This window comes from Gracilinanus agilis, chromosome 1, assembly GCF_016433145.1.
Source record: "Gracilinanus agilis isolate LMUSP501 chromosome 1, AgileGrace, whole genome shotgun sequence".
NCBI lineage: Eukaryota > Metazoa > Chordata > Mammalia > Didelphimorphia > Didelphidae > Gracilinanus > Gracilinanus agilis.
In genome coordinates, this window is record NC_058130.1 from 710336016 (window position 1) to 710406468 (window position 70453).

Genomic DNA, 70453 nt, shown 5'->3' on the forward strand with positions numbered 1-70453 from the left:
CTGTGGGTGTACCATATGACTTATGTCCTGTGCTCGCCTCTCTATATTTGGTGACCCATGAGTTCAATGACTCTCTTTATGCAGTTGACTTCCTAAGCTCCATATTCAGCCCTTATCTTTCTTCCTTACATCTCGGTCCCATGTTGCCACCTGCCTGCTGGAATTTCCCTCTGGGTTGCCCAATCAATACAAACAAAAGGGAAATTCTTACCTTACCCTCAAAATCCAGCCGCCATGTCTGAAATGCTCTCCTAATTCACCTGCCTCTTGGAAATCCTGGCTGTCTTCAAGCCCGAGCTCAGGTATCAATTCTTACATAAGGCCTTTCCTGATTCTGCCACACGTGCCCCCACCCAGTGGTTAGTGCTTTCCCCTGTGTCCCCTTTGTATTTACTTCATATATACTATATAAATACATACATATATATATCACATATTTACATATATTAATTTACTTTTCTATGTACATATTTCCCTGTAAACTCCCCCCAGGATGGAAGCTCCTTGAGGGCAAGGATTGTTTGTTTTTGTGTGTGTATCCCCAGTATCTAGCCCAGTGCTCTACACATAATAAATGCTTAATAAATGTTTGTGGAATTTAATGGAATCAAACATCCCCGGTTCCTTCCTCTGGTTCTAGCGTGGCATGGTGTCCAGTCCTCCCTATCTTGGTTCATCCCTCTCTGAATGAAGGCATCTTGAATCTAGAGCAGTCTCCAAGCAGCTTTCTATACTGAGTTTTTGAATGCATCTATCACGTCCCCTGTCCAAGACCTTTCTGGGCTAAGTATCCCCAGTTTACTCAATTGACAACTGACTCATAAATGGTTTCAAGGCATTTAACCATTTTGGTTACCCTTTCCTAGATACTCTCCTTATCATTGTTCTTCCTGATGTAACCCCATGGCCCTGATCGTCTCTCTACACCAACAACCAGAATGGGAAGCAATGTTTCAAATATGAAGTGTTATTCAGGTCTGTCCCAGGCAAAATACAGTAGGACTATTGCCTTCCTAACCATGGACTCTATTTCTCAGCCACATGTGACTGTGAGCAAGTCATTTGGGCCTAAATTTCCTCAAGTATAAAATGAGGGGGATAGAGTTTCATTTTCTTCCAAATTCTTTCTTCTAAATTCATGATTTTTTTTCCTTTTTATTAAATGTTTCATTGAAAACAGCATCGAATATTACTATAACCAAACTTGCAGAGAAATGACTTTTAAATTTCATTTCATTTCGATATATGGCACCTTTTTCCTGACAGTTTTTCTACCAGACCACTGTCTGGGAAGGCAAGTCTATTAGGCACCTCAATCCCCTTCTGCCAGTTTTTTGGTTAGGGCAAATTCCCAGGAACTGAGTAGGGACTGGGGATGTCTGCCTACCAGGGGCGTGTTATCATCAGCATCCCGTTCCATTCAGGTCATTCTCATAAAGATTGTATAGTGATGAGAGATAACAGATCAGTCATTGCTGCTGTCCTCCCAATCACCACTCTAAGAAAAATAGTCTTAGGGCTAAATGGCTCAGTGGACTGAGAGCCAGGCCCACAGGTGGGAGGTCCTGGATTCAAATCTGGCCTCAGACACGTCCTGGCTGTGTGACCCTGGGCAAGTCACTTAACCCCCATTGCCTAGCCCTTACCACTCTTCTGCCTTAAAACCAACATACTTTATGCACAGAAGACAGCAAGAGCACCAGTTTGGCTGGAAAGTATGGTGAGGGAGAATACTGTGAAGGCAGTCTTAAAAGGTCTACTTGAGCCAGATTCAGAAGGGCTTAGAAGACTTAGACTGCCAATCAGAGACTTCCACTCCAGCTGGCCACCAGAACTTCTTGAGTTGGGGAGGGACCTGATCAGGTTTAAGTCTCAGTCTCCTAATCTCCACAAGTCCTTTGGGTCAGGTCCCTGACATATCTCTCCTCAGGGTTCTAGGAGTAACTCCGGAGAGCTGAGGCGGGAGAAGAGGGTTCTCATACTATTTATTGTTCACGAGCCCCCATCCAGTCTGTTCTCCTCAATAACAATCACCTATTAATATCTCTTCCAACATAAATTGACCAGTTCATATCAATTCACAAAGGGATTTTTCCTGAGAAGATACAACAACAATAGCAACAGTAGATAGTGCCTACCTCGTGCCTAGTATTATGCTAAACACAACACAAATATTCTCATTTGATCCTCACAACAAGCTTGGGAACTATTATTATCCCCATTTTAGAGATGAGAAAACTGAGGCAAACAGGAAGAATTGAAATACAAAAACTTCCCAAACTGAAAGCACACTTTCCCCTTACCCCTTCAGTCCTTGAGAGAGGACTCAGTCTTGAGGTGATGTGACATAATTGGTGGATAAGGTGCTCCATGGCTTGCAGGCACCATGTGCCCCCACTTCACTGCTGGCCTGAGCCAAGTATATTATTCTTTAAGGTTAATTCCTCACCTTGCTCAGCTGCTGTGGCCATCAAAAGATTCTGCTTTAGCCTTCGAATGCTCTCACAACCCTGAAGAGCTCACAGGCGCCGGTCTGTTGTCTCCATTAATCCTACAGCTAGAGCCAAGAAAGAATACACACAACAGAGACAGAAGAGAAGCGGCACCCAGCGCTCATAGCCACGCGGCGGCTGGGTGGAAATAGCAAGATGGGCTGCTACAGTCACTGCTGCTTCATCACCCCCTTGTCTACAAGCACATTAGGAGACAAAGTATTTTTCCTTACCTTCTCATTAGAAAAACATCAGGAAAAAAAAAAAGAAAGAAAGAAAACCATGAGGAGAAGGAGAATTCTTTTGGTCATTTGTATGCACACTGGAGTCTGGCTTAGCAGCCAGTTAGCTGGTTTTCCACTCCTCGGGAAAGTCCAAGAAATTGTCATGGAGTGCTTGTGTATCCTCTAAAATAGGGAGGGAGAGGACCCCTCCACCACACCCTCGTAGAAGCAGATTTCACTGGCCAGTCCCCACCTTACACATCCCATTGTTAAGTAAACTCTTTTGTTAAAGATTATATTTTCCAAGCATCTTTTGTTAAGTGTTTTGTTTACACGTCTCATTTGGGCTTTTGTGTCTCACTTTATTTAAATATATTATTTTGTTCCATCTCCAAACCTCAGACCTGAGTCAAGGCTAGCCCAGAAAACAAGTCCTCAGAAAGCAGAGTTGTCTAACCCTGGGACCCTTACTCAGTCGGTAAGTCAACAAGCATTTCTTTTTCTTTTCTATAATCCTTACCTTCTTAGATTCTATACCAAGTATTCATTCCAAGGCAGAAGGGTGTAAGGGCTGGGCCCATGATGGCAAACATATGGCACAGGTGCCAAAGAGGGCACGCAGAGCAGTCTCTGTGGGCACTCAGCCACCCTCCCTAACCACCCCCACCCAAAGTTCCTTACTAGAAAGGCAGAGGGCCTTGGGTGGAGCTGATTCTTTCCCCTTCTCCATCACAACTGATGACATTTTCACATCCCTGCTCCTCTGACCAGCAGCCAATAGGAATGCACAGGGGATAAGATGGGTAGCTCACAGGTGGCAGAATTGGAGAAGAGCAGAATTCTCAGGCCACTCCCCCCCCTCTACATTCGATGAGGACATTCCTTGCCTCACCAACCTCTCTGCCCAGCAGCCCAAAGGGAGAGCTCCCTCCCTCCCCTGTGTGGATTAAGAGGGGGGTGGGACATACCCAGAGGCCAGGCATTCGGTTTCTAAAAGGTTCACCATCACTGGGCTAAGCAATTGAGGTTAGGTGACTTGCCCAGAGTTACATAGCTAGGAAGTGTCTGGGGCCAGATTTCTATCCATGGAGCCATCTAGCTGATCCTCTACAAACATTTATTAAGTATCTATTATATCCCAGCAGCTGTGCTAAGTACTGGGTATATTAGATGAGGGCTGTCCCCTCTTTCGCCCAAAAAACAGTGCCTGCTCTGAAGAGCAAAAGCAATCTAATGGGAGAGACAAATAAATAACTATGTTCAAACAAACTATATATAAGACAAATTTTGATCAATCAATAGAGGGAAGGCACTAGAATTAAGGGGGATAGGGAGAGGCTTCCTGTAGAAGGTAGAATTTTAACTGGCACTTTAAAGAAGCCAGGGAAGCCTGGAGGCAGAGAAGAGGATGCTGAGAATTCTAGTCTTGGGTGACAGCCAGTGAGGTTACATTTGGAGTCAGTCCTGAAGATAGGAGAAAGGAGGTCCTGGGTTCTAAGAAAGAAGATAATGGGCAATTATTTTGAGAGAGAGAGAGAGAGACAGACAGACAGTTGGAGACAGAGGGGTGTTTATTGACTTGGATGGTCTTGTTGAAAGAATAGGAAAAAGGTAAGTGTTCCTGGATATCAAGGTACACAGAGGTGAGAGAAGCCTGGAAAGGTTAGAGAGGTCCAAGTTTTGAAGGGCTTAACAGAGGAGTTTATATTTGATACTAGAGGTGATAGGGAGCCATGGGAGTTTACCAAAGGGGGATGTCACGATAGGTCCTTCCAGCTCAGCAGAATCCACTCAGGCTTGAGCAATTCTGCTTACCTTCTAAGAATCTAGTCATCTCCAAGTCCTGACCAACCACTATAATACCTTAGAGAGGTGAAAATAATGGTGGGATCAAAGCAGGAAGGCCTTTTTTAAGGGAAGGGAAGCAATCAAAGAAAACTTCCTAAAGGAAGTGGCATTTGAGGGTTGTTTTTTTAAATCCCTGTTTTCTGTCTTAGAATAGATACTAAGTGCCCAAGTATTTTAAAGTAAAAGAAAGACAAGGGTTAGGCAAATTGGGTTGTGATTTGTCTAGGGTCACATAACTAGGAAGTGTCTGAGGTCACATTTGAACCCAGGACCTCCTGACTCCAGGCCTGGCTATTTATCCACTGAACCACCTAGTTGCCACTTGAGTTGGAGTTTAAAGAAAGTTTTAAGCAAAGAGATGAACAGGCAAAGGAAAAATGGGGTAGAAACTGAAGAGCAGGAGTCAGGCTTTGTTGGAGCAAAAGACAGACCATGTCGATTCCCAATGACTTTATTCTCTCCTGTGAGTTTTCTGTGAGGAATTGGGCCAGCATTCTCTCTCCCCTCCGTGACCCTTGATCTCAGGCCTTGGTGGGTGGGCAAGGCCCATATTCCTTCACCAGGGGCCGGAAGGCTTTCCACAGAGTAGGCATTTGGGAGCAGAGAGTGCCTCCACCACGTTTCTCCTCTGCCTGGTTGCGGTTCAGGTCCCCTATGCAGGTCCAGCTGCTGTTGAGTGCTACACACCACTTGGCATGGTCATGGGTGGCACTGAAGGCAGGTACAGTTGAGTCAGGGAAGGCTGTCTCTAGTATATTCAGCACATGGAAAGGGCCGGAACAGTTAGAAGGCAGTACTGAAGGTGTTTTCGGCCAGAACTGGACAAAGAGGTCACTGTCCAGGGCTGTGGTCAGCCAGCCTGAGTAAAGGTCTATGGGAGACAGCATCTAGTCAAGACCTAAGAGGTTTGGGGTCCTAGTCCTGGCTCTACCCCCAAACTGGCCCAAATAGCTAAAAATCTCTCCAAACCTTCCCTTTCTGCATTTTTCAAAGGTCTGTGGCCTCACTCTCTGGACCCACTAGATTACCTTCCCTGTCCCACCTGGGCCTCACCATCATGGAAGTAGTCAAACTTGGCAAAGCTTTGGAAGATAGCCCCGGCTCTCGAGGTGAGGGTTACACTTCGATTCCAGGGACCTGGGTTCACATGGTGGCCTTGGGCAGCATCTTTCAGCTCTGGCAGGTCCTGGGCAAAGGTTCCTTCTAGACTGTAGTCATATACTCTGGGGTAGGTATAGGTCAGCTGTTTGCCTGAAGGAAGACACCCAGATGTAGAAAATAGAAAAACAGGTCAAGTAATCCACAGGAACATTCTCCCCCTGAGATCCTCCCTGAGGCTGCCCTCAGTAGACTCACCAATCTCCTGGAACTGGTTATAGCTAAAGGTGACGCAGAGTAGGGTCTGTCCATAGGTCTGGGCATTAGGGGGCCAGCTATAGGATGATTTAGCAGGTGGTGGGAATCGAGGGACACTGTGGACCAACCAGATGCCGCCATCTTTGTTAAGAAGAAGCACACCTAGAAGGAGAGGGGGAAGCTCAGACAAAGGGACTAGAAGATAAAGAAATCAAAACTATCAATAAGGGGGCAGCTGGGTAGCTCAGTGGAGTGAGAGTCAGGCCTAGAGACAGGAGGTCCTAGGTTCAAACCCGGCCTCAGCCACTTCCCAGCTGTGTGACCCTGGGCAAGTCACTTGACCCCCATTGCCCACCCTTACCAATCTTCCACCTATGAGACAATACACCGAAGTACAAGGGTTTAAAAAAAAAACTATCAATAAGCTCATGAGAAAGTGTTCTAAATCTCTAATAATTAGAGAAATGCAAATCAAAACAACTCTGAGGTATCACCTCACACCTAGCAGATTGGCTAAAATGAAAGAAGGGGAGAATAATGAATGTTGGAGGGGATGTGGCAAAATTGGGACATTAATGCATTGCTGATGGAGTTGTGAATTGATCCAACCATTCTGGAGGGCAATTTAGAACTATGCCCAAAGAGTCCTAAAAGAATGCCTGCCCTTTGATCCAGCCATACCATTGCTGGGTTTGTACCCCAAAGAGATAATAAGGAAAAATATTTGTACAAAAATATTTATAGCTGCGCTCTTTGTGGTGGCAAAAAATTGGAAAATGAGGGGATACCCTTCAATTGGGGAATGGCTGAACAAATTGTGGTACCTGTTGGTGATGGAATACTATTGTGCTCAAAGGAATAATGAACTGGGGGAATTCCATGTGAACTGGAATGACCTTCAGGAATTGACGCAGAGTGAAAGGAGCAGAACCAGGATAACATTGTATACAGAGACTGATAAACTGTGGTAAAATCAAATGTAATGGACTTCTGTACTAGCAGCAATGCAGTGACCCTTCTGAGGGACAATTCTGAGGGATTTATGGAAAAGAACACTACCCACATTCAGAGGAAGAACTACGGGAGTGGAAAAACAGAAGAAAAACAACTGCTTGAACATATGGGTTGATGCAGATTTAATTAGGATGCAGACTCTTAATGACCACCCTAGTACAATTATCAATAATATGGAAATAGGTCTTGATGATGATACAGGAAGAAACCAGTGGAAATGTGCATCAGCTGCTAGGGGGCATGGGGGTGGGAGGAGAGAGAGCAAGAACATGAATCATGGAACCATGGAAAATTTTTTTCTAAAAAATACAAAAATAATTAAAAACAAAAAAAAAAAAAAAAGGGGTTAGAAGACATGGAGAGGCCAGAGTACTGGAGGTCCCAGAAGCTGATGGGAGAAATGAGCAAAACTCCAGAATTGAAATTTCTTGATCAGTCCAGCCTAGCCCCAACACTTGGAGGAAGGTGAGCCTGGCTTGAATACAGCTGGGAAAATATGGATCACCCTCAGATACAAGGAGAGTGGGAAGGCCCAGGAATAGAGAGAGAAGAATGGGCTGCTTAAGGACAGGAAATAGAGGAATAATATATCAATCTCAGACATGAACACAGGAGGCTGAGTCTCACCCTTGGTGTGTCCTCGGTAGTCAGTGTCAGGGCTGCCATTACCTGAGGGTGGCTGGTCATTGTACAGTACATATGCCAACTAAAGGGAAGTGTAAGGTGAAACATGAACAAGGTACCATGCTAGTCCCCCATCCTGCCCCCTGTGTTCCTAGGCTCACCTCCCTGAAGCACCTGGCCCAGGCCCTCACCTCACTCAAGTTTCCTTTGTAGAGTTGATTCAAGGTCTTCCCCACAGATCGTTGGGTGCTGTTGATCAATGTGGCACCCTTTTGCCAGCCGCCACTGTTCCCATCTAGGTACATGTAGCTGAGTCCTTTCAAGGAATTGGTCAGGGCAGGTAGTTTGTAGGTCACGAACCTGGGGAAGAAAGAAGGAGCAAGGTAACTAGGGAAGAAGCAGTGGACTGTTGTAGAATTTAAATCAAAAATGAACTTTAGAGGTCATCTTCCAGTCTCAGCCTCTTAGTTTACATATAGGGAAACATGAGGGGAAAGGACTCGTTCAGGGCCATAGAAACAGGATTTAAACCCAGGTCCCCTGACTCTCAAGCCAGGACTCATTCCAGGATCTATATCTATAGATAAGACTGGGTACCTTAAGAGAGAGGCCCCACAAGTACCCCGACCTTAGCCTTTTACCCACTATCTCACACTGAGCAATTAGCCTTAACAGATCATTTTCTAAAGCAGACCATATCAGCACCTGCCTAGCTAAGAAATAAAGACAATGAAAGATGCTACTTGGTATTTACAGTTTCATAGCAAAAACGAAAAAGGCAGAATGAATCAGGGTGGAAAGAAGGCGGAGTCAGGGATGCCGCTGGAATCCTGGGGAAGCAGAGCTGCCTTGTAGGGTCTTCGATTTCAAGCCTAAAAGGCCCTTCGTGGACCTTCATTTATTCAATCCCCTCATTTTACATTTGGGGAAATCGAGTCCCGCAGCCCAGAAGGGTCTTGCCCAACAACATAACCACAGTAATAAGTGGAGAGTGGGAATCTCATCACCTCCTGCTCTGCTGAGTCTAGCTCGGCGGGCTGCTCTCTCCAGGGGGGAACGAGGGAAGGAAAGTTTGGAGGAATCTATCACTCACCAGTCCACCGGCTGTCCAGCGTCTCCATAACAGGAGATGGCGGCGGCGGCGGCGGCGGTAGCTGGCAGGAATCCTGCCAGGAGCAGGAGGGCAGTCATGGGGCGAGGAGGAGGAAGAGAAGGAGGTCTGAAAGAAGAAGGCAAGAGCGTGGGTGCTGGAGGTGAGGTCCCCTCTGTGGAACAGCGCTGGCCGAGCTGAGCGCCAACCGTGGAGAGGGAAATCTGGGGGCCAGGCCCGAGAGGCTCTGCAGTGTTCAGCTGGGGGCCGGGGAGGGGCCCCCGGCTGAGCACAAGACTCAGACCCCGAGATTTCCCCCCGCAAACTCTCACTTCCCTAAATCATGCCGGTAGCTCGCAGGCTCTAGAGTTAAAGGTCGCGGCCCGGGAAGGGAAAGGGAAAGCCCCACAGCCCGGGGCAGGCCCCAGTACCCCCTTTTCCTCTGCCCTCGGGCTTTAAACCCACTGAGTAAGTTTCACCCTTCCGAGGCCAGAGAAGGCCCCCATTACCGCCCCCACGGAACTGATCCCGCTCTTGACTCCGCCCCTTCATCCTGGCCCGCCCATGATCCGCCCTCCGCACTTCCAGCCAGACTCCTCCTCCTAACTCTCGAGCGAGTGGAAGACTACCAGTTTAGCTCTTCTCTTTGGGCTTCGGTTTCTCAGTCTGTAAAATGGGATTACCACTCCTTTCTTGATCACCTGCAGGACCTGAGACAAAGATTCACGTAGAGGACGTTTCTTCGGGCCCAGGATTGAGATTCTAGGACCTGCGATTGCCTCCTGAAGGCTCCTAGGACTGGGATGGAGGGTTGGCATTTATCTCCCTTCCAGGCACCAAGATGGGCAAGAGAAGTTTGAGGTGGGAACCTTTCTCAACCGGCCAGAGAAGATCATTGGGATTTTGTGAAGGGATTTTAATGACCCCTACCCCATCACTCTCCTCAGGGGGCCCCTAGTTGGGGTCCCCACCCTTTGCAGAGGTTCCTTATTGCCTACCTAGAAAAGTTACATCTCCCTGCTCAGTATTTTAGACCTTCCACCATCTGATTCCCACCCCTGCCTTTCCTGCTTTTTCTCAGCTCATTCTCCAGGATAAGGTAACAGAGATCTCTTGGATGTGGAGCCAAATGCTGGCGAATGAAGTTGTGTCACTAGCTGTGTGATTTGGGGCAAGTGATTTTAGCCTCAGAGAGTCATAGATTTTAGAACTAGAAGGAGCCTTTTGAGGTCATTTTATTTCATTTTATAGATGAGGAGACATGCTTAGAGAAGAAACAGGACTTGCCCAGAATTACAGGTGGCCAAGTTTTAGATCTGGATATTTAGATATTAGATATTTTGGATCTAAGAATCTAGAACCTAGATTCTTGGACTCCCTCAAATACAATGCTGTTACTCCTATACATAACATGCTTCCTCTGCTGAAGATATTTTTAAGGAAGAAGAAAAACTACTAAACACAAAACTATCACCAAGTCTGAAAGCCAGCTCTTGATAATTTATGCTGCCAACACCATGAAGAAAATGAAAAAGCAAGTGGCCCATTGACACTTGGCTAGGCTCTTTTTTGTTTTTAAACCCTTACCTTCTGTCTCGGAATCAATACTGTGTACTGGCTCCAAGGCAGAAAAGTGATAAGGGCTAGGCAATGGGGGTTAAGTGACTTGCCCAGGGTCACACAGATAGGAAGTGTCTGAGGTCAGATTTGAACCTAGGGCCTCCCATCTCTAGGGGTGGCTCTCGATCCACTGAGCCACCCAGCTGCCCTCTATGGTTAGGCTCTTGATCTCATCTAGTGGCCTTTTCTACTAATGAACCTAAAATGAGCAGAGGCTCTCCTGTCCTCCCACCATCTTCCTGGAATCTGTCCTTCATTTCCAGGATGGTCCACATCAACCTTAAGGACAAGTGAGTAAGGACATTGGAAATGATCATCTTCCCTGACCCCCTGTCAGTCAAAAAAACAATAAGCACTTTTTATGTGTCAGCCACTGTGCTAAGGAATATAGAAAAAAAAGGGAAAGTTCCTACCCTCAAGGAGCACACAGTCTAATGGGGGAGAAAATATGCAAATAACTATGTACGAATAAGCTCTGTCTTTCTGTCTATCTATCCACCTTCTTCTATCTGTCTATATAATCCATCTTCTATCTATCTACCTATCTATCATCTATCTATCTATCTATCTATCTATCTATCTATCTATCTATCTATCTATCTCTGTTAATCATGGGGCAATTAGATAGCACAATGGATAGAATGCCAGGCCTGGAGAACCCAGATCTCCCATCTTAGAGGATGTGGCCTCAAACACTTCCTAACCATATCATGTAACCCCGACTGCCTAGCCCCTGTTAATTTTCTGTCTTAGAAATGATACCAAGATTGGGGATGTAAATTCTAAGCGATCACCCTAGTGCAAGTATTAATAATATGGAAATAGGTCTTGATCAATGACAAATGTAAAACCCAGTGGAATTGCTCATTGGCTACAAGAGGGGCATGGGAGGAGGGGAAAGAAAGAACATGAATTGTGTAACCATGGGAAAATATTCTAAATTAATTAATTAAATAAATGAACTTAATTAAAAAAAAGAAATGCTACCAAGATAGGTAAGGGTTTTAAAAAAGTAATGTCTTTCTCTTGAGACTTAATGTAACACTTTTTGAAAATTCTGCTATTTACTCTGACTTTGGATAAGTCACCTACCTTTTCAGGGCCTCCTTAATATGGACTAGATGACCTCTAATGTCCCTTCCAATTGATTCAACAGCTGTGATGTCCCTGCATCATCTCTCCCCACTCCACTTTTATCCATCCTCTGCTCAGCTGCCAAAGTAATTTTTTCCTAAAGTAGAGATCCTTCCCATTCAATAAGCTCTAGTGGCTCCCTGTTGCTTCCAGGATCAAATATAAAGTCCTCTCCTTGGCTTTTAAAGCCTATCCCAGTCTAACCCCTTCTTACTTGACTAATCTTATACTTCACTCCCCTGGATATATGCCATGATCCAGCTACATGGGCCTCCTTGCTGTTCCATCCACAAGACATTCCACCTTTTTTGGCTACCCCCCACATCTGGCATGTTCTCCCTTATCACTCCTAACTTCCCTGGCTTTCTTCAAGGTCCAGCTCAAATCCCACTTGCTGAAAGAATCTTTCTTGGTTCCCTTCAAGGTGTTGGAGCTTTCCCACCATTCTCTTCAATTTATACTAACTATGCCACCTAAGCGTCCCTTTTTTTTTTTTTTTAAACTTCAAAGCTAGCCTTTTATTTATTCATTCATTCATTCCTTTGTTTGTTTGTTTTTAAACTTTCCCCTTCTGTCTTGGAATGGATACTAAATATTGGTTCCAAGGCAAAAGGTCTAGCCAATTGGGGTTAAGTGACTTGCTTAGGGCCACAGAGGTAAAAGTGTTGAAGGGCAGATTTGAACCCAGGACCTCTCATCTCAGGCCTGGCTCTCTATCCACTGAGAAGCCTAGTTTTTTCTACCAGCCTTTTATTCCCTCCCTTCCTTCTGGGGTCCTAGCATTTTTAGTCCCCTGTCAATGAAAGTGGCTTTAAAAAATATATACTATTTCCCTGTCTCATGTAAAAATCACTTTTAACGTTTGTTTTCTAACATTTGTGAGCTCCAAATTCTCTCCCTCCCTTGTTCCCTCGTACCTCCTGGAGACTGTAAGCAATTAGATCTAAGTTCTGCATGCATAATCATGCAAAACATGTTTCTACACTGGTCATGTTGAAGCATGTATTTCTTTTTAGCACGTATTTTTTTTTTTTTATGTCATCTCCCCCATTTGCATCCAGGCATCTTATGGGCAGAGAGACTATTTTTGTCTCTTTTTGTATTCACGGAGCACAAACTGAGGCTGGGCCATCTTAGCCCCAGGTCTGACCTGCCCTTCCTGGGAGAGTAAGGCCGATTCGAGAGCTGGGATCTCCCATGTCCACTCTGGTATTCTTCTTGTCGGGCCGGGCATGTGTGGGGTTGCTGGTGGCTGGCAGTGGGCAGTGAGGGAGGGGCAGTAACAGGAACAGGCCCTCACACTCTGCAATCTTGCATTTCTCACCAGTTAGCACCAGTTAAACATCAACTGCAAACAGCATTATTCAAGCAAGAACTGCAGAATCTGTATTACTGATCAGTTACCCATTCATTCTTTGTACAGGATCTATGATATTCTACGCTGGGCATCAGCTTTGTGCCTAATGGGTTTTTGAGTTACTCATTTTCTTTATTTTCCTGTTGGGTATAATGACTTACCTTTAGTGGTCCTCCAATGGATTGCATCCCCCTCCCACCCCCATCATTGAAGATAACATTCCAGAAGGGGCTCAAGATGAGTGGTGAATAATGGGGGGGACCTGCACACTAAGGGCTCTGGTATTAAAAGAATCCCCCAAATCTGCATGCACTCCTTATTCCTTATGAAATAAGTGTCAAACTCAGAACCACACCTCCACCTAAATTTAGCCATGCCCATTTTCCAGGGTTTTGGGGAAAGGGAAGATTTCTCTAGAAACTCCCAGACCCTCCATAAATATGTGAACCCTGATCCATAGCTGAAGCTGCTACTCCATTACCCACTTTTTTTTTTAACCTTTACTTTCCATCTTAGAATCACTATTGTGTATTGGCTCCAAGGCAGGTGAGTGGTAAGGGCTAGGCAGTGGGGGTGAAGTGACTTGCCCAGGGTCACACAGCTGGGAAGTGTCTGAGGCCAGATTTGCACCTAGGACCTTCCTCTAGGCCTGACTCAATCTACTGAGCCACCCAGCTGCCTTTTTTTATTCTACATGCCATATTATGTTTATGCTATATTATATATGCCACTCTATTACCTTTTGGGATATTCCATCAGCTACTCCATCACTGTCAGCTCCACAGATGCTCCTCCACCAGCTCAGAAGCGACTCCACACCCAGGGCTGCCACTCTGTCACCTTTGGGCTACTCTCTTAGCCCCCAGGCTATGGCTATTATAGTCCCTTAAACCTCTTCTTCAACTAAAATTCTTTTCTTCTGGATTGACTGTGGCTCGAGTCTCCCATTCTTGGGGCGAGACCCTGCCACAAACTTGGGGGTGTTTCTCCCACCACAGGGTCAGGGTCAGGGTCAGGACTCTCTTGTCCCCAGCTCTGTCTCCCCACCCTGTCCCTGACAAAGTCAAGCCAGTCAGAATCACTGAAACTTTATCCAAGAACAGCAGGGGGAAAGGCAGCTTGACAAAGCAGGCTCTGGGCAGCCCGGCCCCGGACCGTCCATACTATGGGCCTAGGCTGGAGGAGAGGGGCAGGCTGGGGCCGGAGGGAGGGTGGGGGGAGGAGCAGTAACCATTCACAGCAACGGTTTGGCGATCACCCGGGAGGGCAGCCAGAGGGAAGTGGGGAGCCTGTGCCCAGAGGAGAGCCCTTCTGCTGAGCAGCAGTAGGGTCCAGGGGGCACATGAGGGCACCCGAGGACAGGCCACACTCCCCATGGGTTCAGTGCCCAGGGCTGAGGGTGGCCGTTGGAAATGGCCAGCCATCGGGCTGGGCTCGAGGTCTCAGTCCACTGGCCATTTGGGCTTCTGTTTCTGGGCACCCCGTGACTCCCTCTGTCTCCGGCTCCTTCCATGATCCGAGTTAGGGCCTGGTCCAGAGTCTTTTACCTATGGTTTCCTCTCTGTGGCTTATCCCCGGCTTGGCCGGGGCTCCATCCCGTTCCTGGAGGCCAGGCTTAGCCTCACAGGTGGCGCTTCATATGCAAGGCGAGGTGGTCTGAACGGGAGAAGGCGCGTGAACACAGCTGGCACTGGAAGGGGCGCTGGCCGGTGTGCTTCCGGTAATGGCGGGTCAGCTCGTCAGAGCGGGCAAACTTCCAGCCGCAGTCTTCCCACGAGCAAGCATAGGGCTTCTCTCCTAGGGTGGGAGGCGGAGTTTCCCTTAGCGTGTGCGTGTGAGTGTATGTGTATGTGCGTGTGCGTGTATGTGGAACCCCCAAACCTTCCCAAACTACATCTATGTGCCACCACTGTCAGAGATAGCAGATGGGGCGGTGCCGGGGAGCTCATCCCTGCCTTCCCCCTCCCCTCTAGGGTAGCCACGAGCCTTCTGCTTGGCTTCTCGTCCACGATGCCCGCTGGACACGGAGACAACCTTCCACGACACCCCCATCTTGGCCCTTGGCCCCCACGGGGTGGGGAGCCTCAGGGAGACCCCGTAATCTCCCGTGCCCAGGGACCCGACGGGAAGAAACACGGACCCCCAGGATATGCCCCAAGATTGTTTAGGGCCCTCCTAGAGGCAGGGCCCCCCCATGGCCAAGAGAAGGTCACGAGGCTCCCCTCCTCCATCAGAGCTGCCCAAAGGATTATCCATGGCCGGTGAGGCGCCTCCCACAGCTCTGGACGAGGCTCTCACCTGTGTGGGTTCTTAGATGGGCCTTGAGGTGGGAACTCTTGGTGTACGTCTTCCCACAGCCTGGGTGTCCACACGTGTGAGCCGCCTGGCGCTTCCGGGCCCAAGGCCGGCGGCTTCGCTTGGGCCTAGCGGCCTCCTCCGCGGGCTCGGAAGCCGCCGGGGCGCCCAGGAAGGCCAAGGACCCCGAGCCCGGGCCGGAGCTCGGGGCAGACTCTCTCCGATACAGCTGGAACCGGGCTTGGTAGTGAGGGGCCGGGTAGAAGGGAGAGTATGTCCCCAGCAGCCCATAGGGAGCCATCACGGGAGTGGGGGGGCCCGCGTATCCAGGCCCGGGCTGGGGGAAGCCGCCCCCTCCATCCCTAAGACAGGAAGGCGAGAACGGGGGTAGCCCTGTCTGAGCTTTCAGGCCGGGGCTGGGACCTGGAGGCAAGGCGTTTGCCGCGTAGGGCACTGCGTCGGTGGCGAGGGGCCGAGGGGCCGCGCAGCCCCAGCTGGGTTGCTCCTTGGGATCCTGGAGCTCGGCCATAAGGCCTGGGCCCTCCGGGAACAGGCCACAAGGATGAGCTAGGCATAGCTCAGGCCCCGGCCCCGGCCCCGGCCCTGGTCCTGGCCCGGGGAAGTTGGTGAGAAGAAAATCCAGGTCCCAGCAGGGATCGTCTCCCTCTGCCCCTCTGTCCCCCTCCAGCTGCTCGGGCCAGAGTCCTGGGTCTCGATGTTCCTGCTTCACCGGGTAGGGCCAGTGAGCAGCCCCCGGGAGGTCCACATCCTGAGGCTCATCTGTTTGCCACCACTGCCAGGGAGGTAGAAGAGGAGGCCGTGTGAGACCCCTCCGAAGAGAGGCCCCGGAGCCTCCATGCCACGTCTCTAGAAAGAGGGGTCGGGCCCAGGGGTCCCGACAGAGAGGACTTGGCCTCTTTGCCTCTCTATTCCCCAACCCCCTTGGCACCCCAACTACCGACTGGTGGAAGAAAGCATTCCTGGGCCCTGAGCCTGGAAGGAACAGATAAGACTGTTATCTAGACTCACATATTGAGATGGCAAGGGGGATGGGGGAGCTGAGGACACATGGAGCCCAGGCTGGGCAGGCGGGAAGTCCCAAGCTGTGCCTCAGTTTCCCACTTGGGGCTTTAGGGCCCTTTTCCTCCTTTTTCCTAGAAGCAGGTACAAGGAGAGGTAGAGCCTTGTAAAAGCATATTTGTCCATACATGCTGTCCCTAGGGGTCATTCAAAGACCCCATAGGCAAGGGGGGATGGGATTTTTTGGCCTCTCTGCCTCTAAATCATATCCCACTAAACTCAGAGCCTCAGTTTTCCCATGGTCCCATGCTTCCTTTCTTTTCTTTTCTTTTCTTTTTTAAACTCTTACCTTCATATCAGTTCTAAGTCAGAAGACTAGCAAGGTTCTAGGCACTTGTGGTTAAGTGACTTGCCCAGGGTCACACAACTAGGAAGTATCTGAGGCTAGATTTGAACCCAGGACCTCCTGACTCCAGGCTGGCACTCTATCCACTCTGCCTCCTAGCTGCCCTTCCAGACATTCTTTATCAGGCTCCCCGCCAAACTCCCAGGCCGGACCAAACCCAAAGCAAGTTCCTAAGCCCCCAGACCAGTCCTGCTTCAGACTCCATCCCCTGCTCCACTCCCATCCCCTGGTACTACCCTGCTTTCTACCTTGTGGCTCCTGGTCTGTGTGTCCTGCAGGGGCCCCAGCCCCAGGCTGGCCAGGTTGTTGATGGATGGCAAAGAAGGTTCTGCCAGGGAGGCCATGGCAGCAGCCAAGCTTCTGTGTCCCCAGGTTCAGCCTTCCTGGAGCCCTTCTCACATCCAGCTCCATCTAGATATAGCCTCTGAGGGCTTTGAGATCCCTACAGTTCAGCCTCTCTGCCTGCAGCTGATTGGCTGGGGAGAAGACTGATAAGGGGTGGGGTAGGGGAGCCCCAGGGTTACTAGTTCTTAGAGACAAACATCTGCTCTTGGGGCTCATGGATGAAACTCCTCCCCCTACCCCTCTTTGCTCTGTCTACTGCCCAGGGACCAAACCTAGACCCAGTCCAAGAATGGCCCCCACATCCGACCCTCATATCTAAACCTACTCCAAGACCTGCCCCGCTCCATGGACGGTCCCACATTCAGACCTAACACCCAGTATCTGGACCTAGGACCCCACAGCCCAGGCCAAGGCCCAGATCAAAGACCCAGGACCATGCCCTAAGCCACAGACTCCCCAGATCTCTGGACCTGGGACCCCCAAGACCCAGACTCCAACCGTCCAGCTGTGCCACATACAAGCTTTAGATCAAGACGGAGGACCCCGACAGATGCCAAATCCAGGATCCTTCCTCTCTCGTGCTTAAGACTCCTTAGATGTAGGGTCTCGCCTGATGGACCCCTCCTCTCCCTTCCAGGGCTGGAGATTAGGAGCATGCTGGGGCAAGGAGGACGTAGACGTAGGGGGCTTGGGAGAAAGCCCAAAGGAATATAATAAAAGTCTGCTCCACTTTGCTGCCATGAGGACTGGACCTGCTAACTTGGTGTGCCCCCCAGGAGTGTGAGTGGGTCAGGAAAAGGAAGTAGAAATTAGGGGAGATCAGAGGAGGGCCTTCCCTGCCTGAGCCTAGGATCTAATTAAACCTGGGGGAAAGGCCAGGGAGGGAAGGAGCTTGGAGTTCCTGGACCCCTAGGATGATTGTATTAGAGGTTTGAGGGTCTTACCCTTGCTCTTGTTGGGTTATGGGCTCCCAGAGGACAGGATTGGGCCTCCCCCTTCTCAGTGTCCTATTTCTATATAACTTACACAAAAGTGGCCAAAGAAAGCCCACCTCCTCCAAGGAGCCTGCCCAGATCAGGGAGCCTGGGTGGGTGACTCAGAGCTCCCACTCCGGCTGGCCCCTGTCTGTGACTGTACATTCATGGTGTTGGGGGGAATCTTCAGGGATGGAAGCTCTCAGCAGGTACTGCCTCCTCTGTTGTTCTAGGGAGAGAGGGGGGGAGGGCAGCACCTACCCCCTCCTAACCCTTGCTTCTTTATCTGGCCTCTCAGCTGGGCCCAACGAGCAGGACGGTTGAGTCTGGATGCCCTGCTATCAGCACGTAACCAGGCCGGTGATTCTGATTACATTGAGGGGCCACGCAGAGGGATGGGCAGGTGTGGCCAGGCTGGGGTGGGAGGGAAGGGGAGCAGAAGGGGAAGCTGACCCTTGACCCCCTGCCCTACCACCCTTCTTACCCCAGGGTGGGGTCCATCCCAGGAAGTTCCATCCCTGGGCCTGTCCTTGCAGTGACCCCTCTGACACCCCCAGCCCTGGTCCCAGCACCTCCCCTTGTGTGCATGAACCCAATGCCTAAGAACCCAGGCGAGGGCAGGAGCCTCAAGTCAAAGACCCTTCACTCCCTGCAATACCCTGTCTGTCTCTGGGCCTCAGTTTCTCCATTTATAAAATAAGGGGGTCAGATTAGAGCAGTGTTGTTAAACTCAAATAGCAAGGGGGACAACTAATCTGTAAGGACAGCATGTTGACTTAGTTTTAAAATGTAAAATTATCTACATTTTATTTTTTTTTAATTTATTTTGTTAAATATTCCTCAGTTACATTTTTAAAACTCCGTGCTTTCTATCTTAGAATTGGTCCTAAGTTCTGATTCCAACGCAGAAGAGCAGTAAGGGTCTAGGCAATGGGGGTTAAGTGACTTGCTCAGGGTCATACAGATAGAAAGTGTCTGAGGTCAGATTTGAACTCAGGACCTCCCAACTCCAGACCTGGCTCTCAAACCACCGAGCCACCTGACCACCCCCTCAATGACATGTTAAGCTGGTTGAACCAACTCTGGAATATAGGGTGAGGTGGAGAATTGGGGGGTGGTTTGACATCTCTGGATTAGCCTTGAGGTCACAGATCTTTAAGCCTTTCAGGGCTACACTTCCAAATCCCCTGGACTGGGGCCACTCGGTCCTACTGTCAGGAAGCTACTGGGGTGTAAAACAGAGACCCAGCTGGCTCATAATGATACAGCTACGTGGATACATGCAGTCACACCCAATCATACGGCGCCAAAATGAATGCCTATCAATCACATACAAGGACTATTGTATGCAGGCGTGCAAGGTCACGTCCCCAATCACAGTCACATCTATAAAAAAAGTAGTACAGAATCATACACTGCAGAGCCTTACGCCCAATCATATAGCTAATAATAACAATAAAATTGACAAGCATTTATTAAGCTTTATTTATTTATTTGTTTGTTTATTAAGTCCACTACATCTAAGGGCAGCTAGGCAGTGCTGTGATCAGAGCATAGGGCCTGGAGTCAAGAAACTGAGTCTTCCTGGGTTCAAATCTGACCTCAGATACTTTCTAGCTAAGTGACCCTGGGCAAGTCACTTAATTCTGTTTGCCTCCATTTCCTCATCTATAAAATGAGCAGGAGGGGGCAGCTGGGTGGCTCAGTGGATTGAGAGTCAGGCCTAGAGACAGGAGGTCCTGAGTTCAAATCTGGCCTCAGACACTTCCTGGCTGTGTGACCCTGGACAAGTCACTTGACCCCCATTGCCTAGCCCTTACCACTCTTCTGCCTTAGAACCAATAGACAGTATTGATTCTAAGATGGAAGGTGAGGGTTTAAAAACAATGAGCTAGAGAAGGACATGGCAAACCCCTCCAGCATCTTTGCCAAGAAAATCCCAAATGGAATCATGAAGAGTTAGACATGACTGAACAACACTATGTCTATGGCATATCTCCCTTACCTTCTCCTTATGTATTCCCCATAACTCTTTTCCCTTTCTCGCCAAACAACTTTGAATAATTATGTTCCTTCTTCATCTGATTCCTCATTACTTATTTATTTATTTCTTGCAACATGACTACTGACCCTACAGTTCAACTATTCCTTCCAAGGTTACAAAGGATAGGGGCAACTAGGTAGCATAGTGGATAGTGCATTAGGCTTGGAATTGAACAACCTAGGTTTAAATCTGGCCTCAGATACTTCTTAGCTATGTGACCTTGGGCAAGTCACTTATTCCTATTTGCCTGGCCCTTGCCCATTTGTCTAGAAATTATTACTAAGACAAACAGTAAGGGTTTTTAAAAAGAAGGAAAAAAGTTACTAATGATATATATTTTTGGTTTTTAATTTTTTTTTAATTTTTTAGAAAAATTTTCCATGGTTACATGATTAATGTTTTTTCTTTCCTCTCCAACCCCCCACCCTCACCCTGTGTAGCCGACGAACATTTCCACTGGGTTTTATATATGTCATTGATCAAGACCCATTTCCATATTATTGATAGTTGCACTGGGGTGATTGTTTAAAGTCTACATCCCCAATCATATCTGCATTAACCCGTGTGTTCAAGCAGTTATTTTTCTTCTGTGTTTCTACTCCCACAGTTCTTCCTCTGGATGTGGATAGCTTCTTTCTCATAAGTCCCTCAGAATTATCCTGGGTCATTGCATTGCTGCTAGTACAGAAGTACATTACATTAGATTTTACCACAGTGTATCAGTCTCTGTGTATAATGTTCTCCTGGTTCTGCTCCTTTCACTCTGCATCAGTTCCTGAAGGTCATTCCAGTTCACATACCAATGAGATTTTAAATGCTCGACCTAAAACAAATAAATTTTAAAAAATGCTCAATCTGATGGTCAGTTCTCAGGCTTCATTCTTCTTGACTTCTCTGCACTGTGGGATATAGATGATTGCCCTCTCTTTCAGGAAACTCTTTCTGCTCTAGGGTTTTGCCTTCTTCTGATTCTCTCCCTACCCTTCTGACCTGACCAGTCCTCAGTTTCCTTTGCTGGATTATCAATCATCTATATCTTATCCTCTAATTGTGGGTGTTCACCCTTTGGGTCCTCCATACACATTGTTCTGGACATTGCTCAGCACTCGTGCCTTCAGGTATCAATTCTATGGTCACAATTATAAAAGGATTCAGTGGGGTACAGGAGAAAGAGTGTTGAACTTAGAGTGACAGGACTTGAGTTAGCCTTACCCCAATGTGTCACTTAACTGCTTATTTTTTGTCAACCAATCAACAAACATTTGTCAAGTTCCTGCTATGTGTCGGGCATTGTGCTAAGTGCTGGGGATAGACAGGAAGACAAAAACTATGGCCCCTTTCTTCAAGGAGCTCAAAGTCAAAGGAGGAGAGAGAGCATGCTTTAGCTCCATGATCATATGATTCGCAAACCCAAATACTAGTCCTGACTGTTCTATAGTGCCAGGAGGTTAAACATTATCAACTTCCTCTTAGATGTCTCCTAGGTTCTTTGAACTCAACAAATCTAAAACAAAACCTATAGACCTTCCTCTCTAAACCTGACCCTCCTCTGAACTTCCTTTTTTCTGTTGAAGGCACAATTACCCTCCAAAGTACACAGGTTCATAACCTTAGAGTCATCCTGGACTTCTCACTCTCCCATATCCAGTCAGTCACTAAATCTTGTTATTTCTATCCCCATGACATTTCTTGCAACTATCTCCTTCCCTTCACAGATACAACTACCCCCTTGGTTGAGACCCTTATTATCTTTGGCTTAGACTCTTTCAATATCTTCCTACTTGGCAGAGTAACTAGGGTAGAGCAACAAGGACTTTTTCCTGGGGCATTAATATAAGCAGGGGAATTATTCCTTCCTTTCAACCTTCCTTTCTCACAAGATAGTCTCCAGACCCAATCCATCATCTACAAATCCCATAGTTGTGTGATTCCTGTTTCGGATTGCCTTCCCTTTGCTTTCTCCTTGATTTGAGGATCTTGGGCTTTAAGACGTAGTATGGTCCTTCTGATAATCTTTCCTCTCTTCCAGAATAACTGCATCACATTGTGCTGTCCTCTTTGCCAGCACCTCCTTCCCACAAAAGTGAGTTCAGTCTAGGTGCAAGAGTTCTTGGTTATGGTTCTGCTCATTGGTCTCCTGTTTTCCAGCCTCTTCCCTTTTCAATCCATTCATCCCCTATATAGCTACCAGAATGATTTTCTCAAGTCCTGGGTCTGACACTTCCCTGCTCAGTTCAAATCAGCCAATATCTATTAAATGCCAGCTCTGCATAAGGCACTCTGATAGCCATTGCAGAAACAAAGGAAACCCCATCGCTATCTTCCAAAAAGCTTCCATTCCATTCCAAGAATATCATTGCACCATCAACCAAACAAGCATTTATTAAGCCAGGCACTGTGCCAGCCAACGGGGACACAAAAAAATAAAATGAGTTTATAGTTAAGGACCTTGTGATCCAAAGGGGAAAGAATGTGCACCCAAAAGTCAATATGTAATCACTGGAAAAGGGAAGGAGCTCTAACTGGGGTGGAGATCAGGAAATTCAGTCTAATTCAAAAGACATTAATTAAGGACTTACTCATGGCCTGGTACTACACTAGGTGCCAGGGACACAGACAAAAATGAAACAGTACCTGCCATCAGGGAGCTTACATTCTACTTGGAAATATTATTGAAAGGGCTCCTCCAAACACTCAGTAAGAAAATGGTCCCATATAGTCCCATAAAAACCGTGCTGAATTCTAGAACCTTACAAGCCATTATCAATGAAGTTGGTCCACAGGAATGCAGAAGAGATTGGGCTAATCCCCAAATCAGAGCATTTTCAGGGCAGGACCCCTCTAGAGGTAGTACCTAACCTGAGACTTGTAGGAAGACAAGGCCAGAAGAGACCAAGGTGAAAAAGGATCTTCCAGGGAACACCTGTCCCTGGAATCTTAGTCCTAGAAAAAGGGGAAGCATGTCTTACTCTGATTCTGACTCTGAAGCTCCAGCCCTGGAGAGAGAAAACAACCTGGTTCTTTCCCTGCAGTCCCATCCCAGGAAGAAGAGCAGAAGGAATGAATATTTTCATGGGAAAAGGGAGAATGGCTTTTGTCCATGTGATGGAGAATTTGATGCCATCTCCCTCATTCCCCACTTTTGACACATTCTGGCTCTGTGACTGACTCTGGGAAAGTTACTGGGCAAGTTCTTAATTTATACTATAAGTTGCAGAGCAGGTGGTGATAGAAGGCATTTTCCTCTCTGGGAATCCTAACAATGAAAACATAGGTGGGGTTCCCTCTCTATTTATTCTTCCTCCCTTATTCCCCAGGATTCTATTGCAAGCCAGCTCTCAAAGAACTCTGCAGAAGACCAGTATGAATATGGCATATATAAATTAGGGAGGAAAAGTACCAATGGAAAAAATGGGTAACACAATATTAATTTATGTTTCTGGTCTTTTTTTATTATAGTTCTAAATTTGCCTGCTCCTTGATCTGGAGGCTAAGATACACGACCTTTCCCCTAAGATGAAGCCCAGTCCCCAGCTGTCCTTCCATGGCTCAGATCATAAAGCACAAATGTTCTTTCATGGCCCAGATCAGATATGACAAAAAACAAAACCACAATGGTTATGGGGGAGGAGTGGAATTTTGAAATCTGTTTATAGGTAGGAGGCTAGGGTGTAGACCTGTGACTTTAGAGATATAGGGAAATGCTAGGTCCATGGTGGAGAACCTATGGCACTGGTACCAGAGGGGGGCACTTAGAGCCCTCTCTGTGGGCACACATGCCATCACCCCAGCACAGAGTTCTCCAGAGTTCATTACTAGAAAGCCAGAGGGATCTAGGGCTGGACTGCTCCCCTCCCCCTCTCCATATATGCCTGAGGATATTTCTCACATCACCCACATCTCTAAGAGGGTCACCATCACTGTTCTAGGTGGTAAAACTCCCCCTACCAAGGCATGTCAACAACTCAGCATTTTCTACCCTTAGAGACTTGCTTAGGGCACTGAGATGCTGACTGGTCTGGGGTCACACCAATAGTATATGTTGACTTACCTAGGTCTTTCCTAACTTGAAGTCCACTTCTTATCTCCTATGCCACACTGCCTCTGAGCAGGCAAAACTGAATAAGCTCAGCCTGCCCAATAAACTACGCTAGTGCAGTGATGGGCAACCTTTTGAGCTTGGTGTGTCAAAATTCGCCAAAAAACTGAGCATAACTCGGGTGGTGTGTCACTTCAAGAAAAAAACCACAATTTCACAATATTTATAGTTTAAATAACAAAAATGTATAATTGTAATATAGAACTGTATTTAATAAACCAAAATAGGTAAATTAATATAGGTAGAATTGTCATCTATAGTGTACACAGTGTCTACACTACACTACAGCAAATGTTTCATCCTTGGCATGTGGACCCATACTTTTCTGTATTGGCCACATGCAGCCGCATGTCATCAAAAATGGCTATGTGTGTCCGTGCTGACACACGTGTCATAGGTTTGCCATCACCGCTCTAGTGCTTAGAAAAGGGGCTGTTATTGCCTCACAAGATGCCCTTTTATGAGGGGCCACTAGGTGGCTCAGGAGATAGAGCACCAGGCGTGAATTTGGGAGGACCTGGATTCAAATTTGATTTCAGACTCTTCCTAGCTGTGTGACCTGGGCAAATCACTTAACCCTATTTTCATAGCCATTGCCCTTCTGTCTTAAGAGTTGTTACTAGGACAGAAAGTAAAGTGTGTGTGTGTGTATGTGTGTGTGTGTGTGTGTGTGTGTGTGTGTGTGTGTGTGTATTTTAATGATTATATGATTCTATAATATCACCCACCTGAGTATTCTCCCTATTAGTACAGAAGGAATTACCTCCAAAAATCTTTAGGAGACACCCATTGTCTTTAAGTTAAAATGAAACCCCTCGGTCTAGTATTTGCAATCAGGCTCTCCTCTACTTCTCCATATCACTCTTTATGTTTAAATCATATACCCATTTTGACCTGATCTTGGTATAGAGTGTGAGATAGTGATCTAAATTTAATTTGCCATACCGTTTTCCAGTTTTCCCAGTTCTTGTCAAATAGTGAGTCCTTATTCCAAAAGCTGAGATCTTTGGGTTTATCAAACACTAGATTGCTGAAGTCATTTACCCCAAGTCTATTCCATTGATCCACCCTTTTATTTCTTAGCCAGTACCAGATTCTACCGTTATTTGAAATGGAATTTCTATTTCTATCTCTTGCTGTTGGATTTTATTGGTAATATAAAGAAATGCTGATGATTTATCTGGGCTTATTTTACATCTTGTAACTTTGCTACAGTCTTTAATTGTTTCAATTAGTTTTTTGGTTGATTCTCTAAGTATACCATCATATCATCTGCAAAGAGGGGTATCATTGCCATTTGCATTAATAATAATGACCAACACTCCACATTACACGCGGACATGTAATCGATTGCATTATTTCTCAGAAGTCCAGAGCCTCTTCTTCATCCCTGAGATCCCAGAGTCCAGTATCTGGTCCTAGGGCGCCTCTGATAGTGACTGAGAGAGCCTCCAAAAACCAGAAAGGAGGAAAAGTCTGGGCGTCAAAGTCCCAGAGCTTCAACCCTAGCGACCCCTGACTGCCTGCAGGATTCATTTGCTCTTTAGGACCAGGGCCTCTCCCAGGGGATGCAAAACTCCGAGGCTCAAGGCAGGACGCCCCTATAGCGGACCAATGGGAGTGACAGTTAAAGGTTACCTCTTTCGATGGCCAATCAGAACGGACCCCTGCTCTCCGCCCAGGCTCCTTCACTGTGCTAGGCTTGTTTAAAGAGGCCTGCTCTGTTTGTGAGCGCTGCTAGGCTTCATCAGAGTAAGGTTAGCTGTTGCCCATTTAAGAAGAGACACTCCCGCCCCTTCAGGGCAGAGCCGCTTACATTCGGACCAATGAAGGGGCAGAAATGTGCTCCTCCCCCTTCAGTACCACTGCATTTTTTGTGGTCCAAATCTAGCTGACTCTCGGACTTTGTAACCTTACAGGTGATCCCCAGGTGGATTTGGGGCAGGGGGTTCTCCCGGGCGGAGGAACTTGTAGTCCGGTTTTGTAGAAAGTCGCATCCTTTCGGTTTTCCCTGCTAGGGTAGAAGCGGCCATCCTGACCTGGACTCCAGCGCCCCTTCAAGCCACGTTGTAGTCTTTCCCTCGGGGAAATGGGTCCTCGCTAGGACAGAGTCTCGGGGCTGAAGTGGGGCAGAAGACCTGGACATTGAGTTTCTCTTCCTCCTTTTCCAGGTAGCCTGCTTTCCTCCCCATGGCGCTGAAGGGTATATCCACGTTGCGGCTCCTGAGCCAAGTCCACAGCCCAATTTTGGCCTTGGTGAGGGGCCGAACCGTCCAGGCTGCGACCCGGGGTGAGTAAAGACGAGGGAAGAACGAGGAATTAAAACTAGAAGGCAGCATAAGAGGTCACTTAAACCATACCTCTCGTTTTATATTTGAGGAAATCGAGACCCAGGGAGGGAAAGGCATTTGCTCAGGTTCAGTTAGTAACAAGCACCGACCCTTTTTCCAATTTCAGTATCCCTTTCACCGACTCCCTGGTCTATTACAGATTTCCATCCCCCTGAACACTTTTGTCCTTATGCAAGAAGAATCCAGGGGGCCTCGGGACTTGGCCATCCAAGAAAGGCAGTCAGATGTTTATAAAGAATGAGATTAAAATTCTGATTATGCTGCTTACTAGCTATGTGATCTTGCACTTTTTTTTTTTTTTAATTCTCTGGCCTGTTTCCTTTTCTGTAAAACAGTTAAATCGATAAGTTTCTAGAGAGCAGAAAGTAGCTCACTTTTGTCTTGGTATTATTCCCCAGTGCCTAGCACAGGTCCTAGCAAATAGTAGATACTTAATACAAGTTACTCTAGGACGATGAAATAAACTTCCTTTGTTGATACTTGTAGTGATATCTTCCTGTGGAACTTTAGACTTGCCCTTTGGTTTCTCTTGGAAAATGGCTAGGTGTTTTTAGTGGACTTATATATAAAAAGGATGGAGGCAGGGAAGTATTCATGGATTTTATAGGCCAGCATAAAAGAGTGGCTCCTCCCAAAACAGTCCATTAGAGTGATATTCAACCAATTTATCATACTGTGAATCCTGGCTTGCATGATGTACCAAAGAGTGTGTCCAAAGTATGATACAGTCTAAGTCCTAGAAAAGACCAAAAACTTCTTGCTTAATTTAACTGATTGAAGCAACTCCCCTGATCACCTCCCCATCCCAATTTGTTTTTTGGAATGGATTCTCCAAGCCAGAAGTTCCTAATCTGGTGTTGTGTGGATTGATTTCAGGGAGCCTGTTAACTTGGATGGAAAACAAAAAACATCTTTATTTTCACTAACCTTCAACTAAAATAAGATGTAGCATTTTCTGTAGCTGTTTAAAAAACATTCTGAACAAAGGTCAGAGGTGTTGCCAAAGAGGTTCATTACATAAAAAAGGTTAAAAACACTGCTCTGAGTGAGGTCCTTTTAGTTCCTCCTCTCTATCCCATCTCCTCTCTCCCTTCTCTCCTCTCCCCTTCTCCCCTGCCCCTCTCTTTCACATCCTTCTATATGGATCTACATGTATCATTCATTAGCTCAAAAATGTTTGGTGTTGATTACAGTCCTGCCTTGCATTCCAGGCACTCCACCATCTAGCACCACCCTTACCTTTCTAGTTTGAGTTACTGTCCTCCAACCAAACTGGACCCTGTTCTTTCCAAAAACCCTGGCACTCTCCTGCACTGAGCTTTTACCCAAACTATTCAAGATGTCTGGACTTTTCCTTCCTTCCCTTTCTTAGCTAGTTAAATTCCTACTCATCCTTTAGAGCCTAGTTCCAGCACTATCCTACCTTAGACATTTCCTATATCTTTGACTCTGGGCAAATAACTTATCCATTCTGTATCTTAGTCTCTTCCTCTGTAAAATCAGAAGACTAGACTCTGGCTGATAAGGTCTCTTACAACTCTAAGTCTATGATTCTTCGAGCCTTTAGGAAGCTTTCCCCAATTGTGGATCCCCATCTTCTCCTCAGTCAACAAACGCTTACTTATCAGTGTCTCGTATAAAAATATTTTGTTATTGTTCAGTCTTTTCAGTCATGTCCAACTCTTTGTAACCCCATTTTAGGTTTTCTTGGCACAGATACTAGAGTGGCTTATTGTCTTTTCCAGCTCATTTTACAGATGAGAAAATTGAGGCCAACAGGGTTAAATGACTTGCCTAGGGTCACACAGTTAGGAAGTATCTGAGGCCATATTTGAACTCAGGTTTCTCTGACTCTTGGCCTGGTGCTGTATCCACTGTGCCACCTAGTTGGCTGGAAGCACTTACTAAGGACTTACTAGGTATCAGGCACAGTGCTAGATGCTGGGGATATAAAGACAAAATCAATTAATTAAATGCCATTAAGGAGCTTATATTCAACTCAGGGAGACAACATGTATACATGTAGATAGTACAAAAACACATACAAAGCAGATACAGCATAACCTTGGGAGAGAAAACAGTAGCAGCTGGGTGAGGGGGAACCAGGAAAGGTCTCAGGCAGAAGGTGGCCCTTGAGCTGTATCTTGACAAAAACCATTGATGCTAAGAAGCTGGGATGAGGATAAGCCCTGGGGACAGGCAAAGGCATGGAGAAGGGAAGGAGGGCAGAGTATTGTGTGTGAGGAGCAACAAGAAGGCCAGCATGGCTGGACTGTCCCGCATGATGGAGAGGGATGAATTATTAGGAAAGGGTGGAGAGGAAAGGGTGGCAGGCCCAGGGTATAAAGAGCTTTCCACACCAAATCAACATTTATTAAGTGCCTACTATGTGCCAGGCACTTCGATGAGCACCAGGGAGTCAAAGATAGGCAAAAGACAGTCCTTGCCCCGAAGGGGCTCACAATCCAGTGGAAGTTTCTATGTGATCCTAGAGATAATAGTAGCTTCTGGACTTGATGCATGTGGGGCCCTCACATCCCACATAGCTCGCTTTCTCTACTTCTGTCACATGTCCCAGGGAGTGTTATACTTATCTAGATTTGTATCTCATCAACTAGGGTTTTAAGCTCAGTAGGAGCGAGGACTATGTCTCAGGTAAACACCGACTCTTAAGCACAGATACTTCAAAATTTGTTGAATGAATGAAGGAATGTCTTCATGACTCTAAGATGCATAAAGACTGAAATTCTGTCTTACCTTAACTCTGTGTGTCCTCAAGTCTAAACACAATGCTTTAGAAGTATTTGATGAGTAAATGTATGAACAAACCAGAATATGATGTCTAGTACCAAAGCCTTGTGAATGAGTGGGTTGGGAAAGGAAGAGGGATAATTTCTGTGTGAATAATGGGGGCTCTCATTTCTGTAAACCATTCAAGACTTGCAAAGTTCTCACACTGTAAAAAACAACTCTGATAGAGAAGACCTACAGGGAATATTATCCACATTTTATGGATGGGTAAACTGAGACTCAGAGATGTAAACATGGCTTGTCCTGGGTATTGATTTTGGGAAGTATTTCAGTCTAGAAACAAAGCCATCGCTTTCTTTATTCAGACTAGGCTGGGAGTGGGTTGAGCAATGAGCAGAATCTCATTCCCCTTACCCTAAAGTCCTCTTGTCTTTGCCCCTTCAGCTTCCCGCCCTACCTTCAATTGGCAGGACCCACTTCTTCTGGAAACACAACTGACCCCTGATGAGATCCTGACCCGAGATACTTTCCGAACCTACTGCCAGGAAAAGCTGATGCCCCGGATTCTCCTGGCTAATCGGAATGAAGGTATTGGGCTTCAGAGTAGGGTGGCTTCCTTTAGCCCCAAAAGATCGTTTCTTCAGGAACAATTAAGAATGGAGGCCCTTTGGGGTTGGGAATACCTTGAATAATGGGCAGAGAGCCTGAAGGTCTTGTCTTTTTTCCCCCTAAGCCTTGGAAGACAAGATTGTCTCCCTAGAGACAAGATTAGAATCTCTCCTTAGGACTTGGGAAGGAGGAGGGGCTGGAATTAGGCCTCAGGTTTGTCCAAGCATTTATGGACTGTGTCTTCTTATTCTTGTAGTGTTTCACCGGGAGATTGTTTCAGAGATGGGAGAACTGGGTGTGCTAGGCCCCACCATTAAAGGTAGGTAGAAGACATTCCAACTTTCTTCCTGTTTCTTGTCCCTCCCTGTGAGCTTGCGGTCTTGAATGACAGAGGCTAAGACAAAGTTTGGGTCTCTAGTTTGTTCCCAATATAAAAAAAAATAGGTGTTTATTAAGAATTTACTGTGTGCCAGTGTCAGGTTGAAATAAAAATGTATAGAGACGGTCTTTGAAGTAATAGAAAATTTCCCAAAAAGACAAAAATAGCAGCATCCAGAAAATATACCTGTGGGCAGTGTGCAGGGTCTAAGAGGAAAATCAGCAACAGCCCTCTTTTTGCAGGAAACAAAGTAGTAATTTTTATAGGTATCTAAAAATAGCTCATACATAGATCAACTATTACTGATCATTTATTTTTCAGAATTGTCACCCAGTTGTTTCTCCATTGATAATTTTACCAGGACTTAGGTACATGAACAACATTGGCAGAACAATCTATTTAGGTTTGATTCAAATAGGGATTTGGAAGGAGCTAAAGAATTTTAGGTGATCCTTAGGTATAGGTATATGCTAATACTATACTGTATTACGATTTAACCCTCATTTATTCCTTGCAAACTCCCCCTTTTGACATTATTTTACAGTATCACTTTCTTTTTTTTTAATACTTACTTTCTAGGTGTTAGAATTGAGACCAAGTATTGATCTGAACCTCCTTACTCCTGGCCTGGCACCCTATCCATATGGTATCACTTTCTCAGAGAGTTCAGATCTTTTCAAAAGTCATGTTGACTTGTGATTATACAGTTCTTGGATGTGTGTATAACCAACATGTCCAGAGTAGCACTATTAATAACAAAACTAATAATATTATAAGGTTGAATCAGAAAATTTAGAACACTATTTACTTTCAAGGAATATCCTTTAAAATATCCTGTACCATTCCCTAACTCCCAAATGCAATTCGGATACTGGATAATATTAAGAGTTTGGGTGAACATGTGTGTGACATTCAATTAATGTCTATTTAAACACTGAGTTTCTTATTCTTTCATTTTGGGCTTAGCTATGTAGTTCACGAAATCATCTGCTTCTGGAAGCATTTTCCCTTGGAAATTCTATGTCAGAGGGGTCTGTTCTAGGCCATTGTCCACAAATTGTTCATTTTGGTCCATTCAGTCATGTATCTCTGAATCACCATCTCATTGTCTTTGACCAGGCTAACAGTTATTAACAGTACCTGGAACAGGGGCAGCTGAGTGGCTCAGTGGATAGACAGCCAGGTCTGGAGTTGAGTACAAATCTGGCCTTCCTAACTGTGTGACCCTGGGCAAGTCACTTAATCCCAGTTGCCTAGCCCTTACTGCTCTTCTGACTTGGAACTAATACTTAGTATCAGTTATAAGACAGAAGGTAAGTGTTTCAAAACAAACCAAAACAGGGGCAGCTGGGTAGCTCAGTGGATTGAGAGCCAGGCCTAGAAACGGGAGGTCCTGGGTTCAAATCTGACCTCAGACACTTCCCAGCTGTGTGACCCTGGGCAAGTCACTTGACCCCCATAGCCCACCCTTGAATACACAGAAGTTAAGGGTTTAAAAAAAAAAAACAAAAAAAAAAACAGTACTTGGAAAGAACCTTGGTTTTTGGACATATTTGTAGAGGTCTTTCTTCCACTAGACCCATTTTCCAGATTCCAAGCCACCTTAATGCTGCATAAACCCACAATGATAAGACTTGGTATGATTTAATGGGACCTTACAAAACCCAGTCACCTTGGCTTTCCAGTAATTAGTTCATGTGATGGAAGCCAGTTCAAATCGCATAAAATGAATCTTACAAGGAAGAACATTAAGTTTATCTACTTGTAACTCATCTGAAAGTTCAGGGAGTTTCCATCTTCAGCTCTCATTTTTCCTTTTATCTTTACCTGGACCCTGTATGTGGTATGAATAAGTCTGAGGAAGAGTCTTAGAGGAAGAAGATCTGTGAGGACCTGCCTATGTAAAATGACCCCATCTGTCTCTTGAGAGAGAGAGAGAGACGGCGAGAACTCAACAAGATTTTAAAAGTTTCCTGACAACTAATTAAATTAAACAGTCATATCTGTAAAAGCATCAGTCCAACTTGAGATCCTATGGACGGCAATGGCTAAAACCTCTCCAAAGCCTGCGTATTTAGGCATTTGGGTGGTAGACTTGTAGACATCTGTGGATGTTCAGATGGAAGTGAAAGAAATGTAATAGTTTTCTGTTAGCTTCTGGATAAAGTTTAAAATAGATCATTATAGGATCACCACCTTTCCTTGACCTTTTCCATTGTTTTTCACTAGCCCAACTTCTAAGACTGCTGATACAGTTACAGCTCTCATGAATCCTTTAAGTATATACTTTTACCCAGTGAAAAACACTTGAAAGCTAGTCATATGTATCTTAGTTCTCAAGTGGAAACAGTCTAATATTATGGCTTTTCCTGAAGTCAAGTTTACTAATCCATTAAAAACGAAAACTTTTACATATTTATCACATCACAGCTTTACCCTGTGACCATATCATTCAGTTAAGATATGATACATATTATACAAAATATGCCCAGCTAAATACTTGACAGTTTTACTTAAAACAGGCACAAAATAAAACTAATGGCAAATCACATGACATTCTGAATTATCTTACATAAAAAAATTTCAATCATCTAACAGTTTTGATATTCAAAAAAAAAGTCACTAGTTATGTGGTGATTTTGCTTTCTGATCTAAACAAGCCTCCTTTTTTCTCTAAGTTGGAAAAAAAGAGTTAATAATAGGGAGTTCGCCAGAGAAGGCTTAAAAACTGCAAAATCTGTTTGCTTTTTTCTTTCTCCATTTTTGGATTTCATTGTAGATAAAACTTTTAAATTGGTTTCAGTTCTGTTTATTCTCTAGCTGGTGAAATCACCTTCTTTCCTTACATTAAAATAATAAATCTAGGGGGCAGCTGGGTGGCTCAGTGGATTGAGAGTCAGGCCTAGAGATGGAAAGTTTTGGGTTCAAATCTAACCTCAGACACTTCTTAGCTGTGTGACCCTGGGCAAGTCATTTAACCCCCATCGCCTAGCCCTTACCACTCTTCTGCCTGGGAACCAATACACAGTATTGACTCCAAGAGGTCAGGTAAGGGTTTAAAAAACAAACAAACAAACAATAAATCTGTCATTCAAGAGAAGAGAGAAAGAGGTCTGCTGTTGAGATTATATCTTTTGAAAAATTTGAAACTTTCAGCAGAAAAAAGTTCCTACTCTTATTCTGCCAGTTCTTAAGACAATAGGGCTTGTTCACAAATAGTTTGCCAACTTAGAGACAAAAGTTGGATCTAAAGGACTCAGACATGGACATAGCCATTGCTACTCAGGGAACATGCAAATAGGAGAACATATCCTCAGGTTAAGGCCTATAATTTCTCCATTGTCCCAGCAGCCATCGCCATAGCGGATGCCACAGGCATTCTGGCATCCTGAAGACAGTGGAGTGGGGTCCAATTAAATTGAGAAATAAGCTGTGGATTAGTGATATAGCTCTAATCTTGGCACCCCATTTTTTTCATGGAAAAGTAAATGGAAAGGCTTATTAATATCGGATCTTTCTAATGCTAGAGGAGATGCTTTGGCTCTTTTTTTTTTTTTTTAAACCCTTGTACTTCGGTGTATTGGCTCCTAGGTGGAAGAGTGGTAAGGGTGGGCAATGGGGGTCAAGTGACTTGCCCAGGGTTACACAGCTGGGAAGTGGCTGAGGCCGGGTTTGAACCTAGGACCTCCTGTCTCTAGGCCTGACTCTCACTCCACTGAGCTACCCAGCTGCCCCCTGCTTTGGCTCTTTTAAGGTTAAAAAGTCCTGTTCAGGTTTTCTTTATATTCTAAGGCATTGGAAGAATTATTATGCAGCATCAGAATTAAAGACTAATATAGCAGCTAGGTGGCTCAGTGGATTGAGAGTGAGGCCTAGAAGTAGGAGGTCCTGGATTCAAATGTGGCCTCAGAGACATCCTAGCTGTGTGACACTGGGCAAGTCACTTAACCCTGTTTGCCCAGCCTTTGCCTTTCTGTCTTGGAGTTCTTACTAAGACAGAAAGTAAGAGTTTAAAAAAAAGAATTAAAACCTAACAATTTCAGGAAAGATGGCAATCCACTGTCTCTAGTAGCCTTATCAAACTGAAAAATTGTGCAGCAATTTTTTAGTATTATGTGGAATCCTCCTTCTTAGAATTGGTTCACTTGGGGGGGGGGGGAACAATACATTCTTTCCAGTTTCAGAGAAGAAGCATCCTATGTATTTCACCTCTAACAGGCAATATTGTAGCTGGTCCAAGGATACTTCACGTCCTTGTGTAGCTAAGAACCTAAGCAAAGCAAGAGTTTCGATCTTATTTTGTCCTTCAGTTTCAGAAGCTATCAATAAATCATTTCCATATTGAAAGGAAGATCCTTTTGGGAAAAAAGCAACTTTAAATTTTCTTGCAAGTCTCTAAAAAGATAGTAGAGGATTCATGAAACCCTTGAGAAATCCTTTAAGTAAGAGCAAACAAGAATTTATAGGAATAACATACTTATTTATAGCTCTTAAATCTCATATGAAGTGATATACTGGTTGACCTTTATTTAATTTTCCTCCTTTTCTTACCAGTAGGGTAGGAGTATTACGTGGGGATTTTCTTAATATTTTTCTAAATCTTCTATTACTGGCAATATTCCTTCAGTTTGAGCTTCAAACAAAGGATATTGCTTAACACAGGGGTCTGCAACCTTTTTGGCCATGAGAACCATAAACGCCACAAATAATCCATTGGGGGCAGCTGGGTAGCTCAGTGGATTGAGAGCCGTACAGTGCTCACAGTGCGCTCCTGTAACAGCGCCTGAAAAAAAATTGACTTTATGGCTCCTGCAGAAAGAGCCATACGTTGCCAACCCCTGGCTTAACACATGGCCATGGCTTATCTGTATAATAACTAGTCATGATTGGCTTAATTCTTTTTATCAAGCCAGTATCATTATTATTACAGAATCGATTTCTTTAACTTGGGATTCTTTTCCAACACGAAGTGCAACTGCCCCTTTCCTCCATCTCTCTCCTAAAACTGAAGGCACATAGAAGCCACAGCAGGTGCCTTTCCTCCTGAGAGTTCCCAAAAGGAAACATAGCAGCATCCAGAGTATATGTATTTATGGGGTGACTCAGTGGATTGAGAGTCAGGCCTAGAGATGGAAAGTCTTGGGTTCAAATCTGGCCTCAGACACTTCCTAGATGTGTGACCCTGGGCATGTCACTTGACCCCAATTGCCTAGCCCTTAACACCCTTCTGCCTTGGAACCAATACACAGAATTGATTCTAAGACTGAAGGTAAGGGTTAAAAAATAAAATCAAACAAACAAACAAACAAAAAACAGAGTATATGCCTTTAGGCATTCTGCAAGAGACCATGAAGTTTTTTGATCCAGGTAACAAAGTAGTAATCCAAAAGTAATTTGGGCATGATTCAACTATTTCTCAAGACTTATTTTTCAGAATTTGGATCCAGTTGTTTCTTCATTGGAAAGTTTTTATCGGGATTTATATACATCAATAATGTTGGAATATAATTGACAGAACAGTCTGTTTAGGTTTGGTTCAATTATATGCATCGGTTCTTGGCAAAAGTAAAAGAACTTTAGGTGACTTCATCCTAAAATCATACCATGTTACAATTTAACCCTCATTTATTCTTAACACCAGGCATCAGAGATCTCTTTGCCAACAGCTTGTTGTACTTCATGCTGGACAACAATTATTGACAATGAAGTTAGCTGGAACACATATAAATTTCAGCCTCTTTAAGAATTGAGGGACTAGGGGGCAGCTGGGTAGCTCAGTGGATTGAGAGCCAGGCCTAGAGATGGGAGGTCCTAGGTTCAAATCTGACCTCAGATACTTCCCAGATGTGTGACCCTGGGCAAGTCACTTAATCCCCATTGCCTAGCCCTTACCACTCTTCTGCCTTGGAGCCAATACACAGTATTGACTCCTAGACGGAAGGTAAGGCATTTAAAAAAAAAAAAAAAAGAAACACATAAAAAAAAAAGAATTGTGGGGCTGGCCAAAGGGCTTTAAAAGAATGCATGTCCTTTGATCCAGCAATACCACTATTGGGACTGTATCCCAAAGAGATTTTTTTTAAAAATGGGAAAGGTTCTGTTTATACAAAAATATTTATAGCCGCGCTCTTTGTGGTGGCAAAAATTGGAAAATGAGGGGATGCCCTTCAATTGGGGAATGGCTGAACAAATTGTGGTATCTGCTGGTGATGGAATATTATTGTGCTATAAGGAATGATGAACAAGATGGTTTTCAGGGAGAACTGGAAAGACCTATGTGAATTGAAGAGGTGTGAAATAGGTAGAATCAGGAGAACATTATACGCAATAACCAAAACACTGTGGGATGATCAAGTGTGACAGACTTCTCTACTAGCAGCAATGCAATGATCCAGGACAATTCTGAGGGACTTATGAGAAAGAGCACTACCCACATCCAGAGAAAGAACTGTGGGAGCAGAAACACAGAAGAAAACATGTGATTTATCACTTGATTATATGGATGTGTGATTTGGGGTTTTGGTGTTAAAAGATGACTCTATTCCAAAAATAAAAATATGGAAATAGGATTTGAGTGATAATATATGTATAACCCAGTGGAATTGCTTGTCCCCTCTGGGAGAGTACAAGAAAGAGAGGAGGAAGACAACAATCATATAACCATGGGAAAAATTGAAAAAAAAATAGAATTGTGGGGCTGGGAATTGGGTCTGAACCATGGGCTATTCATCCCCATGGGCCAGCCCGAGGGTGATAGAATGACTTCTATCAGCTCAGTGATTGTTCTCCTCCAGAAGTTCCTGGAGATTATGACCCAGCTTATCTGATGGACTGTGTTTGTTCTTTTAGGGTATGGCTGTGCTGGGACCTCAAATGTAGCCTATGGACTTCTGACTCGGGAACTAGAGCGTGTAGACAGTGGCTTCCGGTCAACCATGAGCGTCCAGTCCTCCTTGGTCATGTTCCCCATCTATGCCTATGGCTCTGAAGAGCAGCGGCAAAAGTACCTGCCCCGTCTTGGTGAGAGCAATGCACTTGGAATATGGGAGTCTTCATCCATCTTCCTGACCCCACTGACCCTCCAAGGGCTCTAACTTAGCCTCTCCCTTATTGAGTGACTCAGATGCCTTGATCTTTCTAGAACTTCCTAACCTATTCAGGACCCCTGAACGGTTCTCTTCCTTGGACCCTTGTGCTCCATTCCCAACTGACCAGCCTTGGAACCCTAATTGCCTTCCTTTGCTATAGAAAAGAAAACTTAAGGGCTAAAAGGAGAGCTTCCTTCAAATATATGAAGGGCTATCACATGAAAGGGAGTTAGTTTATTTTGATTTTTCCCAGAGAAGCAGAACTGGGGTAAAAGGCAGAAGATGCAGAGAGGAAATTTTATACTTGATTTTGGGGAAAGCTGTCTAACAATTTGAGTTGTCCAGTGGATGCTCAGGGAGTTAGTTGGGCCCCCTAGAGGTCTCCAAAAAAAGGTTGAGTGACTCCCTATTGGGTAAATGATGTATGGCATTCTTATTTGAGTTTAGGTGGGTCTAGATGGCCTCTGAGGTTTCTTCCAGGCTCAGTTCCTAATATTACCCACTCTTCAAGGATCCCTGAGTCCCTCCTCAACTGGCCTTCCCTGAGTCCTTTGAGCAAAAAGCAGCCTGGTCTAGTGAAAAGAACATTGACTTTGAAGTCAAGAGATCTGGGTTCTATTCCTGGCTGTGTGACTGGACAAGTCAGTTAACTACTCAGGGATTCAATGTTACCATCCACACAATAAAGGAATTGAATTAGATAATTTCTAAGGTCCCTCTCAGACCTACCAATTCTTTGAGTTTATGAGACCTGTGGTCTACTTTATTTTTTTCTCTCTCTCTTTTTAAAATTTAAGCCCTTACCTTCCATCTTGGAGTCAATACTGTTTATTGGCTCCAAGGCAGAAGAGTGGTAAGGGTAGGCAATGGGGGTCAAGTGACTTGCCCAGGGTCACATGGCTGGGAAGTGTCTGAGGCCAGATTTGAACCTAGGACCTCCTATCTCTAGGCCTGGTTCTCAATCCACTGAGCCACCCAGCTGCCCGCTGTGGTCTACTTTCTTGAGTCTACTACTCTTCCTGCAATTCTTCTCTCCCCACCCCATTCCCTTCCCACTATCTGGTTTTAGATTTCAGACAAGTCTTTCTGAATCTGCTGACCCACTATGGACTCCCTGTCCCCATTAATATACCCCCAAACCTGCCAGCCCTCCAGTGATCCCCTTCCTGAGACCCCTAAACATTTTCCCAACAAATTAACCCATGACCCATAAATTGCCCCCTTGATATCCATCCTGCTGATCGTTGTTCCTACCACCAGTTCGCCCAGGATTATTGAGTCTCTTTGGTGCCTGCTAGTCAGAACTTTGCAAATTCCAAAAGCCATGGAGATATCTGTGGAATGGGAATTACAGGGAGGTGATCTGGGGGAGGGGAGAAATTCCTTGGGGAAATAGGAATTCTATGACAATGGGTTTGATTGACAGCAAAGGGGGAAATCCTGGGCTGCTTTGGATTGTCGGAACCCAATCATGGAAGTGACCCAGGCAGTATGGAGACTAGGGCCCGCTACAATGCAGCCAACAAGACCTATACCCTGAACGGCTCCAAGACCTGGTGAGAGGGTGAAGGGGCGGGGAGGGGGCTCCCTCCTGGCTTCAATGCTTATTGACTGAATATTGGACAAATTTCTCTCTAGAACTCAGGCTCAGTATCTATAGAATAAGAGGGCTTGACTACTAAGATGATGATTTTAGGTCCCTTCTGGCTTCAAATGTTATCATCCTATGAAAGCTTGAAGAACAGAACAGGATGGACGGGTCTTTGGTGGTGGAGAACTTATTGGAGAAGGGGAATCTCTTCAAAACTATACCCTATCCCTTCCCTTAGGATCACTAATTCACCTGTGGCTGACCTGTTTGTGGTCTGGGCGGTGTGCGAGGATGGTAAGGTGCGGGGCTTCCTGTTAGAGAAGGGGATGCGTGGATTGTCAGCTCCCAAAATCGAGGGAAAGTTTGCACTTCGGGCCTCAATCACAGGAATGATCCTCATGGATGACGTGGAAGTACCTGAACAGAATTTGCTGCCTCATGCATCTGGCCTTTCTGTGAGTGACATCGGGGTCAGAACACAGCCAAGTATAAAGGACAGGAGAGGAGGAGGGAGGCTCGTGGGTAATGGGTGTCCCCAGGCCCTGAGAATGGGCACTAGGATAATCAAGAAAGGTTTGAAGGGAATCAATGGAAGATTTGAGGGGTTTGGCATAGTATAGAAAAAAAGAGCATTGGGTTTAGGGAAAGGGGACATGAGTTCCAATCCTGATGCTACTTCTTACTCTTTGACTTTGACCAAGTCATTTAGCTTCCTTGAGCCTCTGCTTATTTCTCAGTAAAATAAGATTGGGCTAGATGGTTTTTAAGGTTCTTTCTAGCAATTCCCTAGATGAGGATGTTCCAGTGTCCCATGAAGATCCACCACCAAACCCTTGCCACAGAAAGGCTGCTCAGCTCCTTATCTCTTTCCACAGGGCCCCTTTGGATGTCTGACTACAGCTCGATTTGGCATTGCTTGGGGGGCACTGGGTGCTGCAGAGTTCTGTATGCATACAGCTCGGCAGTACACCCTAGACAGGTAACTGGAGCTGGGACCATTCTTCTCCCTTCCTCCCTTGACCCTGGGTAGTACCTCAGATGGCCCCAAATTATAAGTCTGATCAGGGCAAGTTTCCTGGAGGAGACGGGTTTGGCCCGATTGTAGATGTGGAAGGGCTTTAGAAAGGCATGAAAGAAGGCATGACAGAGCCTAGCTTAGGGTTTGGGGGTAGCATGCCCAAGACTGGAGGGGTGAGGTTGAAGAAGAGCAGCAGTTCGAATATCGTAGAAATGCGTCCTTTTGCCTCCAAGAAGTTTTCCATTGCTCCCTTGGCGCCTTCTTCCAGCCATCTCAAGGCCTGTGGTCTTTTCTGATATCTCTAATTGTTCTGCTTTTGCTTCTTCTTCTTGCCCTCATGTATCCAGGAAGCAGTTTGGAGTCCCATTGGCTAAAAATCAGCTCATCCAGAAGAAATTGGCTGATATGCTCACAGAGATCACCCTGGGTCTACATGCATGCCTGCAGCTTGGGCGCTTGAAGGACCAGGACAAGTATGGGGCTCAGACCAAGGCTGGGTGAAGGGCTGGTCAGGTAGAGGCTGGCTGCTTGGGGCTAACTAGGTCCACCAGGAGTACAGTAGGTGAGGGAGAAGAGCTGTTGGTTGTGAAAGCACCCATAAACATTCAGCTGGTATGTTAGCACAACAAGCCTGGCTACCACCCTTTAATTACATATTGCCTTCCTATAATATCCCTTCTTTCCTTCAGTTTGATTCAAGAAACAGTTTTTAAGCCTGTGCAAGGCACTGCAGGGTGGAAAGGCAAAAATGAAATAGTTACTGCTCCCAAGTCCTCTTCCTCCTTGGCAATATATATTTATAGACTGGTAAATACAAAGTACCTCCAAAGTAGTACAAAGTGCATTTATCCCTGAGGAGGACCAGGAAAGGTCACATACAAAATGAAATGCTTAAGCTGATGGCCAGAATCGAGAAGCTAGAAGCTCTAAGAGGCTTAATGATCTGTTTTTAACTAGACTAATAGGCGAGCTTCATAAAAATTCAGGGAGGAAGTAGGGACATGCTTTGTGGGTAAGCAATTTGCCCCAACGTGACCAGCCCCTGTAGGGCAGTTTTTTATAAGAACTTGATGGCAAAATCTTGCTCCAAATGATCCTTTATATAAACTTAAATTTTCTTGAGTTTGCTTAGCATGAAGGATAGCTATATACAAACAAGTCAGTTCCTAGGAATCACAGGCTTTTGATCCTTTTTTTTTTTTTGAGATGAGACATTTGCATTAGATTTATTAAATTAGCAGAAAATTATGGTAACATAGAAATAAAATCTAATGTGTATGTACACATTACAATGCTTAATATACACATACTTTAATAAATCTATATTGAAAACTCATACACCCCTTTGTGTACAGAGATCATAAAATAAGGACAGTATTGGGTAGGTTTATTTTTTTTAATTAATTTTAAAAACGCATCGAGGAACTCACTAAGGTAAGCTTAACCAATGCCAACTCCCTGTAATTTGGAACTAGAATTGTGAGGCTCACACACTTGTGCATTGGCTGTCTTGTGGCTGCTTCCTTGATAATAGCTTAGGATGCAGATAGCCCAATATCTCCACGGCAAAGAAGGTGGCAAAGTACAGAGCTCACAGTCAAGATGGGGACAGAGAGCTGGTCCCAAGATTTAGTCTCTTGTTCTTAAGAGATTTTTTTGCCCTGCCCCAGGACGTCATAGAGTTCTTGACTCCAATGGGAGGGGCCAAGAAGGGACCTTAGAAATCATTGGGTCCAATCCTTTCTTTTCCTATATGGGGAATTCAGTTTACCAAGTATTCCCAGATTGTTGTCTAAACCCTGGTTGTCTAAGATCCTGTGCTTAGCACTGATGCTGGTATCAGGCAGCAGTGGGCAGCAATAGTGGTAACATCTAGCCAGATCATTGCAACATGAAACAGGATCTGAACATAGGAGAGAGATACTGTGGGGCTTCAGGGAAAGGGGAAATCACTTCTAACTAGGGATGGAGAAGAAGGTTTCACCTAGGAGGCAGCTCCTGACATCAAAGGATGGACAAAATTTTGACAGGTAAGGACAGGGACAGTTTGGATTTAATTTAGTAGGTTATAGGGAGCCACAGAAGGTGTCAGAGTTTCTCCATCAGTCTAGTCAGTGGGATGACTGTGTGTGTGTATGTATTCTAGGGCCACCCCAGAAATGGTTTCATTGCTGAAAAGGAACAATTGTGGCAAAGCTCTTGATATTGCCAGACAGGCCCGTGACATGCTTGGTGGGAATGGGATTTCTGATGAGTATCATGTGATCCGGCACGTCATGAACTTGGAAGCTGTAAACACTTACGAAGGTGAGGACCCTGTATGGAGCCAGACAGAAGGCCCATGGCCTCCATGATTCTGAATATGTCAGTGAATTGGCAAGGGAAAGAGACTTGGATTTCAGTTTTAGCTCTGCTTTTGACGTTGGGCAAATTGCTGCCAAATTTTGACCTATAAAACCAGTGTATGTCCAAAATGGAATTGGTTATTTGTCCCTCAAAACCCCTTTCTCCAAACTTCTCCCATTCTGTTTGGTGTACCACCATTCTAGTCACCATTCTAGTCACTTTGCAGGTAAGGGGTTATCCTGTACTCTTCTCTCTCCATCAACCATAACCAGTCATTTGCCGTATCTTACGGATTCAGCCTCCATGACATATCTTGTATCTGACCCCTAGTTCAAGGCCTCCATCACTCCTTGTCTAGACTATTTCATTACCCTCCTAATTAGTCTCTGCTTCCAGCTGTTTCTCTCCATTCTGTCCACAGAACTGCCAAACTGATATAGATCTCTGTTTTAAAATATTAACTCTCCTATTCAAAAATTTCCGGTGGTTCCCTGTTGCTTCTAGGATAAATTACAGAATCCTAATCCTAGCTTTTAAAGTCCTCCACAATCTAGTTCCTCTCTGCCTTTCTAGGCTACTTTCCTAATACTCTTCTTTATCTATGCTATGTTCAGATCAAACTGGCCTTCTAGCTATTCTTTGGAGTTATTTTTTGAGGGTTTTAAGTTTTGTTTTAATTTTGAACTTTATAGACACCAAGAAAGATCATTTCCATATATAAAATTGGTCAGAAAAAGGGAATGCGTTGTAAAATAAAGAATTCCTTTTATCTTCCATCTTAGAATCAACACTATGTATTGGTTCCAAGGCAGAAAAGTCGTAAGGGTTAGGCAGTGGGGGTTAAGTGACTTGCCCAGGGTCACACAGCTAAGAAGTGTCTGAGGTCAGATTTGAACCTAGGACCTGACTACCCATGAGCCACCCAGCTACCCCCTGTATAGCTTGCTTTTTAAAAAGTATATGATAAATTTTATTAGCTTTCAAAGCTATTCTTCTTAACTACTTTCTATTCTCTTCTATGCATTTAAAAATATCAGTGGCCCTTTCTTTTCTTCTTTTTTTGGTAACACTGCTGCTTGCTCCCCTTTCTCCTTCATATACTCTTCCCAAATAAAGAAGAATACAATTCTTGTAGCAAACTAGTATTTTCAAGAAAAACAAATCCACCTTGATTCCTCCATCAGAAGTTAGCATACTTCCTTTTGAGTCCTCAAGAGATTGATCATTTAACAGTTAAATTTTAACTGATGAGAGTTAAGTCTTTCGAAATTGTTTTCTTTATTAGTTATTGTTACTGTATAAACTATTCTCAGTTTTACTTACCTTGCTCTGCATCAGTTCATATGTCTTCCCAAGCTTCTCTAAAATTGTCTTTCATTTTTGCTAATTTCACAAAAATATTTATTCTCTCATATTCATATGCTGGGCAGCTAGGTGGCAAAGTAGATAAATCACTGAGCCTATGGTCAGAAAGAACTGAGTTCAAATTCACTCTCAAATATTTATGATGTGATCCTAGGCAAGTCATTTAACTGTTTGTTTCAATTTCTTCATTTGTAAAATGAAGTGGAGAAAGAAATGGCATAACACTCTTTGTTTGTACCTTTGCTAAGAAAACCTCAGAGGAGGCCACAGAGTTGGACATGACTAAAAGGCCTAAATAATAATAGCATATTTATATGCCATCATTTCTTCACCTATTCCGAATTGATATACTGCCCCTACTCCTGTTTCCAGTTTTTTGCTTTGACACGATTAGCTGCCATAAGTAAATACATATCTTTTTCTTTGATATCTTTGATAGACCTAGTGCTATTATCACTGAAACTTGTACATGACATTCCAGCTCCAGACTTCATAGGTGGTCCCTAATCTCTACCACTCTCTCTCATTTCTGCTCTCTTAGAATTCCTGAATTCATTCCCTCAAAGAATCTTTCAGGTGCCATCTCCTTGAGGTCTTTCTTGATGCTGCTCCCCCAAGTCATTAATGCTCTCTCCCTCTTTAAATTACTTTGAAATATTTTGCATATACTTTGTGATTACACCTTTGTGTACATGTACACCATAAAATACAAGCTCTTTTTTTTTTTAAACCCTTACCTTCCATCTTGAAATCAATACTGTGTATTGGTTCCAAGGCAGAAGAGTGGTAAGGGCTAGGCAATGGGGGTTAAGTGACTTGCCCAGGGTCACATGGCTGGGAAGTGTCTGAGGCCAGATTTGAATCCAGGACCTCCCATCTGTAGGCCTGACTCTCAATCTACTGAGCTTCCCAGCTGCCCTGGCAAAATACAAGCTCTTGAAGGTTTAGCAACATTTCTTTTTTAGTCCTCATATTCTGAGTAGCTATCACAAAGTCTCTTATGTAATAAGAATTAAATGTTTGTTGGATTGAACAATGGGATGTTGGGATAGGAGTAGAACATTTTAAAATAACTTAATAATTGTCCCCTGTGGTTCATTTTCCATGGATTATATCTTTGACCTGTTAACCCATAAGGCCTTTTTATTTATTTTTATTTTTATTTATATATTTTTTAAAAACCCTTAACTTCTATGTATTGGCTCCTTGGTGGAAGAGTGGTAAGGGTAGGCAATGGGGGTCAAGTGACTTGCCCAGGGTCACACAGCTGGGAAGTGTCTGAGGCCAGATTTGAACCTAGGACCTCTCCCGTCTCTAGGCCTGACTCTCAATCCACTGAGCTACCCAGCTGCCTCCCCATAAGGCCTTTTTAAAAAATAAAATTCTAGAGCTAGAAGGGGCCTTAGAGATCTGGTTCCATCTTTTCATTTTGCAGAAAGGGGAAATGAAGTCAGGAAGGAGAAGCGAGTTGCCTAAAGTTACAGTGATTCATTGGCATACTTGGGACTAGATCAAAATCACTAGAATTCTAAGCAAAAGCTTGGGGAAAAGCTAACTGAGTTCAAGTGGGGTATAATATGTGTTTCCTGTTCCTCATTGTATTAGGAATAAGCCCCGACACTTTTTTGGTGGACACAACAACTCTTCTGGCCTTGGGCTTGCTAGGGCAGGAAGGTATGACTATAGTCTGGATTGTGTGCTGCCTAAGGCTAGTTCTCAAGATTAAGGTATTCATGTTGGGCAAAATATGCCACTAGATGTGATGTGCATTCAAGCCTGTCAGAAGCAGGGATTTTTCCCCATTGTAGTAGTTTACAAGACTCTTCAGAAGTCAGGATTGTGTTTGGATGTTATGAATCCCTCTGCTTTCCATTGGCACCTATGTCCAAGTGGTCAAAGGTTCTTCCCTAAAGGAAGACTGACTTCCAGTCTGACTGTGGCAGGAGGTATTGACTATAGCAACTCTGATCACCATGTGAGTTGGAGCCTTTACATAAGATCATCAGAGATGTCAGTGACTTAAAGAATGAGAAAACTGGCAAAAGAAGACTCTTAATTTTATCCACTCTGAGGCCAGCTAAACCAATCTACAATCTGCTTCTCTCAATTCTCTTTCTTCAGGTACTCATGACATCCATGCCCTGATCCTTGGAAGAGCTATCACGGGAATTCAGTCATTCACTAGTGGGAAATGAGCCTGTTTTATTTAAGAGCTGATGAACATCCTTCAGAAAAAGTAGTCATTTCATCTTGTGTGAAGTCTGCTTTTCTGGGGAAGTGGCTATTACTTTCCTTTCTGGAAGACGGAGATTGAAACTGAAGAAACGAATTTCTGTAATCTCAATGTGCCTTGTTCTAAAATCAACTCTTCTGTTAAAATGCTGAAAGAATGTGATTGTACACACTATGCCAGTCCCTTTCAACCCACCAACTATGATTAATTTTATATAACTTAGGAAACAAGTGGTTTTTTTAATTAGGGGGTAAGAGAAAGAAGAATGAATTTCAGAGCAGCTTCTGTGAAGCTGCTGATTTGTAACTGAGTTAACTAAAATCTCTCACCCAAACCTATAATGCCTTTAATGCTTTCTGACCCCACTGATTGCCCACTCATTTCCAGGAGTATCATTCAGTGTCCTGGACTTGGGAGCAGATTGGGAACAAGTGGATTAATAAAGACCACATGTTGCTGATCAAAACTGTGCTCGTGCCTTTTTATTCTGAATAAGGAAAAAAAAAAGAATTGCTAGAGAAATAGGATTATTTTTTTGCAGGGGCGGGGGAGATCACTTTGTAAGACAGCTAAGAATATTAACTAATGCCCATGTTTCTCCCAAAATACCTTAGCTTTGGCTTTTGTCCACTTGATAGTATATGGAATTTTTAAAAAATAGAAATGTAAATTACTGAAGTCCTTCAAGCCTGATTTGTTCCAGTGTTTAGAGGATTGAATGGGACAGAAATTTTAGGAATAACAGGACATTGTGGTGACTGGTAAATATTTACAATTAAACCCAAAAGATGGCAGAGTAATGGCAGAGATTCGCCCGAGTTATTCCATATTCCCCTCCCAACCACTTTAAACTAATAACTCAAAACAAATTTTGGAGAAGCAGAACCCACACAAGAATAGGATGAAATGATTTTTTAGCCTAAGACAACTTAGAAGGTCGGCAGGAAAAGTCTGTTTCATTGGGGTAAGAGTGGGGCACAGTCCAGCACAGTAGCAAGCCTTGGGAGCAACTAAATAGTAATGGCTTTTGGAGTTCTCAGCCTACAGATAGTAAGAGAGTTGGACAGTTGGTCAGAAGGACATTATATGCGACTTTTTGCTGGTATTGGGTACATTGCCTACTCATGGTTCTGGGTCAGTGCCAGAGCAAAAAGGAGCACTAGCATACTGGAGCATGTGGCCTCAGGGGATCAAGGAACCTGGTCACAGTTCCAGGGCAGAAAAGAATGTTAATAGACCAGATCATAGACTAGGAGAGCAGTGACCACCCTTTTCTTAGATCATACCAACTTGGAAGAATGGAAAAGTTATGTACTCAGCACTAGCTCGGAAATTAACAGCACAAAAAATCTTTAAAGCCTAGGAGAGAGGAGACCTCAACTTAACACAAAGTTAGAAGTCAAGAAATAGGCTAAGAACATTAGCAAACAACAAAAAAAGGACCTGACCATATAGTTACTTTGGTGACACGGAAGATTAAAACCCAAACTCAGAAGATCACAAAGAGGTAGGTAAGTAGCATAGTAGACAGAGTGCCAGGCTTGGTATCAAGAGGACTTGGGTTCAAATGTAATGCAAGTCACAGCCCCAAATGCCTAGTCCTTACCATTCGTCTGCCTTGGAGTTGAAACTTAGTATCTATTCTAAGATGAGTTTATTTTAAAACCACAGTCAAAAAACAATTACACCCAAAGCCTTAAAATAAAAATGTGAATTAGTCTCAGGCCTAGAAGATCTCAAAAAGGATTTTAAAAATCCAATAAGAGGAAAAATTGGGAAAAGAAATGAAAGTGATGCTAGAAAATAATTTTTAAAAGAGGCAGCAGCTTGATAAAGAAGGCACAAAAATACTAAAGAAAATAACATCCTAAAAAATAGAATAGGCCAAATGGTGAAAAAGGCAAAAAAAACCCAAACAAACAAACAATAAAACACTGAAGAAAAGAACTTAAAAAACAATTTGCCACATGGAAAAAGATATATAAAAATTCACTGAAGAAAAGAACTTCTTAAAAAGTGGAACTGGCCAAATGGAAAAAAGGAGGTACAAAAAGCTCAGTAACAAAAATAATTTCTTAAAAATTAGATTTGGGCAAGTGGAAGCTAATCACTATAAGACATCAAAGAACAATAAAGTAAAATCAAAAGAACAAAAAAATAGAATAAAATGTGAAATAACTAATTGAAAAAAATAACTGACCTGTAAAATAGTTTGCAGAGAAATAATTTAAGAATTGTTGGCCTGGGGCAGGGCCTAGATATTGGAGAAGGAAAGAACTACTCCTGATCTTTCCCAAATTACCCTCCAATTCTGATATAATATCTCAATAAATTCTGGAGTGGCTGAACCTACAAAAAAATGAAATAATTTTTCAATCCAAAACACCTTAAAAGGTCAACACAAATGGTCTATTGCTCTGGAGTGGGAGTAGAGCATAGACTGTTGTGCCAAGTCAGGCCCCAACTAATCAAGCCAGCATAGGCCTTGGGAGGACCTGAATCAGCAGCAACTGCTTTTGGAACTCTCAGCTTATGGATGGGATGGGGATTAGATGACTAGTTAGAAGGAGACTATAGGGGTCCCTTTGCTGGCTCTGGATGCAGAATTCTAATGCATTGCCCATATAGAGATCCAGATCACAGTACCAGGGCAAAGAGGAGAACTAGAACACAAATACTTGCTGCCACAGGGGAGCAAGGTACTATGGTCACAGTTTCAAGGTAGAAAAGAGTGCTTGTGGTCCCTTCCAGACCAGAACATAGGCCAGGAAAGTACTAAACACACCCCTCCTTAGATTGTACCACTTTGGTCGAACTGAAAACTTACAGATACCTGGAGCTAATTCTGAAAGCAGCTATACAAAGAACCAGAAGCTTTCAATCCCGAGTCCATCTTTGTAATTTTTTATGTTAAAAATCAAGAAAAAGACTGGAAAAATGAGCAAACAAACAAAAAGAAACTCAAAGTTATTTTGACAACAGGGAAGAAAACATGAAATATCTCATTAGAAAACAATGGACCTGAAAAATAATTTGAAGAGATATTATTGAAAATTTATTGGACTATCTGAAAGCCACAATTAAATAAAATCCTACATTGCTGGTGGAGTTATTAATTGATCCAACCATTCTGGAGGACAATTTGGAACTATGCCCAAAGGGCACTAAAAGACTGTCTGCCCTTTGATCCAGCTATACCACTGCTGGGTTTATACCCCAAAGAGATCACAGGGGAAAAGACATGCACAAAAATATTTATAGCCACACTCTTTGTAGTGGCAAAAAACTAGAAAATGAGAGTATGCCCTTTAATTGGGGAATGGCTGAACAAATTGTGGTATCTGCTGGTGATGGAGTACTATTGTGCTCAAAGGAATAATGAACTGGAGGAATTCCATGTGAACTGGAAAGACCTCCAGCAACTGATGCAGAGTGAAAGGAGCAGAGCCAGAAGAACATTGTACACAGAGACTGAAACACTGTGGTAAAATCCAATGTAATGGACTTCTCTACTAATAGCAATGCAATGATCCAGCACAATTCTGAGAGACTTATGAGAAAGAACTCTATCCACATTCAGAGGAAGAACTATGGGAGTAGAAACACAGAAGAAAAACAACTGCTTGAATACATGGGTTGATGGGGATATGATTTGGGATGTAGAATCTAAACGATCCACCCCAGTGCAACTATCAATAATATGGAAATAGGTCTTGATCAGTGACACATGTAAAACCCAGTAGAAATGCACATCAGCTCGGAGCAGGGTGGTATGAGAGTGAGGGGGGAGAAAGAACATGAATCATATAACCATGGAAAATCCTAGACATCACATTTCAAGAAATTATCAAGGAATACTTGCCCTGATATCCTAAAACCAGGGCAAAAATAGAAACTGAAAGAATTCATAAATCACTTCCTGAAAGAGATCCTAAAATAAAAATTCCCAGGAATACTATGGCCAAATTCCAGACCTCCTAGGTCAAGGGGAAAATACTGCAAGCAGACAAAAAGAAACAATTCAAAGTAACAGTTGGGATAACACAAGACTTAGAAGCTTCTACATGAAGGATCCAAGGTCCTGGAATGTGATATTCCAGATGCCAAAAGGAGCTAGGAATGCATCCAAGAATTTCCTACCTAGCAAAACTGAATATAATCCTTCAGAGGGAAAAATGGGTATTCAATGAAATAGAGGGCTTTCCTTTTTTTTTTAAACCCTTAACTTCTGTGTATTGGCTCCTTGGTGGAAGAATGGTAAGGGTGGGCAATGAGGGTCAAGTGACTTGCCCAGGGTCACACAGCTGGGAAGTGTCTGACCTCCCTAGGCCTGGCTCTCAATACACTGAGCCACCCAGCTGCCCCCTGAAAGAGCTTTTATAGTGGAGGACAAGATAGGGAGGGAGTAGAAGATAACACTTGAACCTTATTCTCACTGGAACTGGCTCAATGAGGGAATAACATCCATATTCAGTTGGGAATAGAAATGTATCAAAGTAGAGGGGAAGGGGATAAGAGAAGGACAGAGCACAGATAGAAGGGATGGTGGATTGGGGGATGATAGAAGCAAAACACTTTCGAGGAGAGACAGGATGAAAGGAGAGGGAATAAAAGGGAGGAAAATATGATGGAGGAAAATACACAGTAATCATATCAAAAAAATTTATAACGTTTCTCTGATAAAGACTTCATTTCTCAAATATAGAGAGTTAAAGGGGCTCAGTGGATTGAGAGTCAGGCCTAGAGACAGGAGAGGTCCTAGGTTCAAATTAGGCCTCAGACACTTCCCAGCTGTGTGACCCTGGGCAAGTCACTTGACCCCCATTGCCCACCCTTACCACTCTTCCACCAAGGAGCCAATACACAGAAGTTAAGGGTTTAAAAAAAATTAAATTAAAAAAATATAGAGAGAGTTAAATTTATAAGAATACAAGACTTTTCCCAGGTGATGAATAGTCAAAAGATATGAAAAGGTAGTTTTCAGAGAAAAAAATCAAAGCTATCTATACTCATGAAAAAAATGCTATAAATCACTGTTGATTAGAGAAATGCAAATGAAAACCACTCTTAGGTATTTTCTCACACTTATCAGGTTGACTAATATGATGAAAAAGGAAAATGACAAATGTGGGAGGGGATGTGAGAAAATTCAAATACTAAAGGTGGAGTTGTGAACTGGACCAACAATTCTAGAGCAATTCAGAACTGTGCCCAAAGAACTATCAAAATGTATATCCACTTTGACCTAGCAATATCACTACTAAGTCTTTATCTCAAAGACATTTAAAAAAAAAAAGAAAAGGAAAAAGGAAAAGGACATATATATACAAAAATAAGCATAGCAACTCTTTTTGTGGTAGCAAAGAATTGGAAATTGAGGGGACTTCCCAACAACTATGAAATGGCTGAACAAGTTATATATTATGATGTGATGAAATACTATTGTGCCATAAGAAATAATGAGCAAGATGCTTTCAGAAAAACGTAGAAAGACTTATATGAATTATGCAAAGTGAAGTGAACATAACAGGACCAAGAGAACATTGTACATAGCAATAATATTGTAGGATGATCTACTGTGAATGACTTGGTTATTCTCAGGAATACAAAGATTCAAGATGATTCCAAGGGACTTGTGATAAAAAATGATATCCAGCTCTGGAGAAAAAAATGATGGAGTCTGAATGCAAAAAGATGCATATTATTTTTTACCTTCTTTATTTGTGTGTTTTTCTTGGTCTGTATTTTCTTTCATAACATGACTAATATGGAAATATGATTTGCATAACTGCACATGCATAACCTTTATCAAATTACTTGTTTTCTCAATGAAGGGGGAGGAAAGGGAGGGAGGGACTTTGGAACTCAAAATTTTAAGAAATGAATGTTAAAAATTATTTTTATATATTATTAGAAAAAAGAACAAAAATATCTTTAAGTACTTATTTTCTTAGAATTGGCACACCAATTCTAAGACAGAAGAGCAGCAAGGGCTAGACAAGTAGGGTTAAATGACTTGAGCAGGGTCACACAGCTAGGAAGTATCTGAGGCCAAATGTGAACTCAGGTCCTTCTGTCTCTAGGCCTGAGTCTATCTACTGAGCCAATTATCTGCCCCCGAAAATTTTTTAAAAAAGAAAAAAGAAAGAAAGAAACAATTCACCCCAAAGTATCCTTGCAAACAAGAATTTAACCTACCTTGTTACGTGAATTTTAACAACCATTTGATTTTGTACTTTCTGGTATAAGCTGTTTAAAGAGAAAATCATATCAAGTAGAACAGCACATATGAAAAGTGTTTATTATTGTAATGTGTGCAATATTTAATTTTATCTTAGCTTTGTTCTCATGCTCATTGACTTACAACTCTTCTCTCAGGTGGTCTTTTCCTGGGATACCATCATATTTCAGGCTGCACACACAAATCTTTGTATACAGTTTCCACAGTGTGGCAGACTTGTTTGAGCTCAGTTTCTAAATTATTGATCTTCTCCATCTTTTCTGAGAACTCTTGCAGCTTCTCTTGAATGAGCTTGTTATGGTGATCATAAATCTGATACATCCTTTCTTCCAACTTCTCAACCAAATCTGACACCTTTGAAGGCAAAAGATAAATATTCTTCAGGAATGAAACAGGAATAGAAATAGTGTTTATTCTAAACAGGCCCTTTCTGTGTTTCTGTAATACTTTCCTCTTAGAGATGGCAAAATGCTGCTCTCTGCTCTTAGGATAATGGAGTAGGGAAAAAAAGGGATTTTTTTAATCTAAATTTTCAAAAAGGATCAGAACCTAAAACAAAAAATAAGCATCCTCTAAATGTTCAGATTTCCCTGGATTTCACTTAAGCTCAATGTGATGTTTAGCCTGGAGAGTATGGGCCACTGCTGCTAAAGCTAAAATAGTAGGAAGAAGAAATCTGGGATTAAATGTTACCATTAGCTCTTTTTTGGAGAGGTAATAATTCTGGTTTTGGCCTAAGGGAAAGAACACCTTCTTCCTTAAAGAAAACCATAGCAACTGGCCCTGCCTGATGAACTGTTGTGCTTTTACTGTAGTCCAAGAAGTTTCTCAAAAGTTTGACACTTCTGGCTAGTTATTACTAGAGGTTTTCTACCTTCATCTTGAGGCTGTCTCTGAAGTTGCTCATGAGCGTGTGGTCCTTCTGCCTGCTTTCATTGATGCTGTCAATCAGCTGCTGGGCCCTTTTTTGTAAAGTTTCGATGCTGGCATCCAGAGCTACAAAGAAACTTGATGTCTTCCCATCCAAGGTTTCTGTGTGGCTGTCTGCATTGGAGACTGACAGTGAGGGGCTAGAAAATCTATGCCTGGATGACAGAAGGGAAAGAGCAGAATGCCTGTTTAAGGGGGGTTGTATGAAGTATATCTCAAGAAAGGGAAGCCAGCATGGTGTGGTGGAAAGAGCAGGAAGCCAGAATTCAGGAGATCTAGGTTTAAGTCTTCTCTGCCCCACTAGGTGAGCTAGAGTGACTCAATTCACCACACAAGACCTCTATTTCTTCATCTTATAGTTGAAGCAATTAGTCTAAGACCCTTCCAATTCTGTCATTATGTGACAATGACATGGCACAAATATGGGGATGGGGAAAGAATTAAAGGAAACCTCTCAGGTTCTAGGGTTTTTGCCCTATTCCCATCCTTACCCTCTAGACCTTCTTTTCTTTCTAGGCCTTGAAATTAAAGAAAATAAGATTTGTTCTTTCCCTTTGGGTTACCAATATAAATCCTTCTCAAGCTACTTACAGCCAAAAGCCACTCCTACATGAGGACAGATATCTCATGATGGAATCATTCCTTTGACTCAAAGCAAATGGAAGATGATTGGATTAATCAATTGAATTCAAATTTGTACATAAAACAAAAGACCAAATCAGATGTTCCCAGAAATCATGTTTATTTTACTAGCCTCTCCCATGGGGATCTATTCTTTTATATTTAATTTTTCTTAATACTAAGGCAGATGCATATTAATCAGGATGCTAATTAATCACAAGCCTCTCTGTGCCTGCATTCGCCAATTAAGCTTAATAAAGAAAATGAATCCTCTCCTTCTCCATTTCCTTAGTGGATTCTGTTGAGGTGGCATGGATAAAGTCCAGGGAAGAAAGCCCACATGCAAAGGGCTTTATGTTGACATACTTGTGTGTGTAAGGCTGTGAGCTGAGGCTCAATCAATCGCTGCTGCATTAATATATTCTAGTCTGTCCTCAGGATCTCCTTCAATCCCTAATGCTGTTGGAAGGATTAGGACATCCAGTTCCACAGCCTTGCCTGTGCTGGCATTCTGCCTGCGGTAACAGTGGCGGGAACAGGCCTCAGTAAACCAAGCCATCTGTTAAGGTAAAGTTGTGATTGGCTGGAGTGGAAGCCAGAGAAGCCTGCTGTGATTAGCTTTGTCGCTTTTCACAGAAATACAAGTAAACAATACACATGCCACTTACGAACACCACAGGCAGCAACCCTCAAGAGACGTGGCCAGTTAATCAAACATTCGAGGAGGAACAAGACAAAATCTTCAGCTCCAGGCATAATGATGTTCCTCTGAAACACTTCCAGAAGGGGGTGGGGGAAAGAGCCAAGGCATGAGAACATAGCTTTCCCCATAAAATAAATGTACTAACTACTTAATTATTCTGCTAAGCATCTGATAACTAGGTCTATCTACTCTTCTTATATACTCAGTTGGGGGTTGTAATGTCTTAAGAAAAAACTCACTGCCTTTTTAAAGGCAAACTGGGTTTAAACTCAAATTCATAACATTTCAGAGATAGAGGGGACATTAAAGATTATCTAGAGATGCAGTGTGGTATTCATGGAAAGAATACTGGCCTGGAATAATAAAACCTGAGATCAAGCCCTAGCTCTGTCACTAATTCCAATGGCCCTCCACATATCATTTCACTTTGTTATAAGATTATAGCTTTACCACTATAATGGCCCTTAGAAATTTCCTGGGCCAACTCCATCTCCCACCTGAATTTTACAGATGAGGAAATTGAGGTTCATGAAAGGTAGGTGACTTGGCTAAGGTCTATGGGAGAGCAGAGATTTGAACACAAGTCCTATAACTCTAAATTCAATGCTATTTGCACTGGACCAAGATAAATTTGAACCCAGCTCCTTGTGAAAATATAGAATGTCAAAAATGGACAGACTGTCCCAGAATTCTTTCCTTTGGTAAACCCAAGAGCATTCCAAATTGCTCTCTTTCTGAATTTAGTAATGTTTAAAATAAAAGAATTGGAGCTGGTACAAAACCTGTTTCTTTCATATGCCCTTTCTCTCTACTACAACCTACTCTAATTCTGTCCATCAGCACTTCTTGCCTTTATTAATTATTCTTCTTGCTATAGACTCTTCCTTCTCCCAATCCATTTTTCACACTACAGTCTGAGTAATTTTCTTCATACATTATTATGATGGTGTTGCTCCTCTAATAACAAACTTTCCTTGCACTCCTCATTTCCTAACAAATAAACTATAAAATCCAAATCTTGATATTCAAGGCCCTCTATAATCTGGCTCCAAGCCTCCATTCTCTTTTCTCATAGATCTCTTTTCTCATAGAGATTCCCCTGACGTGCCCCTTTGCACTTAGCTCATTCTCCTTAATATCTTAATTTGCCTTTGTTCTCTTTAAACTGTAAACTTCTTGAGAAAAGGGTCATTTTCTATCTTTGTATCATTTTAATATGGGATCATAGAACTAGATCTGGAACTCAGAGGTCATCTAGTCCAACCTATTGATTTTACAGATAAGGAAACCCAGTTCCTAGCATAGTGTCTGATACTGATAAGGTTCCCTAACCTAACATCACACAGATAGGAAGTGAGAGCACTAGGATTTGAATCTTGTGATTTGAAATCCAGTACTCTTTCCATTGCTCCATGATGTCACAAACTTTTAGTGACTTAAGAACATAGTGGGACTAGAACACAGGCTTTCTGACTTCTGGCTCAGAGCTCATTCTACCACTCCACTCACTACCTTTTCTTTTCCTTAATAGTTCTTTTCTTTTTTCTTTTATAATTTTTATTTTTCAAGTGACAAGTTTTTAAAAATTAATCTGTCCCTCCCATCTTAAAAAAAATCCTCAATATAGGTCTACAGAGTCCAGCAAAACAAATTCACATATTAGTCATGGGCAAAAATTCATGTTCTTATCTGCATTTGAAGTTAGTCATCTCTGTCAGGAAGTGAGTGCCACGTTTCATATTCATTCATTTGGACCCATTTTTCATCGTGATGATCAGTATTTTAAAGTCTTTCAAGCTTGTTTTTCTCTATAATGTTGGCATCATTTTACATTTTAGAAATTTTTCCTAATTAAGGACTTAATAGTTATTTTTATAATTTTTCAGTTACTTTAACAATGACTCCTCATTTTGTAGTAGGTTATCACCCAATCCTCACACAATTCTTGCCCTTTCTTTGGCCTGCTGCCGACATTTCTTGGGAACATATACCATTGCTCCACTAAGCATGATTTAGTATTAGACTCTGCCCAAGGGGCCTCCTTATAGAGATTGGAGCCTGAGAAGGACCTGCATTACCACAGATCTCAGAGCAGAATTAAAGGAAGTCGCCAGAAACATCTTACCTTCCCTGCACATCATTGGGTGAGCTATTTCTTTCCAATTCAGAGAAAATAGAAGGTCCCGCTTGATCCTGATGCTGATCCTGTTCCTTATTTTTGAGGTCCTGTTCAGACATGACAGTCTATAAAAATGCAAAACAGAATCTCAGAGAAGGAAAGATCTGAGAATATGTCATTTGATATTTTTCTATTAATAAATATCATTTATGTAATTAATGCTTTCCTAGCATTAAGGGATACAGATGGTGCCCCTACCTTGCTCCCCTCCAATCAGACTATTCCAAGGAATAGAGGGGAAATGTTTAATTACTGCTTTTTGGGGGGTTTTCTGTCAGTTACTTGTTTTGCATGGTAGAGAGGAAGCAGAATTAGTTTGTGTTTGGGGAAGGGGGGGGAAGGCCAGTTCCTTTCTCACACCAGTCAGGAACAGATTGTCCTGAATTTTAGTTGGAGTCCAGAAACAAATTTTTTTTGAGCCCAACTTGTGAGTTGGATGCTTAAGTCTGGGGCTGGACTGAGGTTAGCTTTGTAGAGATGAGGTTGCTGTTTTCCCAGATTCCAGGTTAGGAGGCTATGATTATTGGTTTTGGGAGAGGGGCATTACAGTGCATTTTGGCTTTAGGGCAAAGTTGGGGCTTTTGGCTCCTCAATACGAAGTGAAGACTTTTTTACCGAATGCTCAAACTGAGCTTGGAAATGTTAGCTTTTGAAAGGAAGAGATTTCTAGATTCTCTGGCTGGGAGTTGTAAGTCACCTGTCTCTGAGGCAGAGCTGAGGCTCTCTGTTGTTTTTGTTTGTTTGTTTGTTTGTTTTGTTTTTTATGTGGATAATAGTTTCTGGGCCCCTGACTCTGGGATGGGGCTGAAAGTGTCAACTCTCTGTGGAATGAGAGTTCAGTACTGCTGATTTGGGGAAATAAAGATTTTTTTGGATCCCTGGTTCTTGGGCTCAAGTTTGTTAGCTTTTGGCAGAGAAAGAGCGAGCCTGAGGATTTGGGGTCTCTTGATTCTGGAAAGGGATGATCAGATTTCCAAGAAGATGAGGGTTCTTTGGGTCCAAGGTGGTCAATTTTTGGTGGGATAGGATTTCTGTGCCTCAAGCTCTATGGCCTAAGGAACTAGCCAATGAAGATAATTGTTTTGGGTCAGGTTACTGGCATTTGGTGGGGTGGAAACTTAGGCATGGATGAAGATTTTTAAGCTTTAGAATAAGTAATAAGGGTTCTGAGCCCCATTTTTAGACTGGGACCATCATCTTTATGGGGAATTAAGGATTTCATGTCCTTTGACTCTGGGATGGGGGCTGTTAGCTTTTTTTTTTTTAAACCCTTACCTTCGATCTTGGAGTCAATACTGTGTATTGGCTCCAAGGCAGAAGAGTGGTAAGGGTAGGTAATGGGGGTCAAGTGACTTGCCCAGGGTTACACAGCTGAAATGTGTCTGAGGCCTAATTTGAACCTAGGACCTCCCGGGGACTGTTAGCTTTTAAAAAGATCAGACACTTCCCAGCTGTGTGAGCCAGGAGAAGTCATTTAACCCTAATTGCCTACTCCTTACCAATCTTCTGCCTTGAAACCAATAAACAATTTTGATTTTAAGATGGAAAGTTATGGGTTAAAAAAAATTTCTACTCCCCTAGGTCCAGGGTAAGATTGTCTGATTTGGGGAGAAAAAAGGCTTTCAACAGCTTCAGGAGGGGCCCTTCGTGAGAGTTGGAAATATACAGCTAGGTACAAGGCATTTTAGGACCCTGATTCTGGGACCCCAATTCTAGGGCTGTTGCTGTCACTTTTTAAGAAAGAAGTCCCTCCCTGGCTTCTGGCTATTGACTTTTAATGGATAATAAAAGGTTCATTGGAGTTTCTCCCCCCCCCCATATCTAGAGCTAAAGCTGTCCACTTTGGGGGGTTCCTTCCCTCCCCACCTAGGGCTGAAGCAAATGAGGCCTTCATGTCCTTCCTTATCTGTTTTGGGAGTTGAGGGTTTCAGGTCCTTATCCTCCCTCCCCCCTTCTCCTCCCACCCTTTGCTAAAATGAGGGTTTCACGGTCCCCCTTTAGTTTTTTAGGATAAGAGTTTCTGGCCCCTCCCCCCTCTCAGGGCTGGCTGTCAGCTTTTGGTGGGATAAGGTTTTCGAGTCCCCTGGCCTGTGCTGCTTTCCTGTTACACACCCATAGGCCTCCCTCCATCAGTCCTGCCAGACCGGTCAGTCAGGTCAGTATGTTGGTCTGTCAATCCTTCGGCTAGGCCGGGCTCCTACCCCTAAAAGCTTCTTGGCTAATGGGGCACCCCGTGGGGTGGGTGGCTGGGGTCGCTCCTCAGGCCCCGGAGACGAAGCAGCAGGGCTGGAGTCCAGGCTGAGGGTTGAGCACGTAGAACTCTCGAGGCCGCTGCCTCGGGCCTTCCCGCCTTCCCGCGCGGCCAATTGCGCATGTGCCTCCATTCGCGCCGCCGCGCCGCACCTGCCAAAATTCCTCTCACTCCCACTTCCTGCTTAGAGTGGCACGCGCCAAGGCCACCCCCATCCCCCACCCTTACCGAGGCGCGCGCGCCTCTTCCCTCCTCCGCGCCGCCGCACTCCAAGGCTCCCCCAGCCCTCTCCCTTTCGGTGGAGCGCGTTTCTGCCCCTGCTCTCAGCCTTAGGCGCCAAGACACCTCGTACACCTCTCTAGTGGGACGCAATCCTCTGACCTGCAGGGTTAGTTCCCGAGAGTAGATCTGCCTTTCCTGACAGTGATATCACCCACCTTGTGAAGACTGCCGTGAAAAATGTTTTTCAAAAGTATTTTTGCCCCTTTTATCCCGGGCCGTTCCACTAGCCCCACAAAAGGGCAGCGGAGCCAGTGTCCTTGAGCAAATCACTCCTCTGGGCCTCAGTTTCCTCCTCTGTAAAAATGTGCGAGTGGGGGAGGTGGGGAATGGGGCGTAAATTAGGCGAGCATCAGTACACTCTAAGATGGAGGACAAGACTGTTTCTGGTTTTCTCTTTGCATCTCTGGCACCTTGCAGCACATTGAACAGAATTAGAGAGGAATAAAAGTTTTGTTGAATTGGGAAGGGGACAGGCAGAGAACTCTATTAAAAAAAAATGAATGAATTAATATTTGTAAAGTGCTTAGCTCAGTGCCTGACACATGGTAGTTGCTTTATGATGGACCACTAGGTGGCATAATGCACAGAGCAGTGGAGTCAGAAATCTAACTTCAAATTATTTTCAGAGCTTTAATAGCTCTGTGACCCTGGGCAAGTGTTCCCAACTGTAAAATTGGGATGATAATACCCTCCTACCTCCAAAAGTTGTTGTGACGATAGAATAAAATACCACTTGTAAAGCTCCTGGCACATAGCAGGCACTTTATAGAGGCTAGCTTTTATTATGATCGCCTTATCAAGTCAGCAAGCTCTCTACACCTACTATGTGCAGCACATACACAAAAATTGCTGAGATCTAGAGATCTAGACCCTGCTTTCTAGGAATGTGCTTTACCGCCCTCACACATTCACTCTCACTCACACCAGGTAGAAGGTTCTAGAGAGCAGAGACTATCTCACTTATAAAATTATATCTCCAGAGTTTACATTGCTCTCGGGCACAGAGAGCCTTAGGCCTTAACAAATATCAAATGATTGACTGATAAGAGCTTCCAGCTGTGATTAGGTTCCTGACTCGGATGACCCTGCCTAGGAAGGCAGCCTCCACTCAGACTCATGAGCTGTAAAGAAATTAGCACTTGCTACCACAAGGGAAAAGGGACCCTGGTCACAGTTCTGAGGGGTAAAAGGATGATTGGCATTACTCACAGAGTAATGTAACTCCAGAGCACAAGCCTGGAGAGTATTAAACATATCTCTCCTAATTTACATCATACCACTTTGGAAGAAATGAAAGCAGAGACATCCCCAATACCAGCTCTGAAAGCAGCTACACAAAGAACCTGAAGCTTAAAACAGTGCTCTCTTTGCCACAATTACAGAACCCAACTTTAATAGTTTTTTTTTTAACTGAAAGGGAAAGAAAAAGGCAGGAAAATAAGTAAACGATAAAGAAACAACATAAAAAGTTATTTTGGTGACAGGGTAGATTCCAACTAAGAAGAAGACAACCAAGTCAGTAATGCTGCATCCAAAGCCTCCAAGAAAATTACTCTCAAACCCAAAAAGAATTAAGAGGCTCAAAAAGGATTTTAAAAGTCAAATAAGAGAGGTAGAAGAAAAATTGGGAAAAGAAATGAGAGTAATGCAGGAAAATCATGAAAAAAGAGTCAACAGCTTGGTAAAGGAAGCACAAAAAAAAGGCTGCAGAAATTAATATCTTAAAAAACAGAATAGGCCAATTGGTAAAAGAGGCAAAAAACTCCAAAGAAGAGAAGAATTTTCTAAAAAAGCAAAATTGGAAAAATGTGTACAAAAATTCACTGAAGAGAAAAACTTTTTGAAAGACAGAATTAGCCCTTTGGAAAAAGAGGTACAAATTTTACTGAGGAAAAAAACTCTATAGAAAGCAGAACTGGTCAAATAGAAAAGGAGGTACAAAATCTCATCCAAGAAAATGGTGCTGGGGCAGCTGGGTAGCTCAGTGGATTAAGAGCCAGACCTAGAGATGGGATGTCATAGGTTCAAATCTGGCATCAGACACTTCCTAGCTCTGTGACCCTGGGCAAGTCACATAACTCCCATTGCCAAGCCTTTACCACTCTTCTGCCTTGGAGCCAATACATAGTATAGATTCTAAGGGGGAAGATAATGATTTAAAAAACATCGTGCCTTAAAAGTTAGAATTGGGCAAGTGGAAGCTAATGACTCCATAAGACATCAAGAAACAATCAAAATTACAAGAATGAAAAAACAGAAGGAAATGTAAACTATATCCTGGGAAAAACAACTGACCTGGAAAATATCTCAAAGAAAGACTAAGAATTATTGGACTACCATGATAAAAAAAAAAGAGCCTAGACATCATCTTTCAAGAAATCATCAAGGAAAACTGCCATGATATTCTATAACCAGAGGACAAAATAGAAATTGAAAGAATCCACCGATTCCCAAAAGGACAACTCCCAGGAATATCATACAAATTCCCAAACTCCCAGGTTAAGGAGAAAATATTGTAAGCAGCCAAAAAGAAACAATTTAAATATCATGGAGCCATAGTCAGGATAACACAAGACTTAGCAACTTCTACATTAAAGAATTGGAGGGCCTGGAATTTGATATTCCAGAGGGTAAAGGAGCTAGAACTTCAACCAAGAATCACTTGATCCAGCAAAACTTATGCATAATCCTTCAGAGGGGGAAATGGCTATTCAATGAAACAGAAGACTTTCAAACATTCCTGATGAAAAGTCCAAAGCCAAATGGAAAATTTGACTTTCAAATACAAGACTTAAAGGAATCATAAGAAGGTAAACAAGAAAGAGAAATAAAAAGACATTCAATAAGGTTAAACTGTCTACATCCCTACATGGAGAGATGATTTTTGTGACACCAAAGGACTCTGTCATTATTAAGACAGTTAGGAGCATACATAGACAGAGGGTGAAGGTACATGTTGAATATGATGGGATGATATAAAAAAAGCAAATTAAACTAAGACATGAGAAAGAGGAATGCATTGAGAGGAGGGAAAGGGAAAAAAATAGAATGGAACAAATTATTGCACATAAAAGAGACACGAAAAAGTCTCCACAATGGAGGTGAAGAGGGGGGAGGTGGAAGGAGACCATGTGAATCTTACTCTCATCAGAATAGGCTCAATGAGGGAAGAACACACACAATCAATTGGGCATGGAAAGCTATCGTATCCTACAGAAAAGTAGGAGGGGAAGGGGATAAGAGAAGGGTGGGGTAGAGTTGATAGAAAAGAGGGCAAATTGGGGAGGATGGAGGTCAGAAGCAAAATGGAGGTAAATAGAATGGAAAGTAATACACAGTAATCATATTGGTGCAAATTTTTTTACAAGTTTCTCTAATAAAGACCTTATTTCTCAAATACATAGAGAAATGAGTTGAATATATACGAATATAAGTCATCCCCCAATAGATAAATGGTCAAAGGATATGAACAGGCAGTTCTCAAACAAAGTAATTAAAGCTATAGCTATGCAAAAAAATGCTCTAAATCACTATTAGTTAGAGAAATGAAAATTACAACAACTCTGAGGTACCACCCCACATCTATCAGATTGGCTATTATGACAGAAAAGGAAAATGACAAAACATGGAGAGCATATGGGAGAGTTGGGACACAAATGCATTATTGGGGGAGTTGTGAAATGATTCAATCATTCAGAAGAACAATTTGGATCTACGCCCAAAGTGCTATAAAATGGCAGCAATTGACTCAGCAATACCATTACTAGGTTTATATCCCCAAGAGATCAAAACAAAAACAAAAAGAGGAAGGACCTATATGTACAAAAGCAGCTCTTTTTAGAGGAAAATATAGATACCCATCAACAGGGGAATGGCTGAGTAAGTTGTAGTACATGATTATAATGGAATACTATTGTGCCATAAGAAATGACAAGCAGGAGGAGCTCAGAAAAACCTAGAAAGAACTGAAGCAGAGTGAAATAAGCAGAATCAGGAGAACTCTGTACATAGTGATAGAAATAATTTACAATGAACAACTGTGAATGCTAGCTATTGTGAGCAATATGGTGATCCAAAACTATCCCAAAGGACTCGATAAAAAATACCATTTCCAAAGAAAAAGAACTAGGTATGAATCCAGATCAAAGCAAAATTTTTCACCTTCATTTTTCCATTTGTTTTCTTCCACAAAAGGATTAATATGGAAAAATGTTTTACATGATTGTACATGTAAAATCTATGAGATTGTTTACCATCTCAAGAGGGGATGGGGATGGGGAAGAGGAAGGGAGGGAGGGAAAGATTTCAAAACTCAATGCTCTTTGAAAAATGTTGTAGGGCAGCTGGGTAGCTCAGTGGATTTAGAGCCAGGCCTAGAGATGGGAGGTCCTAGGTTCAAATCTGGCCTCAGACATTTCCCAGCTGTGTGACCCTGGGCAAGTCACTTGACCCCCATTGCCAAGCCCTTCTGCCTTGGAGCCAATACACAGAATTGACTCCAAGATGGAAGGTAAGGGTTTAAAAAAAAAAGAAAAAAAAAAGAAAAATGTAAACTTTTTACATGTAATTGGGAAAAAATAAAATAAAATTTAATACAAAAAAAACACAATAGGAGCCATGGACAGGCAGATATAGTATATTCTCCCCCTATCCCCATCTCCCTCACCTCAGAAGAATCTCAATAATGAGTTCCCAAAAAAAGTTTTACAAAAAGGAAAAGCAGCCCACAGCATACCACCTTGTGGTTTTAAGCAATTTCCTTAACCTCTTTGGCCTCTGTTTTTTTTGGGGAAAAAAATCTATAAAATGAAGTAGTTGGACTAGGTGCTCTCCAAGATCCTCCCTTACTCTGAGGCTAATGATTCTCTTGCTCATGATACCCAGGATCCCCATGATGATTCTCATCATTTCTCACTGGGCTGCTCTCCTAGACTTCATCATTGTCTCTGGAATTAATATCACATCAACTCTGAAATGCCACCTGTTCAGTAACCCGGCCTTGAGGCTCTTCCCTTTCTCTAATTGGAGAAAGTAGAATGTGGACATGGGAGATCTCCCAGATCCTTCATTTAAGGAAGGACTCCAGGATAATCAAATCCTCATTACCCATCCTGCTGCAGGGTGTCATCATGCCCTACAGCCAACTATCTTCTCTCTTCCCTTTCTCCCTTCAGATTGTCAATCTCCATTAGACTGTGAGCGTCTTAAGAACAGGAACTGTCTTTTGTCTTTCTTTGTGTCCCAAGTTTTTTGGCACAACGCCTGGCACAAAGTAAGCCCTATAATAAGTGCTTATTGATTTGATTGATTGTCATATGAATGGGCAAGGGGCTACTGTAATTGGTTTGGGACTGCTGGGTTTCTGTAAGGTAGGCTAGAGGTACCAGAATAAGATTTTGATCCTTAAGGGGAAACAAAGACAGGAGCCTTGTCAAGGAAGGACTAGATTCTATATATTCATATTTTAAATCATATTTCATTTCATTCACTAATATATTTCTGAATCCATTCAGTGCCAGTGCATGAAGCAGCCTTTTTAGTATTGATGAAGGGGAAGAGGCATTGGCGATCTATGATAGGAAGGCTACTTGAGAAATGCTCTCCAGAGAGGGGCAGCCAGAGTGCCAAACAGGAGGTCCTGGGTTCAAATAGGACCTCAGACACTTCCTGGGCAAGTTACTTAGCCCCAGTTGCCTAGTCCTTACTGCTCTTCTGCCTTGGAACCAATACTTTTAGGACGAAATGTAAGGGTTTAAAAAAAAAAAAAAAGATAAAAGAAATGCGCCAAATAGATTCTGCTGAGACCACTGTGCTGGTGGCTCAAATACAATGCCATCTTGTGGACAAGTCAGATATCATATTCCCTTGTTGGATTATGAATACAGCGGCATGCTACCTTTCTGTAGGCTTATGGAAAGCATCCCTTTAGACAATTTGATCGGCTTGCAGTGCCACAAATGTCCAAGGTATCACCTAAGTATCCTACATATCTAAACTCTCATCCTTGGAACTTTCCTTTTCTTTAAAGTTGCAATAGCAGATTTCCAGAGAATGATACCTTATTCATTTTTATATCACAGTGTGGGTGATTCTCAGCTTTTCTCTAGAGGTTTGGATGGGGGGAGGAAGAGCAATAGGAACTAGGACTCTCCCTGTGTGACTGCACCTTTGGTCCAACTGTCCCCCTCTTCACACAACTAATTTGCTTCAAGTATTCTTGGACTTCTTCTGATGCATTTTATGTAATCATTTTCAATTTGATTCAATTTATTTCCCATTTACTAAACATCTACTGTGATTGGGTCCTGGGAATACCAAGATTAAACAGGGGAATCTTTTCTTTCCAGAATCCAACAATCTAATGGTGCTAGGGAACATCTAATATGAATACAAGTATTCTATGAGGTAGGATATGACAAGGGGAAAGACAAAGTGGTCTAAGAAACTTGAGAAACAAGACATCATTTTCAAAGGTTCCAAGGAGCAGGCAGGCACTTATTTCTTATAAGCCTCGATAGAAAGGAAGGATTTGGACAGCCAGATAAACCACTACATCTGGAGTCAGAAAGACCTAAGTTCAAATCTGGCCTCAGACATTTACTACCTGCATGGCCCTGAGCAAGTCAACTAATCTCTCTCTGCCTTAATTTTCTCATCAGTAAAACAGACATAAAAATAGCATTTACCTCCCAGAGTTGTGTTAAGGATAAAATGATATATTTGTAAAGTACTTTATACATCTCATCTTAAAGTGCTATATAAATGCTAATTGTTAATATTATTACAATGAGTGATAACATGGCTGGAAAGGGGTAAGATGGAAAACATTCCAAGCACAGGGAGAAGTAGAGGATAAGAACAGGGGACAAAGAGTAGTTGAATTTAGCTATAAGCTAGAGCATTTATTGTGAAATAAAACTCTTAAGATAGGTGGCACTATATTATGAAAGGCTTGAAGGAGTCAGGAGTTAAAACTTTCTTTTATAAGAAATGGTGGGGGTATTGAGTAGAGGAAGGACATGATCATAGCAGTACATTAGGAAGATCAATAGGGCAATGTATAAAGGAAAGATTGGAAGAAGGGAAACTGGAGACAGGGAAACCAATTAGGTGGCTGTTACAACAAAAGCATCCAGGTGGTGCAGTGTATAGAGTGCCAGGTCTAGAGACAAGAAGACCTGAGTTCAAAGCTAGTCTCAAACACTTAAGTGACTCTGGGAAAATCACTTAACCCTTCTAGCCTCAGTTTCCTCACTTGTAAAATGAGCTGGAGAAGGAAATGGCAAACTACTCAAGTATCTTTGCCAAGAAAACCCTAAAATAGGGTCATGAATAATATGAAATAACTGAATAACAACAAAACAATAATCTAGATGAGCTTTCATGAGAACCTAAACTATGTTTGTTCAAATAGAAGTGGAGAGAAGACAGATGTTTGCAATGTTGCAGAGATAAAAACAATAAAACTCGTACTGATATGCTGTTAGTGGAACTGGGAAGTGGTTCAACCATTCCAGATTTCAATTTGGAATAATGGAAGAAAAATGATTAAACAGTGCAAAGTAAAGTCTTTGACCCTGCAGTACTATGACTAGGCACTTACCACAAAGGGATAAAAAAAAAAGTCCAATATATACCAAAGTGTTCACAGAAGCTCTCTTTGTGGTAGGAATGAATTAGAAAGAAAATGGCTACTCTTCAACTGGAGAAAAATTTTTTTCTTTTTAAAAAATTATGGCATATGAAGGTAATGCATATTATTATACAGTAAGAAATGATACATATAAGGAATCTGAGAATTTTTGGAAGACTTGTATGAACTGACAAAATAACAGAACCAAGAACATATACAATGAATTGTTCAGTCATGTCTAATTTTCTGCTTGGATGAGGGGAATGAGGGAGAGAGAAAAGCCAAAGATTATGCAAAGGTTTCAAGCCTACATGAGTATAAGAGTGATGTCCTCAACCAAAATAAGGAACTTAGAGGAAGGGGAAAGTTTGGAGGGGAAGACTAGACCGGTTTTTCATACACTGAATTTAAGATCCTGGTTGTAAATCCAGGAGACAGCTTGCAACCATTACATTTCCTGAGCCAGGAAATCTAAGACTGGAGCCCTGGGAAGAGGTTGGGGGTGGATATATAGGTTTGAGAGTCATCTGCATAAAGGATCCATCCATCACCATTCAGTTCTCATTGTGGGCATCTGCATTTTGAAGACTGATGTAGAATATCTTTCTGAGCTTCTGGCAGTGTGTCCCCCAGGGGTTGGCATAGAGTTGGATGCTGGCTGCATTTGGGCAGCATGGCAGCCAGAGATAACGTCTGAGAGCCAAAGAGCAGGCAGATAGTGTAGCCTGTGGGTGTAACAGAGGTACTGCTGCAGGTGGCAGGTTGCCAGGGCCACATGCTGGAGGGCCTGGTAGAACTTATCATCCCTCCTGGTAAGAAGGGAAACCAAACACTAGACAGGGAGACAGCTGGGCCAACATTCACTCCATGCAGGAGTGAATAAAGAGCTCTGTGCTACCTCAGGCTGGTGGGAAACTATCCACAATCTCAGAGGGGTGGATGCCTAGCCTGGAGAAGGGATTGTCTGGAAACCTAAAAAACAAAGGTACATTGAGAAGGCAGGAGCTATTCTTTTTTATATATATTTCATTTTTTCCAATTACATATAAAAATAATTTTAGCAATTTTTTTAGACTTTGTGTTCCAAATTCTCCTTTCCTTGCCTCTCTCTTCGTTGAAAAGATAATCAGTTTGATATAGATTATACATGTGCAATAATGCAAAACATATTTCCATATTAATCATGTTGTGAAAGAAAACATGGACCAAAAAAATAGTAAGTAGTATAGGCTTCAATATGCATTCAGACTCCACAGTTCTTTCTCCAAAGGCTGATAGCATTTTTTCATTACAAATCCTTTGGAATTGTCTTGAATCTTTGTATTCCTGAGAAAATCTAAGTTATTCATAGTTGATCATCCTATGATATTGTTGTTTCTATGTACTGTACTCTCCTGTTTCTGTTCACTTTACTTTGCATCAGTTTATATAAGTCTTTCCAGGTTTTTCTGAAATAACCTGCTTATCATTTCTTATGGGACAATAGTATTCCATCACAATGATATACCACAACTTGTCTAACCGTTCCACAGTTGAGGGGAATTCCACTCAATTTCTAATTCTTTGCTACCACAAAAAGAGCTGTTATAAATATTTTTGTTCGTATAGATTCTCTTCCTTTTATCACTTTGAGGCACAGATCTAGTAGAGGTATTTCTGGGTCAAAGAGCATGAGTAGTTTTATAGCCTATAGACAGAGTTCCAAACTGCTGAATCAGTTCACAACTCCATCAATGATGTGTAAGTGTTCCAATTTTCCCACATCTCCTCCAGAATTTCTTTACTGTTATATTAGCCAATCTGATAGATATGAGGTAGTGCCTCAGAGTTATTTTGATTTTCATTTTTCTAATCAATAATGATTTAAATCATTTTTTTCACATGACTACAGATAGCTTTGATTTCTTCTTCTAAAAACTGCCTGTTCATATCCTTTGGCCATTTATCAATTGGGAAATTAATCTTATTCTTATAAATTTGACTCAGTTCTCTCTATATGTTTGAGAAATTAAGCTTTTATCAGAGAAATTTGCTGTAAAATTCTCTGTCTACCCAGTTTTCTGCATTGGTTTTGGTTGGGCAAAACTTTTTAAATTTGATATGATCAAAATTATTCATTTTACATCTTGTTATGCTCATATTTGGTCATACATTTTTCCCTTACCCATAGAACTGGCTGGTAAACTATTCCATGCTCCCCTAGATTGCTTATAGTATAACCCTTTATGTCTAAATAATAAACCCACTTTGACCTTATCTTAGTATATCATGTGAAATGTTGGTCTATACCTAATTTCTGCCAAACTACTTTCTAGTTTTCCCAGCAGTTTTTGTCAAATAGTGAGTTCTCTTTCCCAAAGCCTCAATCTTTGGATTTATCAAATTCTAAATTACTATAGTCATTGCCAACTCTTTGTTGTATATAATCTATTCAGAGATCTATGCAGAAACAGAAATAATCTATTCCATTGATCCACCACTCCATCTCTTTGCCATTACCAGCTTGTTTCAATAATTACCAACTTGTAATGCTGTCTAAGACCTGGTACAGCTAGATAACCTTCCTTCACATTTATTTTTTATTAATTCCCTTGATATTCTTGACCTTTTGCGGGTGAATTTTGATATTTTTTATAGCTCTGGAAAATAATTTTTTGATAGTTTGGTATGGCGTTAAATACATAAATTATTTTAAGTAGAATCACCATTTTATTATATTGATTTGGCCTACCCATGAGCAATTAAAATTTTTCCATTTGTTCAGATCTGACTTCATTTGTATGAAAAGTATTTTGTAACTATGTTCACATAGTTCCTAGCTTTATCTTGGCAGGTAGACTCCCACGTATTTTGCATTTTCTATAGTTATTTTAAATGGAATTTCTCTTTCTATCTCCTGCTGCTGGACTTTGTTGGTAGGAGCTATTCTTAAGATTCTAGAAACATTTCTCAAATCTATAGAGAACTAAGTCAAATTTATAAGAATACAAACTATCCCCCCAACTGACAAATGGTCAAATGATATGAACAAGCAATTTTCAGATGAAGAAATCAAAGTTATCAATAATCATATGAAAAAAATGTTCTAAATTTTGATTAGAGAAACAAAAATTAAAACAATGCTGAGGTACCACCTCACACCTATCAGATTGGCTAATATGACAGTAAAGGAAAGTGATAAATGTTGGAGGGAATGTGGCAAAATTGGGACACACATTTTTAACTCATTAAATTCTCCAAAAGTTGTGTACAGGTTGTAACCAGTTTGATGGAATCCATCCATTATCATCTATGTGAAAATTAACAAAGACAAAAAGGAACAAAAGGCTGTTTAAGCAACATGTGACCTCAATGGATCTGGTGACAAACCCAGCATCCATAAGGACTTATGGTTTTGCCATGGAAAGGGTTTGTTTTTCCAAGTTATTTATGGACTTTTATAATGGTATTTTCTCCAGTCCAGTCATAGGGCAGTAAAAATAAAGACAATGTAACAGAACATATAGGTAATGGGCAAAACATAGTAACTGAAAATGACATAGTGTAATAGAATATTATAGATTAGATTGATAAGTGAACATAAAAACAAAATTAAATCTTAAAACAATCAGCAAATACAATTAGCATGACAGGATGTGAGCAATGAATTCAAGAGTCCTTTTCTCCAATTCCAGTAGCTGCGTTTCAGAGACTTCTTCACTAGTTAGAGGGGGACAAACTGAAACAGTTAACATCAATAAGGCAATGGAGTCTGAAAAGGCTTAAAATTCACCTCCAGACTCATTAAGGTTCCTTCTCCTCCTGAGTATCATCATCTATCTAGATTCCTTTGGTCACACTTCTGGAGTTCCCCATACAAGGGTAGATTTCCACACTGAGCATAATGTGGACAAACCCCATATTGGATGTGTTGCAAAAACTCGGTAGAATCTCTCTTCTG

General features: G+C 42.8%; 4 protein-coding genes across 4 annotated transcripts; 1 reads left to right on the top strand and 3 right to left on the bottom strand.

Annotated features, from left to right (window-relative positions):
- Nucleotides 1–4999: 4999 nt before the first annotated feature.
- On the bottom strand, nt 5000–9173 carry DNASE2 (deoxyribonuclease 2, lysosomal). Its single transcript, XM_044658436.1, has 7 exons — nt 9114–9173; nt 8652–8777; nt 7750–7918; nt 7562–7640; nt 5921–6082; nt 5618–5815; nt 5000–5435 (listed from the first exon to the last, which is right to left on the bottom strand). Exons 1-7 carry the CDS (start codon nt 9152–9154, stop codon nt 5086–5088), a joined length of 1125 nt encoding a protein of 374 aa, XP_044514371.1. The 5' UTR covers nt 9155–9173; the 3' UTR covers nt 5000–5085.
- Nucleotides 9174–13872: 4699 nt separating this feature from the next.
- KLF1 (Kruppel like factor 1) lies at nt 13873–16824 on the bottom strand. Its single transcript, XM_044658437.1, has 3 exons — nt 16729–16824; nt 15058–15847; nt 13873–14556 (listed from the first exon to the last, which is right to left on the bottom strand). The coding sequence occupies exons 1-3, from the start codon at nt 16822–16824 to the stop codon at nt 14381–14383; spliced, it is 1062 nt and encodes a 353-aa protein (XP_044514372.1). The 3' UTR covers nt 13873–14380.
- An 8978-nt stretch (nt 16825–25802) lies between these two features.
- On the top strand, nt 25803–46139 carry GCDH (glutaryl-CoA dehydrogenase). Its single transcript, XM_044658438.1, has 11 exons — nt 25803–25861; nt 26114–26232; nt 29489–29632; nt 29910–29972; nt 36882–37052; nt 38547–38676; nt 38950–39166; nt 39587–39690; nt 40077–40202; nt 41876–42036; nt 45562–46139. Exons 2-11 carry the CDS (start codon nt 26133–26135, stop codon nt 45633–45635), a joined length of 1290 nt encoding a protein of 429 aa, XP_044514373.1. The 5' UTR covers nt 25803–25861; nt 26114–26132; the 3' UTR covers nt 45636–46139.
- Nucleotides 46140–52073: 5934 nt separating this feature from the next.
- Nucleotides 52074–58731, bottom strand: SYCE2 (synaptonemal complex central element protein 2). The gene is made up of 4 exons (XM_044685060.1): nt 58549–58731; nt 56294–56412; nt 52789–52993; nt 52074–52268 (listed from the first exon to the last, which is right to left on the bottom strand). The coding sequence occupies exons 1-4, from the start codon at nt 58729–58731 to the stop codon at nt 52074–52076; spliced, it is 702 nt and encodes a 233-aa protein (XP_044540995.1).
- Nucleotides 58732–70453: the final 11722 nt, after the last annotated feature.

Bases quoted from the DNA above. Each gene is read 5' to 3' on its own strand.
- DNASE2 (XM_044658436.1), bottom strand. From the start codon at position 9,154: ATGGGGGCCTTCTCTGGCCTCGGAAGGGTGAAACTTACTCA. The intron at 8,778-9,113 runs GTGGGTTTAAAG...TTCTTCTTTCAG, and splicing joins GGAAGGGTGAAACTTACTCA to ACCTCCTTCTCTTCCTCCTC. The intron at 5,436-5,617 runs GTGAGGCCCAGG...TGTCTCCCATAG, and splicing joins GTTTGACTACTTCCATGATG to ACCTTTACTCAGGCTGGCTG.
- KLF1 (XM_044658437.1), bottom strand. From the start codon at position 16,824: ATGGCCTCCCTGGCAGAACCTTCTTTGCCATCCATCAACAACCTGGCC. The intron at 15,848-16,728 runs GTAGAAAGCAGG...CCTCCCTGGCAG, and splicing joins CACAGACCAGGAGCCACAAG to TGGTGGCAAACAGATGAGCC. The intron at 14,557-15,057 runs GTGAGAGCCTCG...CTCCCACCCTAG, and splicing joins CCATCTAAGAACCCACACAG to GAGAGAAGCCCTATGCTTGC.
- GCDH (XM_044658438.1), top strand. From the start codon at position 26,133: ATGGCGCTGAAGGGTATATCCACGTTGCGGCTCCTGAGCCAAGTCCAC. The intron at 38,677-38,949 runs GTGAGAGGGTGA...CCCTTCCCTTAG, and splicing joins CTGAACGGCTCCAAGACCTG to GATCACTAATTCACCTGTGG. The intron at 42,037-45,561 runs GTGAGGACCCTG...CTCTTTCTTCAG, and splicing joins AGCTGTAAACACTTACGAAG to GTACTCATGACATCCATGCC.
- SYCE2 (XM_044685060.1), bottom strand. From the start codon at position 58,731: ATGGAGGCACATGCGCAATTGGCCGCGCGGGAAGGCGGGAAGGCCCGA. The intron at 52,994-56,293 runs GTAAGATGTTTC...ATCCAGGCATAG, and splicing joins CCCAATGATGTGCAGGGAAG to ATTTTCTAGCCCCTCACTGT. The intron at 52,269-52,788 runs GTAGAAAACCTC...TTGCCTTCAAAG, and splicing joins GAGACAGCCTCAAGATGAAG to GTGTCAGATTTGGTTGAGAA.